The sequence below is a fragment of the Oreochromis niloticus genome, linkage group LG16 (assembly GCF_001858045.2).
Source record: "Oreochromis niloticus isolate F11D_XX linkage group LG16, O_niloticus_UMD_NMBU, whole genome shotgun sequence".
NCBI classification, from domain to species: Eukaryota; Metazoa; Chordata; class Actinopteri; order Cichliformes; family Cichlidae; genus Oreochromis; species Oreochromis niloticus.
This window is the reverse complement of record NC_031987.2, coordinates 28878328-28950416: the sequence shown is the minus strand read 5'-3', so window position 1 is coordinate 28950416 and position 72089 is coordinate 28878328. Positions and strand designations below refer to the sequence as shown.

The window sequence follows — 72089 nt, the reverse complement described above, 5'->3', positions numbered from 1 at the left end:
CCATGCTACAGTTAGCAAACTGCTTGCTAAGTTTCGTGAAACTGGTTCAGTGTTGGATTTGCCAAAATGTGGATGCAAGAAAACTGTCACTAATGAAGAAACATCAGTGGCTGTCCTAGCTTCATTCAGCAAGAGCCCACAGCGTAGCACTCGCCGCATGTCACTGGAGAGTGGCATTAGTCGAACATCCCTTCGGCGGATATTAGCTACTCACAAATGGCACCCTTACAAACTCCAGCTACTGCAGCATCTCAACCAGGATGACCCAGATCGGTACACAGAATTTGCAGAATGGGCAAAACAAAAATTGGAACAGGACCCTCAGTTCACGCAGAAGATTTTGTTCAGTGATGAGGCAAACTTTTATGTGAAGTTAACAAACAAAACCACCGCTATTGGTCTGACACTAACCCACACTGGATGGATCCCTCCAAGACTGTTGGAACAACAAAAGTGATAGTTTGGTGTGGTATATGGGGTACAACGATAGTGGGTCCATTCTTCATCAATGGAAACCTCAAGGCCACTGGATATTTGAAATTGCTACATGATGATGTGTTTCCCTCTTTATGTACTGAAGCTGGCACGTTCCCTGAGTTTTTCCAGCAAGATGATGCACCACCACATTATGGGTGCCAGGTCCGAGCATTCCTAGATGAACAGTTTCCTGGAAAGTGGATTGGTCGTCATGGGCCAGTTGAATGGCCCCCAAGGTCTCCCGATCTGAACCCCTTAGACTTTTATCTTTGGGGTCATCTGAAGGCAATTGTCTATGGTGTGAAGATACAAGATGTGCAGCACCTGAAACTACGGATAGTGGATGCCTGTGCTGGCATTTCTCCTGCGGTGTTGCTATGAGTGTGTGAAGAGTGGGAGAAGAGGGTTGCATTGACAATCCAATAAAATGGGCAGCATATTGAACACATTTTATAAGTGGTTAGAAACTTGTAAATAACTCATGAAAGAATAAAGTTACGTTGAAACCAAGCACACCATTGTTTTTCTTGTGACATTACCAATAAGTTTGATGTGTCACATGGCCCTCTTCCTATTGAAAAAACAAAAGTTGTATCCAAGATGGCCAACTTCTAAATGGCCACCATGGTCACCACCCATCTTGAGGAGTTTGCCCCCTCACATATACTAATGTGCCAAAAACAGGACTTTAATATCACCAACCATTCCCATTTTATTACGGTGTATCCATATAAATGGCCCACCCTGTATATATCGGCCTGTTGCGATGTACGTACTTGACCAGTGCCACAATTGAACATACTGCATCTGGAGCACTATAGACTTGTGAAATACAGCTACGTTTTTGCATGCAGTATGCAAGGTTGCTTTGCAAAATTTTATTTGTCACACACACAACCATACAGAGTATGACATTAGGTGAAATGCTTATTGCTGTGCAATGCCCAACCATTAAATGACAGTAAGAATTGACAGTAATTTACAGATTACTACAAAAATTTACAGATTTAACTTTTTACACTAAGATGTGCAAATAACAGTTTACATAAGAAATTATTAATAAAAAGAAATTATAAATTATAAGAAGTGTGCAAAAAGAAAAACCAGAGTGGGTGTGGAGATGAGATGTGTGTGAAAGAGTCCAGTCCTAAAGTGATGTGATGTGTGTGGGAGAGTTCAATCCTACACCTGGTTCAGGGCCCGAATAGCCTGGGGGAAGAAGTTCCTCCATTGTTTTGGCCTTAAGGGAGCAGAAGCACTTCCCAAACCTCAACAGTGAGAGGATTCCATTGTTGGGATCGGAGAGGTCCATCATAATCTTCCTGGCTTTGGTCTTGCACCACTTGGTGTAGATGGACTTGAGGTCAGGAAGTTTTGATCGAATGATGCGTTCGGCTGAGCGCGCCACTCTTTGCAGATCTCGTCTGTCCTGCTTGGTGCTGTTCCCAAACCAGGTGCAGATGTTTCCCGTCAGCATGCTCTCAATGGTGCAGGAGTAAAAGATTTTAAGCACCCTCAGTGGCAGATGGAAGTCTCTAAGTCTTCTGAGGAAGAAGAGATGCTGGCGGGCTTTCTTAACCAGGGTGTTAATGTGGCAGGACCATGACAGGTCCTGAGACCTGTGGACACACAGGTACCGGAAACTGTCCACGCTCTCCACCGGTGTGCCATTGATGTTCAGAGGCTCATAATTCCTCATCTGTTTTGTAGTGAAGTCCACGATCAGCTCCTTAATCTTGCTGACGTTAAGGAGGAGATTGTTCTCCTGGCACCAGGTCTCCAGGTTCCTAATCTTCTCCAGGTAGACCGTCTCGATGTTGTCAGAGATAAGGCCCACAACAACAGAGTCGTCAGCAAACTTGACAATGGAGGTGGTGTCTGATGTGGCTACACAGTCATAAGTGTACAATGAGTACAGCAGGGGGCTTAAAACACAGTGAAGAGTGAGATGGAGAGGAAGACTTGTTTTCCCACCCTCACTGATTGGGGTCTGTCTGTGAGGAAGTTGAGGATCCACTGACACAGTGATGAGCTGAGTCCTAGATCCGTCAACTTGGTGAAAAGCTTAGAGGGAATTATTGTGTTGAATTTTGAACTGTAGTCCAAAAACAGCCTCTGCCAGTGTCCAGGTGACTCAGGGATGTGTGGAGCAGGTGAGCTATGGCATTGTCTGTGGAGTGATTAGTCCGGTATGCAAACTGAAGTGGGTCGATGGTGGCAGGAAGTGAAGAAGTCTTCCAAAACACTTCATCACAATTGAGGCCAGTGCTACTGGACGGTAATAGTGTGGCAAGCGGGCTGTTGTTTCTTTGGGACAGGGATGATGATGGACTCTTTGAACAATGTGGAAACCACTCCTTTGGCCAGGGAGAGGTTGAAGATCTGCTGCCTTCCTGGTGTTCACCCTCCTGAAAGCTTTCCTCACGGTATGCTCTGTGATGATGAAGGCGTTGTCTTCACTGGTGCACTCTGTGCGCTCGCAGCCGCTTGTTGTTTTAATTTCTGCAGCGTAGAAGCAAGCATAAAACGTGTTCAGCTCAACAGCCGGTAAAGCGTCGGCATTCATCATTGGAGAAGCTGGATGTTTGTAGTCCGTTATTGTCCGCAGTCTCTTCCACGGGTTCCTGGAGTCGCACTGTTGTAGCTGTGACTCTAGTTTCCCCCCCGTAGCTCTGCTTTGCCTCTCTGACCAAGCTGCGCCTGTTGTAAGACGCAGCCTTGTATTGGTTCATATTACTGGAGACGAGCCCTTCATTGTAGGCAGTGGTGCGCAATCTCAGAGTGTCACAGATGTTTTTATCCACCCACAGCTTCTTGTTGGAAAACGTTCGGATGATAGTTCTTTCTACTGTGTCATCCACTAGTTTCCCGATAAATCCCACAATCCGTAAAAATGTTGTCGTCATCTCTCCCCCAAACCTTAAGAACTGTGGACTCAGTAGTTGATTTTAAACAACAACTCAAAACTCACCTTTTTAAAACTGCTTTTGATTAATTTTTGTATGTTTTATGTTGTCTGTTTCACCTTTTGTTATTTGTTATCTTATGTGCAGCACTTTGTGACTCTGTCTAGAAAGGTACTATATAAATACAATTTTATTTATTTATCATTATTATTATTATTATTATTATCAGAGCTGCGCTGAAACATGTCCCAGTCTGCATCATCCAGTGCGTCCTGCAGCGTGGTCATTGAGTGGGTCCTCCAGCGTGTGACCTCCATCCTGATTGGTGCTTGCTACTTTAGCCTTCGTTTGTAAGCAGGCATGAGGAAGATGGCTGCATGGTCCAATTTTCCAAATGCTGACAGAGGCTGAGCCTTGTAGCAGTCCTTGAACGGGGTGTAGCAGTGGTCTAATGTCCTAGTGCCCCTGGTGGGGCAGGTGATGTGCTGGTGAAGGTTTTGAAATGTCTGTTTGAGATTTACTTTGTTAAAATCTGCCATAACAATGAGTGTGGCGTCCTGGTGAAGTGCTTGTTGTTGTGTGAGGGCCTCATGTAGCTCACATAAGGCAGTGTCCGAGTCCGCGTGAGGCAGAATATAAACAGTGCAGGCAATGACCGCAGTGAATTCCTGACGGAGATAGAAAGGGCGACATTTAATGATCAAAAGTTCCAGATTGGGTAAGCAAGAGTGTGTGAGTGGGGAGATGTTTGTGCTGTCGCACCATCTGTTGTTCACCATGAAACACACTCCACCACCTCTTTTCTTCCCCAACTCCATTGTCCTGTCCATGCGGTAAACTGGAAAGAATCAGAATCAGAAAGACTTTATGTATGTTAATTGCCCCTTGGGGATAAATAAAGTCTTTCTGATTCTGATTCTGATTCCGAGAACCCCGCCGGCTGCACAGCATAGTCCGGTATTGCTGGGTTCAGCCATGTCTCGCTGAAGCAGAGGAGGTTGCAATCCCGAATGTCTCTCTGGAACTTAATTCTGGCTCTGAGGTCATCAAGCTTGTTCTTGATGGATTGAACATTGGCTAGCAGGATACTGGTTATAGGTGCACGGTGTGCATGAGCCCATAGCCTGTTCCTGATGCCGGCTCGTTTCCCTCGAGGCCTTCACTTGGAGTCGCGTCCTTTGTTCTCCCTCAGGATCTCCCTTGGCCAGGTTGGCTCTGGAGTTAAACACGATGAAATGTGTTTATCTTGTAAACCAATAGAAACCAGAGTGTCTCTACTGTAACAAATTTGTGTGTTTTCCATAATGCCCATGCAAGATTAAGGCGGATAGTACGGTGGCCCCTAGAGACAAAACACGTACAAACTCCAAAACACATACAAACTCCAAAACACATACAAACTCCAAAACACTTGCAAACTCCAAAACACTTGCAAACTCCAAAGCACTTGCAAACTCCAAAGCACTTGCAATACAAACTCCAAAACACTTGCAAACTCCAAAGCACTTGCAAACTCCAAAACACTTGCAAACTCCAAAGCACTTGCAAACTCCAAAACACATACAAACTCCAAAACACTTGCAAACTCCAAAACACTTGCAAACCCCAAAACACAACGGAAGTGCTCCAGGACGCTAGGGGCAGTGTTGAGCTTTTGTTACCTAGTAACTACACAAGCCATGAAGTACCAATGACCGGATTTGGGCTGTAGGCCGCATTTTAAGGCCGATTACTTCACAGCGACACGCTGTACCAATTCAAAGTCTGCTCCAAATGCGGCCCTTAATTTCCCTGAATTTTAAGGAAGGGTCGGTGTAGCCTTCATGGCCGAACATACCCCAGATTTCATAGCGCGGTGGTGGTGTGGATAATTTTGCCGAAAAAAAAAAAAACAGCGGAAGCGGAGCAGCCGAAGAGTAAACTTTCAGAAGTAAGTACTGAATATTATGTCAGTTATTTATGCGCAAATGTTTTTATAATGAAGACCATTAAAACATTACTATTGGCCACATGTCGGGAAAGTTATGTGACATTAGCTTGGTTTTAAAGCCTTTACTTAAAAATATTCCCCGTTCAATAGTCGACCTTAGTCTTACAGAGAATGTGAGGATTTCATGGATAATTAAAGTCAGTCATATATCCACAAACACAACAAGATGAAAGTTAGTGATGCTGCTCGGTTTGCAGTCCTGAATATGAGGGTACAAGCAGGATTCACTGCACTGTTAATGTTAGCTATGTTATATTGCTGCCTCTGTTCGGTGGTGTCGAGCCAAACGGACTTTAACGCGTGTTTGAACGAGCTGACGGTTCACTCGTTAAGATGAAAGAAAGATGCTTTAATCACAGGAGTCACACATGTGTCCACTGGACCATCTGGGAACTCTTCTTGTTTAGCACTCGTAATAACACAAACACTAAATCTTCCTTCTCTGTGCTGTTTTGTAGCAGTGTGTACACCTGAGACTGTCACCTGTCTGTCTGTCCTGCACTCTCTCTCTTTCTTTCTTTCTCTCTGATTGTGGAATAAAAGTATGAACATGTATTTATAAGTTACACTTGTGTTTGAATCCTGCAGCTTATCACACATTTGATTTCCATGTGTGACAACTGCAAGTGTCCAGAGTGAGGACAGACTGAGGGACCCACTGCTGCACATCACCTGTGAGGCTTTGCACCCCTGATGATCCACCAGGACAAACTCAGCAGTGTGTGAGGAAGAGGAGGAGGAAGAACCAGCAGCAGCTGACAGATGGAGAGAATAGACAGACTGTTCCCTGTTTGTGAAGGACTGCTAGGAAAGTTTAACATAACTAATTGTCTGTCCTGAATCAGTCTTATTAGGTAATGTTCAAATAATATTATCATTCCAGTGTTTTCAGTGTGGGAGAAAGTACTCAGGGCCTTCAAGTTACACACTATGAAAGGCAGCAACAAGTTTAATATTCAGAAACCTAAAGTATGTATCAGCAGCAGAATGGAGCTAAAAATAAATGTTTGTTTCAGTTCTATGTAGCTTTGAGTATTTTGGATTAGTAGCACTGCTGTGTTTGTTGCATCATGTTGCTGTAATTGTTTATATGCTTTATATATTCTGAGCTAAGTTGATCTATAGTGTTACATCATATTCTATAAGGACGTTATGTGTTTGTATACTTTCTGCCCAGTTTGACCCATTTAGCAGAAGTCAGCCTGTTTAAGGCTCTGATATCTATTCTGTATGACTTAAAGCAGTTATGACATGGTCTGATTTTCTCACCCAATAAAGGAATATTTCATATATCAGTCTACTCTTCATTTTATAAGAAACAGTTATCACAGCTCATACATTTTCTTTTTATAAATATATGTAAGCAATGAGCCAAATTTAGTGATGCCAACATACTAACAACATTTGTCTCTTATATATGATACACCTATATATATATATATATATATATGCACTGTCAAAGATACTTGTCTTTGAGTGAAGATTTAAGGTGATAAGACATAAATAACTGCAACTTGAATCTGTAAGCTCAGTATTTAACACAGAGTTCATGTTAACTGCCGTAATAGCTAATAATGATCAATATAATAACTATAATATTGGCCATATTATATTTACATTAGTGATATGACTAGTCTCATGAACAACATTAGCAAATTGTTATTTACTAACTAATCTTAAATGACTGTTCAGTACAGAAATGAAGCCCAAAAATCATGTTTTACTGTCCTGTGGTCTCAGCCTCAGATACTTATCAAATCACACAAAGCTCATGTAGAAACAAACAAACAAATGAACAAAATGTGTTCTTCATTTCTGTCAAACAAAGTTGTATGACACGTTTCCAGCGGTTAGTATCATGGTTGCTAGGCAACCTGGGAAGCGCGACGGTCATTGGTACTTCATGGCTTGTGTAGTTACTAGGTAACAAAAGCTCAACACTGCCCCTAGCGTCCTGGAGCACTTCCGTTGTGTTTTGGAGTTTGCAAGTGTTTTGGAGTTTGCAAGTGCTTTGGAGTTTGCAAGTGTTTTGGAGTTTGCAAGTGTTTTGTATTTTGCAAGTGTTTTGGAGTTTGCAAGTGTTTTGGAGTTTGCAAGTGTTTTGGAGTTTGCAAGTGTTTTGGAGTTTGCATGTGTTTTGGAGTTTGTACGTGCTTTGTCTCTAGGGGCCACTGTAAGATAGAGCAAAAAGTAACGAAAATCAGGAAAAAATGGAAAAGTTGGGTCAGAGCATGCAGCACAGCAGCTGACCTCACCGGCGCCATCTTGATATAAATATCAATCTGGTCAACTTTAGTTTATCTGATAACTGTTGCATGCATGTCAGTCTATTAACCATAACTCACATAAATGTACAAGTACGTCATGTTGATATCTTTATGACCATGGTATATATGATATTCTAGTATTAGGAGGGAGATGATGTATGAACAGTGAACAGTATCATGGCACTGGATCTGTGACCCAGTGTTCATGTGTTTTTGAGTTTTGTCAATATTCCATAGTTTAGTGTCAGTCATGGTTTTGGTTATGGTTCCAGTTTTGTGCTTATGTTATAGTTTTTATTCTTTAGTTTTCTGTCTCTGTCTTCCCTGTGTTTCTCATTTTCATGTCTCCGTGTTCCATGTGCCCTCTTTGTCTCTCCAAGTCAGTCATGCGACCATGTTTGTATCTCACCCCTGTACCACCATTTTGTCAGTCTGTATCTGGAAGTCCCACAGGATCTTAGCTCGGTCATTCTCCACCACCCTTGGGGGCATCTTCCATTTTGACCTCGGGACTTCCAGGTTATACTCGGCACAGATGTTCCTGTACACTATGCCGGCCACTTGGTTATGGCGTTCCATGTATGCCTTGCCTGCTAGCATCTTGCACCCTGCTGTTATGTGCTGGATTGTCTCTGGGGCATCTTTACACAGCCTGCACCTGGGGTCTTGCCTGGTGTGATAGACCCCAGCCTCTATGGATCTTGTACTCAGAGCTTGTTCTTGTGCTGCCATGATTAGTGCCTCTGTGCTGTCTTTCGGTCCAGCTTTGTCCAGCCACTGGTAGGATTTCTGGATATCAGCCACCTCCTCTATCTGCCGGTGGTACATACCGTGCAGGGGCCTGTCCTTCCATGATGGTTCCTCGCCTTCCTCCTCTTTCTTGGGTTTCTGCTGCCTGAGGTATTCACTGAGCACGCTGTCAGTTGGGGCCATCTTCGTGATGTATTCGTGGATGTTTCTTGTCTCATCCTGGACTGTGGTGCTGACACTCACCAGTCCCCGGCCCCCTTCCTTCCGCTTAGCATACAGCCTCAGGGTGCTGGACTTGGGGTGAAACCCTCCATGCATGGTAAGGAGCTTTCTTGTCTTTATGTCAGTGGCTTCTATCTCCTCCTTTGGCCAGCCTATTACCCCAGCAGGGTACCTGATCACGGGCAGGGCGTAGGTGTTGATGGCCCGGATCTTGTTCTTACCGTTCAGCTGACTCCTCAGGACTTGCCTGACCCTCTGCAGGTACTTGGTGGTTGCAGCTTTCCTAGCGCCCTCTTCATGGTTCCCATTCGCTTGCGGGATCCCCAGGTACTTGTAACTGTCCTCTATGTCTGCAATATATATATATATATATATATATATATATATATATATATATATATATATAGCGAGAGAGAGAGAGATATGCACTCCCATTCACCAGGCAGATTTCAATCATTCACTTTAAGAATGCTAACTGTTCGTCACTTAATACAGACTTGCTAATGTATAATTGAGGGATACAATGTCATTTCCTATGCTAAATTATCAAAACTTGTCATGCCGTCATGACCACGGCCGTTTATGAAAAATCAAAAGCTTCATAGTGTAACATCACGAAGGGCGTTAAATATCAGGTTGATCTGGTGAAATCCTTAGAAGGACTTTGAAATAGTACAAGGCCTGAAAATGGCAACAAAAAAAACCCCAGCCAAATTAACACTTTAAATTCAACATGGCTGACTCCCTGTTGGATTTAAGATATGATTCCAAGAGACTATTTCTCGCCCCTGTGGACACTATATCCATCAAGCTCGGGTCCTCTACTTGAGGCCAGGGAGGTTGAGGGTCCTGCGCAGTATTTCAGCTCTTCCGAGGACTGCGCTCTTCTTGGCAAAGATCTCCAATGCTGTTCCTGGGATCTGCTGGAGCAACTCGCCTAGCTTGGGAGTCACTACGACTGCTCCGATTACCACTGGGACCACTATTACCTTCACCCTCCACATCTCCTTGAGCTCTTCTCAGAGCCCTTGGTACTTCTTGAGCTTCTCGTGTTCCTTCTTCCTGATGTTGATGCATGCTCAATCATCCAGGTAAGTAAATGCCCAAAAGTTGATTCCGTTCATCTGGACGTAGCGTTTTCAGTGAAAGAAACGTTTTGTCACTCATCCAAGTGACTTCTTCAGTGTCAGCTGACTGCAGGCTTCCTCAATATTATAAACAGTACATTTGCATAATGACTGAAACTAGCACCACTGAAGAAGCAACGAGCAGGAAGGTCAGTTCTCTTGATCATTAATGTGTACATTCCGGAGAAATGTACACATTAAAGTTCAATGTACAAGTAACAGAAAACTTTAGCAACATGTGACTTATCATGTTTGAATGGATGAATATAAGGACAATAAACCACATTTAATTATGTTAATATAGTTAGACATATTCAGTGTAATAAAATTAAGATTTTGATTGAATGAAGTAGCTTAGAAAACGGTTTCGAAGTAAAGGCAGTTTTATGTGTCTTTAGTGCTTATAGAGTTGTCTGACAGTACTGCTACTTTTTCACAAGACGTTGCCACAGCAGTTTGCATGTTTGCTTCAGCAGAATTTTATCAGGCACCCTTCCTGATGCAACACCACTTTCATGTTCTTCTAGGCAAAGATCTCCCCAGGAATGTGTGTACATGGCAACAGTTTTATTGTGAATTCTGTTGCACTGAAATGCAACTGATGTTAGCACAGAAACAAATAGACAGATATGACACTTCATGCTTACACTGAATGCATAGTTTACTACCAAGGAAATTAACAGAGATCATTTCAAGCAGAACGAAGGGAAAGACAAGGCAGGTAATATCTAGTAAATACGTAGTATCTACTATGCAGTATCTATTTGTATTCTGGAATATTTCATGTCACATTTTCTCATACTTCGCCATGTACAATATACTAATCTAAAAAATGTTCTGACTGACAGTTGGAATGATTTAATTATGTAGAATGACAATTGTTTTAAATAACTGCAGAAAACCTTTTAACGACAAAAGTAATTCACCTTAGCATTAAGTTTTAATACAAGGACTGATGTTGGCCTGAGAAAGCAGATTTTTTAGATGTTTAGAAATTTCCTTCATTTTGAGCCCATAAATGAATGGATTTAGCAGAGGCTGATAGAGCATTATTTGCAATGTCATTATTATGCGTGTGGTTTTTGGAAAATCCGATTTCACACGAGCTATACTTACATCATACACAAAGAAAACTGAGTAACTGATTAAAACTAACATATGAGGTAAACAAGTCTCTGCAGTTTTCTTCCTAATTTCTTTACAACTTCGATGAGAAACTATAAATATTTTTGTGTATGTGAAAACTATAAAGAACATGGGAAGTATTGAGAGATCTAATACAATGACCACACCAAAGATGGTAATTAATCTTGATCTTTCACACTGAAGAGTGTAAACTGCATTATTACAAAATATTCCTTTTATATTAAAGTCGCACAGTTTAGCTTCAGCACTCGCTATTGCTTGGACTGCAATATGACAAGCAGGTACAAGCCAAGCCACAACCAGGAAAATTCTCACAGTGGTTTTTCTCATGATAGTTTGATATTCCAGAGGTTTACATATAGCCACATATCTGTCATAGGCCATGGCAGCCAACAGAAGGAATTCTGATAAAACTAAAGTGTAAAACATAAAAAACTGAAAGAGACAGACTGAATATGTTGTGACTTGTTTTTCCGATAAAAAGTCAATCAGAAGTTTTGGGTAAACAGTTGTGCTGTAAAGAACAGAGTTCAGTAGCAATGCTGCAATGAAAATGTACATAGGCTCATGGAGGTTTTTATGAATCCAGATGAGATACAGAATAGTAGAATTAGTGCAGATTATTAGAATATATAATGTAAACATAACGGAAAAAAAAACATATCTGTACTTGTTAATTTCCGTGTACCAGTCCAGAGTTAGATAGGTAACATTTGACTCTTCATCCATGAATTTTTTCAAAGACAAAACATTAAAAAATAATTAAAAATTGTAAAACCAGTAAAAATCCAAAACAAAAACAAACAAACAAAAAACAAATCCCAAACTATACCAGTATTTAAATCCTGTTGTTTCTCTGGTTCATAAAAATAAATGAACCTGAAATTTGTCTCTGAGCAACTTCATCATCCAAACACACAAAGTGCATCATAGAAGTTTATATAAGGTTTTTATCAGGTTGCCTCATCCTCAAGAGAGAAGGAGGTCTGAAACATGATTGTTCAGCCTCTTTTAATTGAGGCTTTAGGAGTGCACAGTTAATCTCTCCTTTCTGTTCAGTGTGAACAGAATTTTTTGCCATATGTTATGTTTAATTTCAACACTGAATATACAATAGTCTAGAAAGAATATGTTGTTTTAGCCCAGTTTGACAATTACTTGAGTTCAATTGGTTTTCTTCCTTTTTCCAAGAGGAGCTATTCTCTTTGATTATGCTCAAAACTAGTATATTGGCTTTTACAGGTACACTGTAAAATGTAATTCTAGATGTTTGTTATTTCAACATATTATTCTATATCAGTTTGACGATAGATGACTGAAGTTGTTGTTATAACATAGAATTACAAGTTAAAAACGTCCCAATTACACCAAAAAAAGCTAACTTGAAAACTCATGTCCAGCTAAATCAGCAACTTATGTGAACTTGACAATGTGGGTAAGTTGAGCACAGCAGGATTCAAAACTGCCTCACGTGACCGCTATCGAGGTGCATCATGGGGAATTGGCGGTTAACGACATGCTCACTTTACTTGGACGTTTTCTAATCGTCTTCTTTGGAATATGCTTTCAAGGTGAGTAACATTGGTTATAACCAGAGGTGGGACCAAGTCATTGTTTTGCAAGTCTCAAGTAAGTCCCAAGTCTTTATCCTCAAGTCACAAGTCAAGTCTCAAGTAAAGTCAAGCAAGTCAGAGTCAAGTCGCAAGTCAAGACAGACAACTTTCAAGTCAAGTCCCAAGTCCGAAACTTTGAATTTCAAGTCCTTTCAAGTCTTTTTTTTAACCCTCTGGGGTCCTGGGTATAATTGGCCATTCTTGACTACTTTTGATTTTACTTCTATATTTCACTTTTAAAATATGTTTTTCTTGCCTTGTTTGGTATCATTATTTACAGCACAACCTCAAATATCTGAAATTTGAGTTATTTTTATCATTTTGGTATACTATATTAGCACAGTTGATCTAAATTCAGACAAAAATTCAGAATCAGAGTAGAAAAAAGTTATATTTTTTTACATGTTTAACGAATCATTTTCATAACTTGAAATGCAAATAGAAATTGTACATTTCTAAAAATTATGCACAAGTTTTGCAAACAACAAAGTTATATGGTACTATTTACCTAAAAATGCAGCCAAGGCCTCAGGCGTTTTTTATATAACCATTTAAATCTATTTACAGAACAATCAGGTGTGCTGCATCAAATAAGAAGGCACACAAATTATTTGTGCCAGTCCAAAAAATGTAGTTTGTGTTCAGTATAAGACAGAGGAGAACACCACAGGCCTAAACCCTGCAGGTCTGACAACTGGAGGTGCAACAGTCATAAATGACAGAAGAAAAAGGCCATGTATAGCAGGACTACTCAATTACACACTAAGGTTGGCCAGATTTTCTAACCAAAAAAAAATTTTTCCCCTGGCTCAGACATGCAAAAGTTAAACACGACCATACACTAATTGCAAATTAAACACAGTGATTTTGAATTGTGATGTGATGGTAAAATAAATATTTGTCAGTCTAAACTGGGTTAAATCTACGGGGTTAATGATGGGGAGGAGACGGAGAGAGACTGAGTACAGCTACAGAACCCACTTTCTGAAACGGACCCTGCTCACCATTCACCGACAATTCTGAGCTGACAAGTTGCATGTTATTCTTGGATGCGCTTGCAGGACCGGATTTAAAATAGCATGACAAACATATCATACCTGTTAAAGCCAAACAGTATCATCAACGTAGCCCGAAGAACATTTGCTAATAAGATGAAGTTAGCTAAGTCAGCTGTCTCATCGTAGCAAAAAAAAAAAAAAAAAAAAGCACCACCTACCGTTCTTTATGCAACTTCAAATGTCGGACAAAGTTGGAAGTTGTTCCATCTCCGTCTGTGATTCTCTTCTTGCATGTTTTGCATATTGCATTTCGTTTTTTGTTGACTACTTCGTAGTTTATGTACCCGAAAGAAATTACTCTTGGGAGCATTTTTGGCTCGAGCGTTTTTGTTCTTGTTTTTTTCAAATCTGGTTAATTTGATTGGCTGTGCTACAGCCCACGCTCACATACATACGGAGTGTGGTAAGAATGAATGAATGAATAAAGTGAATTAATGGTCCGCACTTTTTATATAATATGTATGTTAAATTTTAGATTTGGGTAAAATATCAAGTCTTTTCAAGTAAACAGGTTCAAGTCCAATTCAAGTCCCAAGTCACTGGTGTAAAAGTCCAAGTCAAGTCACAAGTCTTACAACCTTTTTTCAAGTCAAGTCTAAAGTCATAAAATTAATGACTCGAGTCTGACTCGAGTCCAAGTCATGTGACTCGAGTCCACACCTCTGGTTATAACTATAAGGAAAGAGAGCTACAAAAGTTGGAACATGTTTTGAATTTATGGCATGATGTGTGTTTTTCTCTTTTACCGAAATGTTTGCTTTAGCTAATGTAACTTTAGCCGACAAGGTCCAGCTTGTGTGTCATGACCAAACTTGACCTAATAAACTGACACATGGCCTTTTTTATGGGTTTAATGTGGCACTGACCAAATCACAAGTATTGTGCCGCTAGCTTTAAGATTGTGCACTCAACCACTGTTGCGATATTAGCAAGCTAACTCAGCTAATTAATAAAGCTTATTTCATATTGTCTCTGTACTTGTAAATTTCCTTCAAGTTCACAGGCTGTTGTATTTTGGTGGAAGTTCATTTTGGCAATATTTCCAATAACTGACTGGGTTCAAAAAGAACTTTTTGGCAGGACTCCGATGCTTGTTGTCATCTGTTTACCCCTATGTAATCACTTAAGTTGTTATTAACTGCTGCATGCTAAGCTGCAAGAGTGCGCTGAGGACTGAGACAAAATATGGTCTACAAACCAGCATTATATTAGTTTTTATCAGATAGTCCTCCAGTGTGTTTATTTTTTGCTTTAATTCTATTGTGCAGTTATTTGTTACCCTGAAATGCTTTATGCTTAACAACAGCTCACTATTTTAACTTATTTTTGAACTCTTGTGACTAGTATGACTAGATTGTGTGAGTTTCCATACTAAAAGAGCTGTAGTGATAAAATAATTGGCATCAGAGACACTGATTTTTGGCATGGTATACTGCAGAAGTTTTTTTGGGTTTTTTTTGCATAATTTACCTTTTAATTAAACTGCATTCTCTGTATTGTAACAAAACTAACATTGTTTATATGTCAGAAAATTAGCAAACATGAATAAATGGCGAAAACAATATAATTATAACATATATTTTTATTTTATTTATTTTAGGTCTGTGAAGCCAAACTTGATGCTGGGGATTTATTTTTGTCAGTGGAGTCAAATGGTAAGTTACAATTTGTGCATTTTGTCATACTGGAAACACCACAGATTATATTGTAACTTAACAGCTCTGTAGAACAAATGATATAAATATTGTAGTGTCAGGGTACTTCTTAAGAAGTAATATTGCACTATTGATGATCACATGCAGGTGGCATAAACTAAATATTCAGACGTGCTACCAACAAATGATTCATTAACAAAAGCAATGGAGCAGACTGTTTAGGTTCTTGTGGTTGTAATAACATCCATAACTGCAAGTTTGTCATTAATTTATTTTCGCAGGTCTAGATGATCACATCTGACTTTGTCATTTAAATGAGGTGGACTTGCAAACTTTGCGCTCTTTTGGGTAAATTGCTGTCCACTACATATACACAGAATGTGCACAGTATTTCAGATCTAAAAAGGGAGTATGTAATGGACTTGCTGGCTTTAATGTAAAAAGCCTGTTGTGTAACTTTAATGAGGCAGTTGGACTAAAACAGTATTGCTCATCAAGGTAAACATCTGAGGAATAAGGAAATTGTTACTTGTCCTTTTACTCAGTGTTCTTTTAATCGCACGTTTACTAAAGTTTTACATCACATAAGTCATTTTCACAATCATTCTACTTTAAAAGATTTCGAGACAGAGCTTATTGTTCTCTGAACTTCCTTGTTTGCTGAACGGCAGGTAAAGTGCATCTTTTTGTTTGTTTGCTTTTGTGTGTTTGTGTTTTCTCTAATGGGCCTCAGATGACTGTTTGCTTAAATTTGGGTCTCAAAGAATCTTTTTTTTATTCTGCCTGTACTCTCCACCCCTCTTCTTCTATTGCTCAGGTTGAAGCAGAATTTGCCTGTCTTACATCTGTTGACCTGAAAGGGTTCCTTTTTGCTGTGCTTGACCATTATGGAGAGGTTCGTGGAGCTGTACAAAATCAAGAGCGGCGTAGGAGGGCTAACTAGGCTCATAAGATGCTTCGGTGATGATGTAAGTGTTCAACTGCGAAATCTAATCCTTTGTTAAAGTTTTAGGTTATCCAGTTCAACTGATGAACTCATTGAAAGAAAGCTGATAAGTAAAGTCTGTCATCATATTTCACAACTGGACATTTAGTGTGGTACCTTTTACAGAATCTATGTATATTGGTGGTAGGTTGGATATCATATTCTACTTGAATGTCCTGATAAGCCTGATTCAAAATTTTCAATGATAATCATATATTGATGGAATTATGTATCAAAAAGCTGTGAATTTGGAGCTGTCTACATGCTTCATAAACACTGTTTAAAAAATGTTTTGGTTTTCTTTTTGACTTCTTTGACCAGAGCCCTACACAAAGGAAGAGGACAGAGGACCTCATTTTCTAAAGGAAGATCCCTCACACACTTTCAAGACTGTGAAGGTTAGCATTGTTTCTTTTAGTAAATTTAATAATGACAGCACCACAGTGGATTTTAAATGAAACATGTGGCATCTATGAAACAATAGATGCCACATGATAACATGTGTACTTTTTCCTCACCAAATGTATTATTACAAGATCTTTGACACTGGATTTGGTCTAGGTTTCAGAGTAACTAACTGGCAAGCTAGCATTGATATTATTAGTGTCTTGTGTTTATTCATGTCTTCACCAGGGTCTTTGACATTTCGCTGCTGTACTGTTCACTTCAGCTTTACGTTTGATTTCTCACATTGTATATTGTAATGGCAGAGATATTAGGATATTTAAGGGGCTGCAGTGGCTGCTACAGCTGTGGGGGGCAATACTTTGGTGAAATGTCCTGGACCCTGGAAAAGAGACTGTGTAGACTGGGTAAGCAATTAAAGGTTACTGGCCGAGAGTCACTGGGCAGCTGGGTAAAGGTGGATGTTGATATTCAGTGCCAATTATGCAACCTGTTCAGCCATGTCTATATGCTCTTTTTTCATGCTGTTAATATAGGGGGAAAAAATAAACTTTAATCAATAAACTGATTAAAGAAGCATTGTCTATGGAGCCACAATCTGATCCTGTAGTGTAGCTGCAGTTTGCACATTTCATGTATTCTCAGCCAGATTTGGTTTAGAGCACAGCCAATATTTAGCATAAGTAGATTTAAATTCACACACTGGTGATGGCAAGCTACATTGTAGCCACAGCCGCCCTGGGGCGCACTGACAGAGGCGAGGCTGCCGGACACTGGCACCACCGGGCCCTCTGACCACCACCAGTAGGCAACAGGTGAAGTGTCTTGCCCAAGGACACAACGACTGAAACTGTCGGAGCCGGGGCTCGAACCGGCAACCTTCCAATTATAAGACGAACTGTCAACTCTTGAGTCACGATTCAGTCATCCACCCATGTGTGTGAATGACTGAATGTGTAAAGCACTTTGGAGTCCTTAGGGGACTAGTAAAGCGCTATACAAATACAGGCCATTTACCATTTAAATTGAAAATTTTGTTTGAATTCTGCAATTGAAGACATGCTCAGTTATTTATGAACATGGTCTTTGTTTAAAGCAAGAAATGGATTTGTAACATGGGGGTGCATATCTCATTCTGAAAAAACTTTAACAACTAATAAGTGTTCCCCAAAGCCAATCACCATCATCCAAAGCATCAGTATGGCTCTTCTTTGGAAAGACATGAATTGTTAAGCACAAGGGATATTGTGTAATTGTAATTGTGTAATTTTATTATTTTTTTTGTCTTTGAACCCTTTTATAGCCGACAGGTATTGAAGACACGTTTTCTAAGAGGATGAAAGTTGGCATTGCGATGGTGAAAGAAGAAGACATCATCGATGTGTTGGTTGTCCTTGAGGCGGCAGTAATCCTGTCTAATCTGAGGGATGTCTCAAGTGCCATTTCCATGCTGATGGGCCTTCTTTTTGCCCTCAACATAGACTATCCAAAGGAACTTAAGGACATCTTTGAAGTCATTCAGAACGTCCTAATGAACATTGGTGGAAGGCAGTGCATCTCACTAGTGCATGGTCTAAGAAACAGACTCTTGCAGAAAGCCATGCAGAACTGTAATTGTATGCTCACAGCATACAATTGCCTTAGTGTTAAGGACAGTTTTTATTTTACTGTTTGTCTTTTTATTCTTGCAAGTTCTCATTCTCACTTTTGTATGTCACTAAATGACTACACTTTACATTCCAGATTAGACAATTACTCATTTGTTCATGGTTTAAGAAACTTATGTGAACAACAATATAATGGTGGACTCTGCAGATGCTTATCTCATGCAAGTCAGTAGTTTTTCCTTTGTTTTGCAATTGAGCAGACTCAAACTGATGTTTCTGAAATATTCATATTATCAAATGTTTCAGAAGCATGCACTCATTTTCAGAGATATTGGTTCTGTGGAATTTGTTGCAATTGTAAACGAAGACAAATACAAGAGTTTGATGTCTTAGTTGTTATAAACTGATCTTTACTGTCACTTATCAAAGGTTTTGTACTATTTTAATATTTCAAGTTTTATGCTAACAGGTGTGACTGAGCACAATGAAGTTTAAAAATTTAGCAAATGTAAAGAATAACTTTTCTAAAATAGCAAGTGTCCCGTTGATACATTACATTAATGCAGACTTTATGTTGTTACTTCACAAGAATCACTACTGCTCCTAGAGTATTGGTCAGAATTTAATCTTCACCCAAACTGGGCTCAAGACCAAGTTCAAATTTATTGTTTCACAGGGAGCAACCTTTGAGTTTTGATGGATTGTGAGCCTGATGAGCTACGTCACTGATTTTTCTGTTTCTCAGATGACTAAGATGGCACAATAAATGGTGAATGTTGGGCGCTCATGAGTAATTGTCTTGTCATATTCTTAAAACAAACTTATGTACTATACTTGTATGAAATGATTAGATAGACTTTAATGGAATCTGTGGGTTTTTATTTTTTTTTCTGTAAACAACAGAAAATTAATTTAAAGGAATGTAGATATTTAAACCTGAGATCTAAGATAAACCTAACAGGTAGTTTTGCTGAAATGGATGTTAGAAAGCTAAAAAAACAAAACAAAACTTAAGATGTTTAATACACATTTTTCTTTACATCCAGTCAATCAACTCTGATAATTAAAATGAAACTGATTTACAAGTTCACTCAGCTACCTTAAGGAGCTCAGTTAATTAATAAACTTAAATCAACTTAGCTAACAAATTATGTTAGTTAAGCTAAAATAGATTCCTAAGTTAAAAGAACTACTAAAGTATTTGAATTAACTAAAAAACCCAAGTCAACTGAACTAGGACAAGAGTTTAAACAATAGATTATTTTAATTTAGCTGAAAGGGTTTTCCCAAGTAAAGATGACAATTAAAGGAGTTGAACTGACTAACAAATCTCAGTCAACTAAACTAAGACGAAAGTTTAGACAACATGTGATTTTTCATTAAGATAACAATTGGTTGTGTTATAAGAACAAACTCTATTTCTTGACTTAACTTAAAATTTTAAGGCAGCCCTGTACCTGATATTTTTAAGTTGAAACAACAAGTTATATTTTACAGTGTAGTGTGGCCTAGCAAAGTACACTTGATCCTCAAAAAATAATTTGCAGTGCATAGTTTTGTAATATGACATATCTATTGAGCTCCTGTGCTTCCTGTCTTGCAATAATGCCAGTGCATATTATTAAATCAGTTTCCTTTTTTTCCATAATTGTCATGACACTGCGCTGACTTGGGAAATTTATTTTTAGTTATAAAGGTGAAAAGGACAAGCTTGATTTGGCCTATTCACAGATTCAAATGTAGTATTGAATATACGTTATATATACATATCCCCTCTCGCCCAAACGGGCAGTCTATCCTTCAAGTTCGGATCCTCTACCAGAGACCTGGGTGCTTGGGGGTCCTGCAAAGATCTACCAAGTACCTACCAATGCTCTGTCCCCACTACTGTTCTGCATAGGCCTGAACCCTTTCAGTGAGATCAATAACAAGACTGGCTACAGATACCAACTATGGAATAGAGCAGTTGTCAGGCACCTCCTGTATATGGATGACATCAAACTGTATGCCAAGAGTGAACAAGACATCAATTCACTGATCCATGAGGAGAGACCCGAGGCGGCTGCCAGTCCGAGTGTCAGGTGAACTGAACTTCAGGTAAGAAGTTATGACCTGCAGTCTATCTGGGTCAGATATAAACCAAGTTTAGGTGGAGTTTATTTTCGTTGTGCTGACTTTTTACAATCAGTTACAATAACTTGTACTGTGTACTAGCTTGAATGATTGATTGATTGATTGATAGCTAGCATGACAGAGTTTATATACTGCTGGGTGGGTGCTATGATGTTAGTCATAGTGAACTTTATTTTATTCATAAGGTTAGTTAGTAGAGTTGCCAACCATCCCATAAAAAGACAATAGAAAATATTATGCGTTTCGTATTGAGCTGAAAAGGAACACAGTTTGTCCCGTACTTCAGCTACAATGGAAAAAGACACAAAGCTGGAGTTTTTCTGCGTGTTTACGCTGCACAGCTGCATCTTCTTCTCCTCTCATTCCTCTCATCCCAAATTAGCTTGCATAGACACATTAGTTGTGCCACTTCTTAATGACGGCATCTTAGCTAACAACCCCAACTACCAGATTCAAGTTGTAATTGGCTAAAAATAACTACTGGCAAGTGGGATGTTGTTAGCTTTCCACATTCTGACACTTCAAAAGCTTCAGGAACTGTCCGCTCAGCGCAGCATCAGCACCACGGAAATACACGGATACATCCGTAGACTCGAGACAGAATTCACAATGCATTTTTGGGACTTTCAGGTGTATGGACCAATGTTTTCTTTTCTGATCAAACCAGAAAGCTTTAATGAGCAGCTAGATTTGTCTCGCATTAACTGGCTGAGTTAATGCCAGTTAATGCGACATCGAAGCAGCTGGAATCTACAGCTGTGCATGTTCATGGAGCTTGCATTTTCACCTGCTGGACATCACTACCTGACAAGTTTAACTGTCTTCAGAACATTGCAGAGGCCTTATTGACAGTATTTGGCTCTACATATCTGTGTGAGCAGATTTTCTCTCACATGAGTGTCCTCAGGTAGCTGTCTGAATGTTGGACACTCGGAGACCTGTGTCTCTGAGTGGGAGACCAGAGATCACATTAACATGTGTGTCTCTGTATTAACAAACATACCATATTGGCCCAGTTTATTTTTCTTATCATTGTTGTGAGGAGACCATAAATAGCATTTGTATTTTCTGTTGTACAGTTCATTTGCCGTTATGGAGTTCTTGTTATGAATAAAAAGTGTCTTTCTTTTGTTTCAAAATAGCTGATAACTATTCGCTGATAGCTGCCAACATCTGCGAACAAATATAATTCTATAAAGTGGTTCTATATAGTGTGTAACTGTTAATATAGAGCGTCATTACATTTATTGCTAATGCAATCATATGGCACACTGACTTCTGAGGAAATTTTAGATGGCACTCGTCATCAGAAAGGTTGCCTACCCCTGTTATAGAGTATGTTTGAGGAGTGTGAGTGTGTGTACTATGTTCATAATGTGAGGGTGGGAATGCATGTTTGTATGTAAGTATGTCATGTTCGTACAATATAAGATTTATATTGTAAGAACGTGAACGTTTTTTTGTTATAGCATGATAATTATGTATATTGTAATAATGTGATATTTTGTTGCTCAAACGTGAAAAGTATATTGCACTAACAGGATACTGTATTGTACAAACATGAAAGGTATATTGTTAGATCAACAAACTTTTCACATTATAATGTAATATAGGTCTATTTTTCTTTTGTCTGGGTGATAGCTCTACGCTTCCATAGTATGTTGCTGAGTAGCATTCAGTATTTATTATTTACTGTTACCTATGCTTATGTTGGTTGTTGCTGTGTTTTTCCTACTGTGTTGCTTTCTTTTTGTTTTTTTCAGCAGGTGTTGAAACAGATTTTCAGTGTCTTTTCTTTCTTTATCCCTCTTGTCTGCTATTTTTGTTTCCCTCTCCTTCTGTTAATTCCCAACTTCTCATTCCTTCTTCTTTTTCTTTGCCATCCCCGGTCCTGTTCATTTTGATTGTAATAACTTAAAATTTAAAACAAAATAAAACAAAAAAACTAATAAAAATCTAATAAACTATGGCAATCAAGTGAACTGTTATAGCAAACATTTTCTCACTTGGGAAAATAGATCCATCCAAAGGTTGATTCTGTTCATCTTGACATCCAGATGAACAGAATAAACTTTTGGGATTTACTTACCTGGGTGATTGGCATGTATCAAGACAAATCTGTTGGGAATGTTTCTTGACGTTCAGACAATAATTATTATTGCTACAGTGCTGGACAAGACAGGCAACAGATGATAGACCCCAGAGTTGCAGGGAAAGATAGGACCCAAATGCAGGACTCTTATGATGAACAGTGAATTTATTTACAAAGTCCAATGAAGAACAACTGTTTGCAAAACCCAGCACTGTGACCCCATGGCGATTCTCCCTGAATCCCACACAGTGCAAGTGTCCGTGAAAAAAGTGAAAACAGCAACTCAAAAACTCCCGTTCCCAACAGTGGCTCTGCTCCGTGAAAAACACACTTCGCTCCTGATGCAAGTCAGACTGAAGAATCCAGCGCTGACTGGAGCTCAGTCAGACTCTTAAATAGGGCACTCTTGACGAAGCTATCAGTTGCAGTTGGTGACGGCTGATGAGTGGCAGGTGTGGCAGGCTCTAGTGTGGGAACACTTCCAGGTTGCGATCCCTCAGCGACCAAAGCATCGGGGAGCATAAATGAAAATAAACACACAGGGGGAGGGAGAAAAAAGAGGGAGACAACAAAAACACCACACACAGAAAAGGAGGATAAGTACAGACCCCCCGGGCAGGACAACCCACGAGGATCGTCAGCTTGAGGTAAATACAGAAACACATGAGCCATCGGTTCTCAGACCCAGGCCATGACTTTACCACATATTTGAATATGTTAAATTCTACTCATTGGGATATACTGGACATTCAAGGTTAAGATTCAATATACTGGGGGGGGGCGCTCGTGTGCAGCTATGGAGTAGACGTGTTTTCTGAGCTCTCCGTGCCATCTCACTCATAAAGTTGCACTTTAAGTTTATTTCTAGCTGGGTAGTTTTAAAATTTGTTTCATGGACTGCCGGAGCCGATCCTTTGTCATCATGTTGAAGAAAGATGAGAGCCAGAGGGATACGTCCAAGGCGAGCCAGTCGGCGGCCGGTAATGATGCCATATTAGCGGCTATCGCTAAGCATGGAGCTGAGCTTTCGAAAATAACCTCGCTCGTGGACGGGTTAAAGAAGTCGGTTGAGGGCCGTCTCGATGCAATTGACGCAACGCTAACTTCTCTCCAGAAGAAATATCGTGAGTCTGAGCGCCGGTTTGAAGACCTTGATGAAGCTATGTCCGCTAACGATAGCCGGTTAGCAATGCTTGAAGCATCATGCAAAGAGCTACAGGTGGCTAACACTCTCCTCAAAGCTAAAGTCAACGATTTAGAGGGGCGCTCTCGCCGACTCAACGTGAGGATTGTGGGAGTTAAGGAAGGGGGTGAGAAAGGCAACCCAACCGACTTCGTTGCTAAGCTACTTCCAGAGCTTTTGGGTCATGAGAACTTCAGCAGGCCGATAAAAATAGACCGAGCCCACCGTAGTCTGAGACCGAAGCCACAGCCCAATGAACGGCCACGTGTCATCATTGCTAAAGTCCACAACGACCGGGATGTGTTTGACATATTACGACTCAGCAGGCAACGGTCTCCTCTGCTCTACCGCGGTGACAGAGTCCCCATTTTCCCTGACTACACGGCGGAGGTCTCGGCAAAGCGGCAGGCCTTTGCTGGTGTAAGGAAGCGGCTGACCGACGCCGGTGCTAAGTGCTCTCTTCGCTTTCCCGCAAAGCTCCAAGTCGACTATAACAACACATCGATGACTTTTATTTCGATGGATATTGGGGGTGTTCGGCTTTCTTCTTTTTCCGGTTTGGGGGTGGGGGGCGGGGGAGTGTCTACATGTTTCTTATTATGTGTCGTTTTCTTTTTTTTGATGTAAGCGCCAGCTCTTTATTTGCCAAATGTCAAAGCCTTCATTTTGTCCTTCCACACTGTCGTAAGTCATCTACTCACTTAATCTGGGGATGAGTCACATAACTTTTACGACCTGGAATTGTCGGGGTATGGGCAAAGCTCTTAAACGTGGTAAGGTATTTTCGCATTCAAAATCTTTGTCTTCTGATATAATTTTTTTTACAGGAGACCCATATCCAACCTTCAGACCAGAGGTGATTAAGATCAGTATGGGTGTCACAGGTATACAGGTCCACCTTTTCTTCCAGGGCGAGAGGGGTTGCCATTCTTGTTCGCAGAACTATTCCTTTTATATTCAAAAATCAGACATGTGATCCAGGTGGGAGGTTCATACTTGTTACAGGTACGATCAACTCCATCCCTGTAGTCCTCTTGAACATCTATGCCCCTAATTTTGATAATCCTGACTTCTTTAGTAAAATATTCAATCAATTTTTTTCTCTAGTTTGCCCTTTAAGGTCTCCCAGGATTATTTTTCATACCTGGGTATTAACATCCCTAGGAACTCAAAAAATCCTCTTCAGGCTTAATTATTCGGTTCTAACTGATGAGCTCAAGTGTATGATAGATAAATGGAAACTTCTCCCACTTTCAATGATTGGCCGTATCAATATAATCAAAATGGTTGTGCTCCCTAAATTCACGTACCTATTCCAGAACGTTCCTATTTTTCTCAGGTCTTCCCTATTCAAAGCATTGGATGCCATTATCATGCCTTTTGTTTGGGCCTACAAGCCCCCCCCCGCATCTCGAAGTCTCACTTGCAAAAGCCCACAGACGAGGGTGGTCTGGGCCTTCCAATTTTCAAACATTATTACTGGACCTGTAATGCCAGAGCCTGGGTCTTTTGGAATCTGCCTATAGTCGGTGATGCTTTGGGATGCGGGTCCAGCCCCAAATGGCTCGAAATGGAGCTTAGCACCGCTATCGAGCACACTGGAGCATCCTTACCAGCTATTTTATTTTCAAAATCGGTTATTACTAATACATGTGATGACTTTATTCTTTGCAACTCCTTAAAAATATTGAACCAAATTAAGAGAATCAAGAGAACCTCCCGGAATTGTCAACCTTTGCCCCAATCTGCCATAATCCTAGTTTTAAGCTTAGTACAATGGATGCTGCTTTCAAACAATGGCCTGTTAAAGGGTTAACTGATCTTTATATTGACAATCATTTTGCCTCTTTTGCTCAACTTCAGACAAAGTACAATCTCCCTACAAGTCATTTTTTTCGGTACTTACAAATTAGGAATTATGTCAAGCAAGCATTCTCGAATTTAGATACTATCCCCATACAGCATGTCTTTTACAATATAATGAACCAACCTCCCACCTCAAAACACTTAATCTCTTGGCTTGTTAACCTTTTTTCTTCGGCAACCTCCTCTTGCCATATTAAAGAGGCTTGGACAAGGGACACTGGTTTGGACATCTCTGACGATTTATGGGCTGAAGTGTTAAGCCGGATAAAACTGTGCTCTGTTAATGCCCAGCTTCAGTTAATTCAATTTAAGGTAGTCCATAGATTGCACTATTCCAAAACCAAATTGAACAAGATTTTTCCTAACGTTTCCCCCAAATGTGATAAATGAAAACTGGTTGACGGTACTCTTGACCATCTTTTTTGGTCCTGTTCTAAGCTTACTGCCTTTTGGACTAGTATTTTTAGTTTTTATAGCACTGTTTACAATAGGCAACTGTATCCTGACTGTCTTATGGTGATCCTGGGCTGCTCCAGAAACTCCTTGGCACTTCCTTTTGCTGTGCAACAGGCCCTTATGTTTGGTATGGTAATTGCCTAACATCTGATTCTGGGTGAGTGGAAATCTGCCTCCCCTCCATGCTTCAAGAGGTGGCTCGAGGAGATGGTCTCCTGTTTATACCTGGAAGAAATTCGGTTTTCTACCTCTGATTCCATGGAGAAGTTCAAGAAGATATGGGGGCCCTTTATAGACCACATTAAGAAGGACAGTCCACGCCCTGGGTCCTGACCATGTTGTTTTAACTGTTATCATTCTGAGCTGTTGCCCATAGCTGTTATGAAGCGGCTCCTCCTATCGATCTCTGGATTCGAACTTCATTGTGGATTGGACTCACTGGATTCTGAGTTGTTTGACATGTATACCATTTGCTTTTTTCTTCTCTGCTGTTCCTAACACGTGCTGGCCATGTTTGTTTTGTTTTGTTGGGGTTTTTTTGTTTTGTTTGTTTGTTTGTTTTTTGTCCTTCTTGTCTGTGTTCCTCTGTCCCGCTGTTATGAATGTGTAAATTTTTTTTTTGAAACTTGCATAAATAAATACGTAAAAAAAAAGATTCAATAAACTGTGTAAACACAAACATAAATAAATAGTGTCATATCTATTGTTTTAACCCATCTCATTATAATCAACAAGTGTCAGTATTAGAAATGTATGTGGAAACATTTGGACTATTGTTGTTGTGTTTACAGACATCATTTTAATTATGGATTTATAGGCTGTAGGTTGCAACAATTGCTATAACACTGTGTATAAATGTAACAGGGCCTCGTGCTGGTTCTTACAATTGGAGTTGCTTCAAGCTTTATTGATAGCTAGCTAGTATATTTATAAGTGAAGTTAAGAGTTAAGAGTGAAGTTAAGTGTCATGATCCCCGCATCCCGCCAGCTGACGTCTGTCAGATGCTATGTTTTGTTTTGTTTTTTCCCCATCTCTCGTTTCTACTCTCTCTTTCTCTCTCGCTCTCCCCTGGCCCACGCACCTGGGGATGATCAGCACACCTGCCGCTGATTAGGATGATTGGAGTGCTACTTAAGATGGCGGACCGGCTCTACTTGTCGCTGGATCGTTGAGCCATCAGCGTCAGTCGCCCTGCTACTTGCAATTTGAACTCGTGAGAACTTCTGAACCTGGAAACTAACAGATTGTCTGTATGTGTGCAGATCTCCCCTGGACCTGTCCCCGTGTAACTGTGAATGAGCGTGAGCACGAGAAGTGGTGGAGAGAAGAGGAGTTTGGGTTTAAGGAAGCTGTGTGGAATTCCCCCCCTCCCCTGGACTCCTGCCCCTTTCACTCCTGGACCCTGGAACCTTGGCCCTTTCCCCAAACACCTTTGTATATATATTTCACTGTGGGAGATCACTGTAAATAAATTCACTGTTGCCTTAAAGAAGTCTGTGGTCTGCGCCTGAGTCTGCTTCACTACTCATGACATTAAGAGTGGCTACATTCAGTGATGCTAGTGTTAATCCACAGGGACAGCCTCGAAGGTCCAGCTCTCCATTTCACTGCAGAGTCCCTTCACATTCTTCACATATTGGCCATGTTGGGCAGGATGTGAATACAAAGATTAAGTGCTCTTTGTAAAAGCACTGACATTTCTTAGCAGTTAAAAGCTATCAGCAGAAACAACAGTGTAGAAAAATCCAGGCAGGCAGCCTATGTCTCTGACCAATCAGAGAGATTCGCACATGGTCATTTTTGTTTAGTGCACGACTGCCCTTTGTCACCGATTCTGTTCATAGTTTTGGACAGAATATGTAGGCTTAGCAAGGGGTGAAGGTTTCTCCAGCTTGCAGTGGAACAATTTGTGACTGAGTGTGAAGTGAAACTTGTGCAAATCAGCACCTCCATATCCACTGCAAGCTGTTCTCTGCCAGAAAGGTTGAGTGCCCAGGTTGAGCCTGGTACAAGTTACTCCCCCAAGAGGAGGAGGAGTATCTTGGTTTATTGTTAACAAGACCTCTAATTTCGTGCTTCATGGTTCAGATAAAACTGAGGTTATTGTATTTATAATTGGCTGACACCCTCTCAACTTTTAGTACTTTTGGATATATATTAAATTTCATGTTCATCAATAGCGTTTATCCAAGAGACCCATTTACTTAGAGAGGATCTGGTGAAAGTACGTAGGAGATGGCCAGGCAAAGTGCTAGCATCCTGTTGCCCTTCTCATTCGAGAGGGGTTATGGTGTTAATTCATAATTCAGTGCCTTTCCAAGTAAACAACACTATTTATGATAAAGCTGGCAGATTTTTGGTGGTTCAAGGAACTCTCTTGAAAGAAACTCTTAATTTAGTTAATGTTTATGGCCCTAATGATGATAACCCTTCATTTTTTGAGAATTTATTTCTATTGATAGCTACCCTTCCTGGTAAGATAATATTGGCAGGAGATTTAAATTGTACTTTGGACCCGAAGCTTGACCGCTCATCAGGGATAGACACTTCACACTCTCAAACAAGGAAAAAAATACAACAATATTTGAAAGATCTGAACCTTTGTGATCCATGGAGAATTCAAAACCCTAATAAACGAGAATTCTCATGCTATTCAGCAGTATTTAAATCCTACTCCCGAATAGATTATTTTCTAATTTCCTCATCTTTGTTACCCAATATAACTAAGTGTATATATGACAGCATTGTATTGTCAGACCATGCCCCAACCTCACTATTTTACAAGGTAGAACAAGTGAATAGTCGCTCAAACAAGTGGCGCTTACACCCTAAATGGATACATGATTCTGACTTTATAAAATTTGTAGGAGAACATATTGATCTCTACTTCTCAATTAATACAACTCAAACAACTGCAGCCATTAGATGGGAAGCTTTCAAAGCATATATTAGAGGACAAATGATAAGTTTCACCAGCTCTAAATTTAACAAATTTAAACAGACAATGAACGAATTAAACAATAAAATCAGAGAATTAGAGAGAGAAGTTACCATAGATGATTCAACACAGAAAAAACTGGAATTATTGACCCTTAAAGCTAAGTACGAGGAGCTGTCTATGCTTAAAGCTGAAGATGGTCTAATAAGATTGAAACAGACGTTTTACGATCAGGGAGAAAAGCCGGGTAAACTGCTAGCTTGGCAGATAAAGAAACTTGAATCTGACAGAGCCATTAATATAATTAGGAACGATCAAGGGGAATTATCTACGGATCCCACAGAAATTAATAACACCTTTGTCTCATATTATAAAACCCTATATAATTCTGACAGTCCACTAGATCTGGTGAACCAAAATACTTTCCTAGATAGATTGGTCTTTCCCTGTATTTCTGAGGGTATGAAGAATGAATTGGAGAGAGAAATAAATTTCAATGACGTTTCTGATGCCATTACGAACATGAGGGGAGGTAAGGCTTCGGGTCCTGATGGGCTTCCGATAGACATTTACAAACTATTTAAAGCAAAATTAATTCCCCCATTATTAGATGTTTATTTGGAATCCTTTAAAACAGGTTGCTTCCCTGCTACATTACGTAGTGCCCTGATCACTCTCATTTTAAAACCAAGCAAAGCGCCAGCCGAAAGCGGTTCTTACAGACCCATATCGCTGTTAAATTCTGACTCCAAAATCATAGCTAAGGCTCTGGCTATGAGGCTGGAGAGGGCTCTTCCAGCCATTATACATGGAGATCAAAATGGTTTCGTTCAAAATCGCCAGGGGTTCCACAACGTGAGGAGAGTTCTCAATATAATCCACAAATGTGAAGAGTCACCCGATACTGCAATACTATCACTCGATGCGGAGAAGGCATTCGATCGAGTTGAATGGCCCTATCTAATTGAAGTGCTTAAGCGTTTTGGATTCGGTGATCACTTCCGTAGATGGGTTGAAATTTTACTTGCTGATTCGGTTGCAATGGTATCTACCAATAATCTCATCTCTCATCCTTTTGAGCTATTTAGAGGCACCAGACAAGGGTCTCCAATTTCACCTCTGCTTTTTGTACTAGCCATGGAACCTTTAGCAATAGCAATTAGATCACATCCTTCAATCCATGGTATTAAGATTGGGGAGACGCTACACAAAACAGCAATGTACGCTGATGATACTATTCTGTTTCTATCACACCTCGCAGAATCAATACCATCTCTCCTGAAGCTATTTGATCAATTTGGCAGTTTCTCTGGGTTCAAAGTGAATAAAGAAAAATCATCCATTTTGTTTTTAAATGTAAATGAGAGGATGAAACCAGTTGTGTCCCATCCATTTGTGAATGCCACAGAGGGATTTAAATATTTGGGCATCAGAGTAACCCCAAAGATAAGCGATCTTAGTTTAGCCAATTATGAGCCCATGGTAATAGAGGTGTCGGAAGAGATCACTAGATTAATATCATTGCCTCTTTCTTTACTGGGAAGAATAAACCTAGTAAAAATGACTATATTACCTAAATTTCTATATATCTTTCAGTCAATTCCGCTGGCCCCTCCTCCTTCTTTTTTTTCCAAGACCAGAAAGCTCCTTTCTAATTTCATCTGGAACAATAGGAAGCCAAGGCTCAGACTCTCCCTCTTGTATTTACCATATGATAGAGGAGGGCTACAATTTCCAAATTTAGAATGGTATTATTGGGCTGCTCAGCTGAGGACCACTATGTTTTGGTTTTCAAATGATATTTTCCTTCCCTGGTTAGAAATTGAAAAAATGTCCTCAAAGGGTTTGTCATTACATAGCTATCTATACTCAGCACCCTTTAAAACTTTAAAGAAAACTACTACTAATCCCTTTGTAAAAAACACTGTTGTTGTTTGGCATGAAGTACAAAAAATGTTGAATGACTCTCCAGGGTTGTCCTGTTTCTCACCAATTTGGGGTAATGAACTCTTTGCTCCGGCTAAGAATGACTTGGGCTTTAAAGAATGGCTTAACAAGGGTGTTGCGAAATTACAGGACTTATATGAGGAATACTCTCTAATGTCATTCAGTGAATTAAGGGCAAAGTTTAATATTCCACAGAAACACTTCTTTAAGTATTTACAACTTAGAAGTTTTATTCTGGCACACTTAAACAACTCAGTGCATCAACCCCCATTCTCCACCCTAGAAACTCATGTTACAAAAAACTGTTTTGGTAAAAGACTGGTGTCCCAGTTTTATAGCATGTTAGTTGAAAACCATAAGGACAACTCTGATAGTAGAAGACGGGAGTGGATTAGTGACTTACAAGAAGATATTTCATCTACTGAATGGAGTGAAATATGTTTAAAAGCACACACTCAAACCATTAACACTCGTTTGAGAATGATACAATTTAACTGGATAATGCGAACATATATATCCCCTGTGCAATTGAATAAATTTGATCCTAATATAATTGATCTATGCTATAAGTGTAATAGACATCAGGGTACACTATACCACTGCCTGTGGAAATGTGAAGAGATTCAAAAATTTTGGAGCTCAGTGTTACAATATATCTCTCAGATCACAACTTCCCCTGTACCGCTTTGCCCTAAGTTATGTATTTTAGGCTTGTACCCAGATGACTGTACTCTGTTGTGTGAGGAAAGAAAAATGGTCGATCTTTGTTTGCTACAGGCCAAACGCTGTATTGCATTATGTTGGAAGAATGTTGGTTGCCCCTCCTTTAACCACTGGTTAAACAACTTAACATCGAGTTTAGCTCTTGAGAAACTGACTTATATTGTTAGAAAGAAGGCTTCTGAATTTTACAACATTTGGAAGATATTTCTAGATCTACTGAGGAGTGGGGATTTGGGGGGGGGCGGCAGGTGAATAAGATAACTAGATAATGATGAATAATGTCTGAATTGCTGTTGGGAATATACTGTGTAACCTATGTTATGATTTTTTTTTTTTTTTTTTTTGAAATTGTATTTATTTCTATTGTTTGCTATCTTAAATTATTTAATTATTCACTTATTTTGAATTTTTTTTAGGATTAACATTTCTATTATTATTATTATTATTATTATTATTATTTTAACGCTTCCAGGCTCCCCTGCCCATCGAAAAGCTAAATCGCATCACCCTTCTCCTCCAAAACTTCCTCCTCACTCTCTTGCTTCAAACGACGGCTGCTCTCCCCGTTGGGACGCTTAAACTTATCCCTCACTTGCTTTCACCCGCTGCATCCAAACCGCCACTCCTCAACTCCGCCATGCTGCATAGCTCTCCCAGGGCCGAACTGCTTCTCTGGCAACTTCTGCTCACTAACTGGAACGGCATCACCTTCTTCTACAACGATCAGCTGCCCCACCCCGACGACGTCCTGCTCTTCACAGATGCCGCCCCTTCTGCCGGCTTTGGGGGTTATTACGGCCGAAGACATTCAGGGCCTTGGCGCCCTACGCAGAGGCAGCTCCGACCCCAGGTCCTCCCTTTTGCAGCCACGTCTTTCGATATCTAAACCCCAGCATCGCAGAACTTATCAGCATCTCCCAAGAAGCGATTATAAAATAGCCTTGCAGCAAGCACATTGTCCTCCTATTGGACCGCTCGGAACACGTTCCATTCATCGCATCACAACTCAACCTGCCCTTTCTGTCACTCGACATTGCAACAGTTTCCAGCTTCATATCTCATGCCTTCTGGTTTCTGAGCATCAAACTTCCCTCCATAAAGATATACTTCAGCAGCATCAATTTCTTGCTAAACTGCTCACAGGTCCACCATGCCCAACCATTATGTCACCCCAGATATCACTACTCATCAACAGTCTCCAGCATCAGTCACCTGCCACGACCCTACACTGCTTACCCCTAACTTCAAATCTACAACATCGCTGCATCTCTACCCTCCAGCTGAAGCATAGTGATTACTTCCTGGCGTGCACACTCGAGGCCACGCTCCTACTCGCTTTTTCGGCTTACGCTGTTCCGAATTCACCTCCTCATCCTCGAAGTCCCATCCGACTCTTCACCCGTGCATGCGTGTCATCCACCCAGCCTCCGAAGACTGCTTCATTTTCATCCTCAAACGAAGCAAACCAATCAATCGGGCAGCACCACGCCTACATACTACTTCAAAATAAACTCTCCTTTAAGACCCTTCGAATCACTAACCCTTTACCTCGACCTCAGAAAACCTCAGCATACCTTACCTTCGGATCCTCTGTTCATCACCGAATCTGGCCACGCCCCAATCAGGACATGGCTCCTCTCACACTTTTGCCAAGAGCCCTCGTCTTCCAGGATTCCTCCAAATCACTTCCCTGGCCATCCCTTCCTCACCGCTGTCGCGACTTCTGCCTCCCGCAAAGGAATCCCTGACCACTTAATCAAGCTCCTGGGTCGATGGTCATCACAAGCCTACCTGGTATACATTCACAACATTCTCCAAAACCTCCGTTATGCCCAGTCTTGCTCCTGCAGGGGATGCTGTCTTTGGGGGTTCTGCCCGGCCTGAGAGCCGTCGCCAGTCCCCTTCAAGGCCTTCCCCAAACCGCAGCACTAATCACACTCCCTCATCCCTCATTGCTCATCGTTACCAAGGGAGTGGTCCCTGCTAGTGAAACTTATCATGTTTGAATGGATGACTATATGAATAATAAAACACATTTAATCATGTAAATATAGTTAGACATATTCAATGTTATAAAATTAAGGTTGTGATTGAAGAGAAGCAGGTTAAAAAATGGTTTAGAAGTAAAGATGGTTTGATGTGTTTCATGCATATAGAGTTGTCTGACAGGAAAAGCTACATTTTCACAAGAGGTTGCCACAGCAGTTTGCATGTTTGCTTCCGCAGATTTTTGTCAGACACCATTCCTGATGCACCACCACAGAGATTTGTTTCTCTTTGTGGGAGCTTTCAGGTTCAAACCAGGAAACTTTCACTTAACAGCCAAAAGTATAAACCACTATACTGTGGAGCCACTCTGGACAGATGTCAGACAATAACACCAGGAATGTGTGTACATGGCAACCGTTTTATTGTGAATTCTGTTGCACTGAAATGCAACTGATGTTAGCACAGAAACATAGACAGATAAGACGATATCTGCTTACACTGAATGCATATTGGTTTCCCCACTGTATAACAAATCTAAATAATCCACCAGGTCTTCAGTTACTCTTATACGAGGTGTTTATGATATGCACAAGTATGATGCAGAGGTTAATGGTGAATATGAAAGGGTGTGTCACACATTTGCAGCAGTTTACTACCAAAGAAATTAACTGAGATCATTTCCAGCAGCATGAAGGGAAAAACAAGGCAGGCAATATCTAGTAAATGTAGTATCTACTACACAGTATCTATTAGTACTCTGGTTTATTTCACTTCATATTTTCTTGTACTTCCCCAGATATAATACACTAATATGAAAAATGTTCTCACTGAAAGTTGGAATGATTTGATTATGTAGAAAGAAAGATGTTTTGAATAACTGCACAAAACCGATTAACAACAAAAGTACTTCACCTTAGCAGTAAGTTTTAATACAAGGACTGATGTTGGCCTGAGAAAGCAGCTTATTTAAATGTTTAGAAATTTCCTTCATTTTAAGCCCATAAATGAATGGATTTAGCAGAGGCTGATAGAGCATTATTTGTAATGTCATTATTATGCGTGTGGTTTTTGGAAAATCTGATTTCACACGAGCTATGCTTATATCATACACAAAAAAAGCTGAGTAACTGATTAAAACTAACAGATGAGGTAAACAAGTCTCTGCAGCTTTCTTCCTGATTTCTTTACAACTTCGATGAGAAACTATAAATAGTTTTGTATAAGTGAAAACTATAAAGAGCATAGGAAGTATTGAGAGATCTAGTAAAGCAACCACACCAAAGATGGTAATTAATCTTGATATGTCACACTGAAGAGTGTAAACTGCATTATTACAAAATATTCCTTTTATATTAGAGTGGCACAGTTTAGCTTCAGCACTCGCTATTGTGAATACAGCAACATGACAAGCAGGTACAAGCCAAGCCACAACCAGGAAAATACTCACAGTGGTTTTTGTCATGATAGTTTGATATTCCAGAGGTTTACATATAGCCACATATCTGTCATAGGCCATGGCAGCCAACAGAAGGAACTCTGAACAAACTAGAGTATAAAACATAAAAAACTGAAAGAGACAGGCTGAATATGTTGTGACTTGTTTTTCAGATAAAAAGTCAATCAGGAGTTTTGGGTAAACAGTTGTGCTGTAAAGAACAGAGTTCAGTAGCAAAGCTGCAATGAAAATGTACATAGGCTCATGGAGGTTTTTATGAATCCAGATCAGATACAGTATAATAGAATTAGTGCAGATTATTAGACTATATAATATAAACATGATGAAAAAGAAAACATATCTGTACTTATTAACTTCTGTGTACCAGTCCAGAGTTAGATGGGTAACATTTAACTCTTCATCCATGAATTTTTTCAAAGACAAAACATAAAAAACACCTTGTAAAACCAGTAGAAATCCAAAGCAAAAACAAACAAAAAAACAAATCCAAAACTATACCAGGATTCAACTCTTACTGTGTCTCGTGTTCATAAAAATATCTGAAATCTGTCTCTGAGCACCTTCATCAACCAAACACACACAGTGTATCATGCAAGTCTGTATAAGGTTTTTATCAGGTTGCCTCATCCTCAAGAGAGAAGGAGGTCTGAAATATGATTGTTCAGTCTCTTGTAATTGAGGCTTTAGGAGTGTACAGTTAATCTCTCCTTTCTGTTCAGCGTGAACTGAATTGTTTGTCATATCATATGTTTAATTTAAACACTGAAATTTCAGTAGTTTAGGAAGAATATATTGCTTGAGCCTTTTTTGAGTTTTATAATATGATGTATTCATCCAACACATGCTTCCTGCCTTGTAATAGTGCCACTGCATGTTATAAAATCAGTTTCCTTTTTTCAAATAATTTTCTTTATTTTACTGACTTGGAAAATATATTTTTATTATAAAGGTAAAGTGCAGCACAAGCTTGAATTGGGCTGTTCATAGAATTACAGTGGCTTGCAAAAGTATTCGGCCCCTTGAACCTTTCCACATTGTGTCACATTACAGCCACAAACATGAATCAATTTTATATGAATTCCACGTGAAAGACCAATACAAAGTGGTGTACACTTGAGAAGTGGTACAAAAATCATGCATGATTCCAAACTTTTTTTACAAATAAGTTACAGCTGCCAGTCTTTTAGGGTATGTCTCTACCAGCTTTGCACATCTAGAGACTGAAATCCTTGCCCATTCTTCTTTGCAAAACAGCTCCAGCTCAGTCAGATTAGATGGACAGCATTTGTGAACAGCAGTTTTCAGATCTTGCCACAGATTCTCGATTGGATTTAGATCTGGACTTTGACTGGGCCATTCTAACACATGGATATGTTTTGTTTTAAACCATTCCATTGTTGCCCTGGCTTTATGTTTAGGGTCGTTGTCCTGCTGGAAGGTGAACCTCTGCCCCAGTCTCAAGTCTTTTGCAGACTCCAAGAGGTTTTCTTCCAAGATTGCCCTGTATTTGGCTCCATCCATCTTCCCACCAACTCTGACCAGCTTCCCTGTCCCTGCTGAAGAGAAGCACCCCCAGAGCATGATGCTGCCACCACCATATTTGACAGTGGGGATGGTGTGTTCAGAGTGCAGTGTTAGTTTTCCGCCACACATAGCGTTTTGCATTTTGGCCAAAAAGTTCCATTTTGGTCTCATCTGACCAGAGCACCTTCTTCCACATGTTTGCTGTGTCCCCCACATGGCTTGTGGCAAACTGCAAATGGGACTTCTTATGGTTTTCTGTTAACAATGGCTTTCTTCTTGCCACTCTTCCATAAAGGCCAACTTTGTGCAGTGCACGACTAATAGTTGTCCTATGGACAGATTCCCCCACCAGAGTCACCATGGGCCTCTTGGCTGCATTTCTGATCAGCGCTCTCCTTGTTCGGCCTGTGAGTTTAGGTGGACGGCCTTGTCTTGGTAGGTTTACAGTTGTGCCATACTCCTTCCATTTCTGAATGATGGCTTGAACAGTGCTCTGTGGGATGTTCAAGGCTTGGGAAATCTTTTTGTAGCATAAGCCTGCTTTAAATTTCTCAATAACTTTATCCCTGACCTGTCTGGTGTTCTGGAATTCCAATAAAATTGATTCATGTTTGTGGCTGTAATGTGACAAAATGTGGGAAAGTTTAAGGCGGCCGAATACTTTTGCAAGCCACTGTATTCAAAATATATACCAGCGTGTTGTGAAAGAAGATGTACTTACTGTCACACGGCGGTCCAGAGGCCAACATGAGGGAAAGGACCCAAAAGCAGGCTCAGGAAACTCAGCCAACTGATAGCACCTATTTATTCAGTGAGATGTAGAACTACAGACACCAAACACCCCATAACTCAATATGACTTAACACTACTATTTACAAGACTATATACAGCATAAAGAATATTCTGTGTGGCAGTGGAGTGGCATGGAACAGGCACGAGGAAACTTCTCAGGGAAACACTGATTTATTCATTTTTATTTTTATTCACTTATTCATTTTGATTTTTGGGATGTCTTTGAGTTCAGCCCTCCGTAGGTTGATAATTGCACATTACTCCATATCAGTTCAGATATTGTTCATCGCCTAAGATCATCACACCACCTATCAGATTGTCTTCCCCCAAGGTTGCTTAAAAATACTTTTGATACTATTGGTCCTTTTATCCAGAGATTATTTAACACTTCCCTTGGTACAGGCTGTGTCCCATCACATCTTAAAAAGGCTTAAGTTCAGCCTCTTCTTAAAGAACAAAATCCGGACCCAACTTTTCTGCTTAATTACAGACCAATTTCAAAGCTTCCCTTTCTCACAAAAGTTCTGGAGAAAGTGGTCTTTTTACAGTTGCACGCCAGCCTTGATCTTAAAAAGATCTCTGAAATTTTTTAAGCTGGTTTTAAATCACTACACAGCACTGAGACTACACTTTTGATTAATTGATTGATCATACTTTATTCATCCCGAGGGAAATTGGGTTAAGGCTGCCAGCCGTGCCAGCGCCGTCTTACCCATCCAACCATACATACATTACCAGAGATGGGCAGTAACGCGTTACTTGTAACGCGTTACTGTAATCTGATTACTTTTTTCAAGTAACGAGTAATGTAAGGGATTACTATTGCAAAAACGGTAATTAGATTACCGTTACTTTCCCGTAGGAACGCTGCGTTACTGCGTTACTAAAACCGTGATTTTTTGCGAGAACGTCTCATGACAGTGACATAAGTGAGTGCGACGTTCGTGACAACAGCTGTCTGCAGATCATAATATATCAAGTGCGGGACAGAGTGTAGCATGCAGCGTTTAAAGCGTGGAAGTACTGACCTTATTTTGAGTTTGATTCCATAAAAAGTGACAAAAACATTAGTGTCCATTGTGCGTGGGAAGAAAACTTCTTTTTACAGCGAAAAAACCCCTAAACTTCCAAGCAAACACCGAGTGTACTACGACGTAATGTGAAATTCACAGAGAAACTCGCGGATTCTTCCACTGACCGCTGCGGGTCACCTGCACCAGGGTAAACCTCCGCCTACCCCAGTCCTGCTTTACAGGTGAAAATAGAGCAACAGGACCGCTAGTCTTTGATTTTATTTATTTTCTGCTGTGTTTTACTTGCATCTATTTGAAAGAGTGAGTGTAAACACAAAAAAATATTTTATTTTCTGTGCTGGAATGTGCAGAAAATAGGTTTAAATGTTAAACAAATTTCTTCCAGTCAGAGAATGTTGCATATAATTTAATTTTTGTTTGATGCATAAAGTTAAAAGATTAAAACTAATAAAACAAGTTTTAAAAAGAGACATTTCCATTTGATTACATTTTGTATGATGGATTATGCAGAAAAAGTAGAATTGGGCTGAAAGATCTATCGCTTTATCACCTATTCAGGTTGTAAATCGTGTTTTTAAAAAGTAACTAAGTAACTAAGTAATTAATTACTTTTGAAAATAAGTAATCAGTAAAGTAACGGGATTACTTTTTGGGGGAAGTAATCAGTAATTAGTAACTGATTACTCTTTTCAAGTAACTTGACCAACACTGTACATTACACAAACATCACATGGGGAAGACAGGTCAGAGGGGTATAATATGGAAAAAGCACAACATGAGGAAAGATAAGGAGAAAAAAATAACTCCCACCAGACTGAGCTCCAATAGGGAAATCAGTTTGAGAACAGAGAAAAACACCTCTGCACATAGCACATGAAAAAACTCTTAATACACCAAAGAAACACATGACAAGCAACAGGGGTGGGTAAAGGGTGAGAGACAGCCAATGTAGACAGTACATCCGGGCCTGCAGCCTATGCGCTGGTCTCCTTGATCCACCGTCAGCATCGGAAGGGAATAAGCGTTGAAGGCGTTTGGAGGGGGAGGGGGGATGAGTGTACATCTGCATCTGTATATATGTCTGTGCATGTGTGTGTATGTCCAGAGTTCAGCTGAGACAGTGTCCTTTGCCCTGCCAGGCTAAGTAAACAGTCTTCCAGGCAACCCTGGTGGCCTTGCATAGAATGGGAAGAACAGTCTAAACACAGTTATTATCAGGGTGTTGTTGTTCAGCTCCAGCCTTGAGACCGCAGCTGGTGCCGAAGGGGTATCCGCATGAAGTGATGGTGTTTTTTTACTTTAGTGGGAACAACTCATATGAATTTCAAAGCTGTTCTAACAGTCCAACACTGGTCTTTCAATCTCCCGTTGGAGAGCCGTGAGCTTCTCCATGATTGTTACGTCCCCACATGAAAGCTAGGCGAAGAGAGTGGGGGACAGTAACAGTTGGATCCTTGTTGAAATGAAAAGAACGCCAGGCAGAGGTATTTAACACAAAATAAATCTTTATTATAATCAATTAACTCAATAATCATATAAATAGTAACAACAGAAAGAGACAGCAACGCTGCTATTAACGATAACCAGGCAGGCCAAACAAAGTAATGGAGGCCGCCGTCACCTAAGCAAAACCACTACTCTGTTAAGAGCTACTCACAAAGAGCCACGCACGGTGGGGCTGGTCACACACACACACAGCAGGCCTTTTCCACACCTAGGCTGGAAACACACACTGACCAGCACAGAGGAAAACCACCAGAAACCTCTCCCACTGCTCCTACCACTCCACACCGTAGGCAGGACAATCACACACATAACACGCAACGCGGAGACGCCAGAGAAAGCCACCCTCCCACATTCAGTCCATCCCCAGCTTATATAACCTCAGAGAGGTGATTGCTGACTGGGCCCAGGTGGTAAATGAAGCCAATGAGCAGCAGCTGTGTCCTGGGGAGAGAGAAGAAGCGAGAGAGAGACAGAAGGGTGGAGCAAGAGAGGAAGAGGCGGAGAAAAACACCATGCCCACACAAGGGCAGTATCAGGAGGCCCAGCTAGGGCCGTTACACCCCCTCCCATAAATACAAACCAGTGGTTTGTCACAGAATGTCCTACCCAACTTTTAAACATATCACCTACCATGCACCATAATAACGGTTAGGCATACCCTGCCAAATCTGCCAAGACCTTTTTGATGGGTTGAAAACACTGCACGGGGTTGGCTCAAGTCCCTCAACATAGTGTCCCAAGTGACAGCCAGACGTTTTTTGAGCCATCACATATGGAGAATTCAGCGAATAGCTAGAAGGCCTTTCCGAAACACTTTTCAGACACTTCTTCGCTAGGTCATGGTGACAGGTATGCTGGTTAGCCAGAGGTGCAGGTTTGAATGTTTGTGTCGTACACAAGGTGTCACACTGCAGGTCATCTGGACCTGAAAGATTGTCAATAGGTGGCCTCTCATACTTAGGTGAACCCTGACATTGGCCAAATGGCACCAATGAGCATTTATGCTCCAATTGTGGTCTAGGACTGGCAACTTTGTCTGTCTGCGAACCACGGTTCACCGTTTTGACAGCAGATCGTTTTTGCTTTGATTTGGATTTCAGACAGCGAGCAATCAGGTGGCCAGGTTTGTGGCAGAAAAAACAGAGCTTTGTTTTGGCTCTTGCCACCATGCCTGTATTAACATTGTTAGCTGGCACAATCCTAGCCCTCGAGACTGACCGTGTCTGTTTGTAGGCCCCACAATAAGCTATTAAATGGCCAGACTTAAAACAGAAAAAACACTTACGGTCTGACCTGGGACGAGGCACAGGCACCTCCCCCCTTGTGCCTTACTCACCACTAGCACCGCTAGCCCTCGCTAGTGTGTCGCGTCGCTCTTGCTTAATGATATTGGCTTCACGGACAAGTGCGAACTCGTCAGCCAGTGTCGCAGCCTGCTGCAAAGTGGAGACTTTCTGTTCATTCAGATACACTGCCATCCGCTCGGAGATGCAGTTTTTAAATTCCTCAATGAGAATTAACTCCCGTACCGAAACTACATCTGCAGCTTTATAGGCCAAACACCATCGGTCAAAGAGGACACTCTTTTCCCTTACGAAATCCAGGAAGGATTGACCCTGCACCTTTTTCAACCCCCGAAATCGCCGCCTATAAGCCTCGGGGACTGGTTCGTAGGCTAACAGGATAGCACTTTTTAGTTTGTCGTAATCCAAACTGCATTCAGCGGACAATGAGGAGCAAACCTCCTGTGCCTTGCCCACCAGCTTGCACTGCAGCAGGATGGCCCACGCATCCCGCGGCCAACGCAAGGCTGTTGCTATCCGCTCAAATGATTCAAAGTAAACCTCCACCTCAGTGTCACGAAACACAGGGACCAGACGATTATTCCTGCCTACATCAAACTGTGCCTCGGTCTGTGACAGCGAGGCCGCCACAGGAGGGGAGGAGGCCTGCTGGAGTTCCAGCTGTCGCAGCTTGACCTTCGTCTCCGCCTCCACCTTCTTCAACTCAATCTCCGTGGCCCTAGCCAGTTCCGCGTCCAAACGCCTAAGCTCTATTTTCCTTTTCAGCTGGAACTCTCTCTCACGCTCCTCCTTTTCCAGCTGGAGACGAGCCAGACGGACTTTGAGCCTAGCATCCTGCTTAGAACCCTCTGATGACTGGGTGGAGAGCGGATCAAAACGGGGCAGCGTCATTGGCCCGCCCTCGGGCAGCCCCTGGCCCACAGGTGTAGACACTGATGGTTCTACGACCTGGCTTGGAACATGAGGCGCTGCACTTGGTCCAGCCGGACCGGGTGTGCTCGGGGGTTCTTGCATTACAACCACCCCCTTCTCCAACAGCCCAGACACCAGAGCGGCCTTCAGCTCCGCTTTGCGTAGACCAGTGGAGACACTGATCCCATAATATGTTGCCACCTCCTGCAGATCCCTCTTCCTACAAACGTCCAGCAGGGCAAGCGACGGCTTTGCCATAAACCCAGAAATATCAAAAGTGGCCATGAAAACTCAAATCAGCCCGAAACACATAAATTAACCACCCAAGGGCCAAACAACACCTTCGCTACACAACCAAAAAAAACAGGCAAACAAAACGTGTTGTGTCAAGTCAACCATTAACTAAAATACTACCAACCCTCTCCCCAGTCCTGCCTACTCAGAATCTAGCCTCACCCAGCTTCTGGAGCGTACCAGGCTCGAGGCCACTTTAAAGGCAAATCATCAAGTGCCGAAGGCACCGAAAAGCCTACCCCCAACAGAGAATTAATCCCCACCCGGGTTTGCTCCGAAAATAACAAAGGCAAAACAAAAAATGAGTGTCCGAAGGAAGAGCAAACACTCAGCTAGACACTCCCCTGTTCTAGCCAGGGAGAGCAGCAGCTAGTCAAATGACCCTCACACAACACACAAACACCTGTTCACAATCGTAATTAGCTCAACTCCTTTCATTCCGATCCCGGACGAGCCCCCACCTTGTTACGTCCCCACATGAAAGCTAGGCGAAGAGAGTGGGGGACAGTAACAGTTGGATCCGGGTTGAAATGAAAAGAACGCCAGGCAGAGGTATTTAACACAAAATAAATCTTTATTATAATCAATTAACTCAATAATCATATAAATAGTAACAACAGAAAGAGACAGCACCGCCGCTTTAATGAGAACTCAGACAGATCAACACAAGGAGAATAGTGACCACTTCAACAAAGAAAACAACTATAAGGCTTCAACAGAAAAAGACAGCAACGCTGCTATTAACGATAACCAGGCAGGCCAAACAAAGTAATGGAGGCCGCCGTCACCTAAGCAAAACCACTACTCTGTTAAGAGCTACTCACAAAGAGCCACGCACGGTGGGGCTGGTCACACACACACACACACACACACACACACACACACACACACACACACACACACACAGCAGGCCTTTTCCACACCTAGGCTGGAAACACACACTGACCAGCACAGAGGAAAACCACCAGAAACCTCTCCCACTGCTCATACAACTCCACACCGTAGGCAGGACAATCACACACATAACACGCAACGCGGAGACACCAGAGAAAGCCACCCTCCCACATTCAGTCCATCCCCAGCTTATATAACCTCAGAGAGGTGATTGCTGACTGGGCCCAGGTGGTAAATGAGGCCAATGAGCAGCAGCTGTGTCCTGGGGAGAGAGAAGAAGCGAGAGAGAGACAGAAGGGTGGGGCAAGAGAGGAGGAGGTGGAGAAAAACACCACGCCCACACAAGGGCAGTATCAGGAGGCCCAGCTAGGGCCATTACAATGATGTTATCAAACTTACACTCCGTGATGTTGTCATTCTTGTGCTCATAGAGCCGATTCTGAGAACTCACGACCGCAGTGAGCTTCTCCAAGATGTGATCCAATTTGCGCTCAGAGGTGTTATTCCGAGCGAACCCCTCCAGATGTAGTCCAGTTTGCACTCAGAGGTCTTGTTCAGCCGTAAGCTTCTCCAAGATCTTATCCGTGCTGCACTCAATGAGCCCATTTTGAGAAACTCACGCTTCGTCCCATCGTTTCAATCCCAGCAGGCAAGCTTGTGGGGGTTTGAACAGCTGGTTCCGCTTTCTTAATTGTTCGATAAGCCAGGGCCAAGCCAGCTCCGATCAGCAAGAACCCTGTTATCATGGTTCCGAATAGGTAGATATCTTCAGCACTCAGGCTCACCCAAGCCCAGACTTCTCATTGAGAAAAGGGTGTCAATTGTATTCAGGGACCAGTTGATCAAATCCATAATTCCTCTTTTAGGTTTTAGAGAACAGACTGTGAGAGAGTGTTCCAGGGAAAAGTAATACAAAAAACACGAGACTAGACAAGGACACAAGAGGCTAAGCAGGGAAGCTAAGGGAGAGGAGGAGGAGGAGAAAAGTGCGACCGCCTTCATCAAGAGCAAGAACAGAAAAAAGGTTTTAATGACATTTTCTTAAATATTCTCTTAAATTCTAGCAACCCTTCTGCTCTCTTGTTGTCGGACCTAACAGCAGCCTTTGACATGATCAACCATGATATCCAACTATCACGACTGGAATCATATTGTGGCGTGTTGGGGGAGCAGCAGTTCTCTCCCATCATGCCTTGGGACATGTGCTGCTGTTTAGATGTTCTTGTTTTATTGTTTATGGTTACGTTACTTTTAACTGTTATCTTGAATGTTGTGTTTATACTGCGGTTCAAAGTCACTGACAGTTATTGTTTTAGAGAATGAGTGCAGTACATTAAGTGAGTTCTGTTATGCTGTTATTGACCCACGAAGCACAGTGTAGCACCAGAAAGTGTTTAATAAAGAGCTCCCCCTACCAGCTTGGGGTTGAACAGCAAGCTCCAACTTTCTGTAGAGCTTCTTTGCTAAGATTCCTCTGCATGCCACATTGGTGTCAGAAGTGGGATTCCAAGAGCATGGCCACTATTCTGAAAGAGGAAGAGGAACTGAGGAAGACTGAGGAGCTTATATTCCGCCTGGAAGCGGTGAATGGAGCACGACCGAAGAAGCGAGGAGACCCCCGAGCAGCAGCAAGTCAGCCAGGGGAAGATCTGCTGGGCTTACCAGATGGAGCCTCACACCCCCGCCCACTGGGAAGCTGTCGGAGCCACCAAGGCATGCTGCAGGCTCCAAGACCACAAGCAGCCAGCTAGCCTCCACTCATGGTGATGCCTGGGAGCGGCACACCCTCATTGCTGGCAGCTGAGGGGGACAATGCCAACTGCCTCCTGGACCAAGTGCAGCCGGCGCTGACATCAGGGGCTTCTGTCTGGGGGAGCATGAAGCTGCCACACTATAATGGGGAGGAACCTCCAGAGACCTACCTCATCCAGGTACAGCTGGCTGCTCAACTAAACGGATGGTCAACAGAGGAGACAGCTGTCCAAGTCGCTCTCGCCTTGGAAGTCAGGGCCCTGCAGATCCTCACAGATCTTCAGCCAGAAGAGCGTTTAAGTTGGCCTACTGTCGCCAGAGCAATGCAGAGCAGGTTTGGCCTCTGTACCCATGCAGATGATGCCCAAGATGAACTTGCCAGCCGCCCACAGAGACAAGAGGAGAGTTTGGGTGCCTACTGTAAGGTATAGGAATATTTTGCTGCTATTATTTGCTGCTATTTTTTATAATCATCATTACCATTTCATTAATAACAGTATTGATATTGCATTCAGATGTTCAAACATATTTGTATCATATTAGCCTTTATTACAGGAGCAGTTAGAACCACTTTAAACTGTTGAGTTGAATCTATAAGCTTAAATGTTTATATGCAGACTGCATTGTAAAAGAAAGGCCCTAACGCTGAGTATACTCTGTGCCAAAATAAGACAGGAAATTACATGTTTGCAGGGCATGCTTTTGCAGGAAGTGAAACCGAAAGCAGAGTCTGAGTGCAAGTTATTTTGAGCAGGTTATTTTGTATTATCGTTTATGCATCTATATCTTTGATTAAGCTTTTAGGAGAGGTTCTTGATTGAAACAGTTGTTTAATACATTTTACATATAAGTCAAGATTATTACACACTGGTTGCATAAGTGAAGAGGTGAAATAGGGTGCAATTGTGGTTAGCACCCTATTTGGTTAACACATACACACGCATACAGTTAGAGAGGTTCATTTGTAGGTGAAAGTTTAAGCATGTTTTGCTATGACTGTATTTCTGTGTGTACGTGACTGTTTGATGAAGAAGCAGGTGCAGGATGCGAGAGCTGAGGTGGCTTGCGGGAAACCACCGGCGAGAAGATGGAAGCCAGTGTCCTTTAATTGTGTCAAAAGTTGTCAAATAGAACATTTGTGGTTTTGAAACTGATGCATGTGCTGACGTGGAGAGGGCGTCACTAAAAACACCTTGATGCATAAAACTAATGTTGTGTCGTTGTTGAGATGAGATTTTGATGCTGTCTGCGTACAGGGTCAGCTCATTCTCCCACACGTGTGTTTCATTAAAATCATCGTTTGACTCCACCTGGCAGGGTCAGTGTGTTATTCCGATTTCCTCCATCTCTCCTTGACCTAAAATGAACCTTAACACTATGCTGCAGACCTTCGTCTTTATGCACAAAGTGGGTACCCTGCTTTTGATGCTGCAGCACAGGAAGAGCTTGCTCTCCAGGCTTTTGTTCGGGGTCTCCAGCCAAAACGACTACAAGAGCACATTCGTCTGCATGCACCAGAAACCCTCGCAGCAGCTCTGAGGCAGAAAGAGTGGAGCATGTGCTCAGCTCAGGTGCATGCAGCCCTGGCTCAAGTCACCGAGTGCATCAAATGGACTACAAAGGGAGCGACCAGGAGAAGGCCCTCCAAACCACCATCACACCACCCTGGCGATCTCGGCGAGGGAATAGACGAGCAGGTGGCCAATCCACAACTGCCATCGATGCAGAGAACCAGGCCACATTGCACGCTACTGTCCAGCACCGAGCCCACGAAGCCTGGCACCCCACCTGCCGTTAAACTAAGGTGGGGTGGCACAATGGAGGAACTGCCCCCCACCACCAATCTGTCCTCCGAATCACACTGGCGAGTTGGTCGGCTGGGCCAGACACGGGGACTGTATCTGGACTGTGACCTTGCCAGCACCACCTGTAGAGCCCTGATAGACACTGGATCCACACTTTTCCTTGGTACCGGCTGGAGCCCTCCCTCCCTCCCACTTTTTCACCCAGCATCAGGACGCCTGAGGGCCTGTCGCTGCTGGCGGTGGAAGGGGCCTCCCCTTCACCAGCAGTACAGCAACTGTCCACAGAGACCAAGCAAGCTGTATACCAGAGGTATACCAGAGGAGCTGCGAGGGTCTCCAGGCTGATCAGTAACAGCAGCTGCGGAAGTTACTCGACTTGTTTGAGGACATCTTTGCAGCCAAGGATGAGGACTGCATGCAAACCAGCCTGGTACAACACGACATTGACACTGGGGATGCACGCCCCATCTGCCTCCGGCTTGGTCGCCTTCCACTTGCCAACCATGCCGCAGCAGAGCAGAAGATCAGGGAAATGGCAGAGGCCGGCATCATCGAACCCTCGAACAGCCCCTGGGCAGCCCCGGCTTTGCTGGTTCGGAAAAAGGATGGTACCTGGTGGTTTTGTGTTGACTATCGTCTTCTCAACAACATCACACGCAAGGACTCCTACCCATTGCCCCAGATTGACGATGCCCTCGACGACATTGCTGGGTCCTGCTGGTTCAGTTCCCTTGATTTGTGCAGTGGCTACTGGCAGGTGGAGCTGACACCAGAGGCCCGTCCAAAGACTGCTTTCTCCATTGGCCAGGGACTGTGGCAGTTTCAGGTAATGCCCTTCGGCCTCTGCAATGCCCCAGCCTCATTCGAGCACCTAATGGAGAGGGTTCTGCCTGACATTCCCCGCGACCGATGTGTGGTCTACCTGGATGACCTCCTCATCCACGCAACAGACTTCGAGAAAGCCTTGGCTAACCTGACTGCCATTTTCCATGCTATTCGCCAGGCTGGCCTTCGTCTCCACCCCAAAAAGTGCCACCTCTTCCGAAGGAGACAACTTTCTTGGGTCACGTTGTCAGTGGAGCGGGGGTTTCCACTGACCCTGCGAAGGTAACTGCTGTGAAGGACTGGCCCATTCCCGGCAACACTGCTGAGTTGCGGAGCTTCCTTGGCCTGGCATCGTACTACCGGCGTTTCGTCAAGGACTTTGCCACTATCGCAAGCCCCCTTCACTGGCTCACACACAAGGGCCAGGAGTTCCACTGGTGTTAGGACTGCGCGTTTGATCGGCTCCGATCTGCACTGGTTGAGGCGCCGGTGCTAGCCTACCTGCAGCTTCCTTTGTCGTGGACACCGATACCAGCAACACAAGTGTGGGGGCTGTACTGTCACAGGAAGGCCCGGAGGGGGAGTGGGTCATCTCCTACTACAGCCGCTCCCTCAGCAGACCGGAGAGGAACTATTGTGTCACCCGTCGAGAGCTGCTGGCCATCATCCTGGGTCTCTGCCATTTTAGACCCAACCTCTACGGGAAGAGGTTCCTCCTGCGCACAGACCATGCATCCCTCACTTGGCTGCTCAGCTTTAAAGAACCAGAGGGACAGCTTGCCCGGTGGTTGGAGACATTGCAAGATTACCACTTTGGAGTTCGTCACCGGGTGGGACGTCTCCACACCAATGCAGACGCCCTCTCCCGACGCCCTTGTGATGAAGAACAGTGCAGGTACTGCCAACACCTGGAGGACTGGGAGGGCATGACTTCAGTGATCGCATCACCACAGGGCGGCCATGAGAATGACTCTGTTCTGGGTGGGCACTATAGCAGTCTTCAGGTCCAGTTTGCCGCAGGGGATACCGAGGGTCTGGAGGCCATGGAACCCCAACAGCTGCAACACGACCAGAACCAAGACCATGTCCTTTCCCAGGTTCAGTGTTGGATTGGAGCAGGTCAGAGACCATCATGGCCAGAAGTATCTGCACTGGACCTCGAGACCAAGGCTCTCTACTCCCAATGGGCCAACCTCACCAGCTGGAACAGCCTCCTCTATCGCCGCTGGCAGGCTCCCGGGAGTCACCGTGAGGTCTTCCAGCTCTTGGTACCTCAACAGTTGCGGTCCAGGATCCTCCAGCTGGTCCATGGTGTGGTGGGGGCAGGACACTTTGGAGTTACCAATACTCTGCGGCGACTTCGGTCTCAGTTCTACTGGCCTGGGTGTTGCCAGGACGTGGAGCTCCATGTCCATCGGTGCGATGCCTGCACAGCTCAGAAAGGACCTTCCCAACGCTCTCATGCCCCCTTACAGCAGTATCAGGTGGGGGATCCCATGGAGCGGGTTGGAGTGGACATCCTGGGACCCTTCCCCACCACTGACCAGGGGAACCGCTATGTCCTGTCGCCATGGACTACTTCACCAAGTGGCCTGAGGCCTACGCATTCCCCGATCAGAATGCTGTTACCACCGCTGAGCGTCTGGTCAATGAGATGTTCTGCCGGTTCGGGGTACCAGAAAAACTGCACAGCAACCAGGGCCGGAATTTCGAGGCTGCAGTGTTCAAGGAGGTCTGTCAGCGGCTGGGTATTGATTGATATACCTTTATTAATCCCACAAGGGGAAATTTCATGTTAAGGCTGCCGACCTATTGCACGCAATGGCGGCGCCATCTTACCCATCCGACCATACATACATTACACAAACATCACATGGGGAAGACAGGTCAGAGGGGTATAACATGGAAAAGCACAACATGAGGAAAGATAAGGAGAAAAAAAATAACTCCCCCCAGACTGAGCTCCAACAGGGAGATCAGTTTGAGAACAGAAAAAAAACCACCTCTGCACATAGCACATGAAAAAACTCTTAATACACCAAAGAACACATGACAAGCAACAGGGGTGGGTAAAGGGTGAGAGACATCCAATGTAGACAGTAAATCCGGGCCTGCAGCCTATGCGCTGGTCTCCATGATCCCTGTCAGCATCGGAAGGGAATAAGCGTCGAAAGCGTTTGGAGGGGGAAGGGGGGATGAGTGGATATCAGGAAGACCTGGATGATGCAACTGCACCCCCAAAGCGATGGGTTGGTCAACACCTTCCCCTGGTCCTAGTGGCCTACCGTTTGGCGGTCCAGGAATCTACTAAGTGCACTCCAGCGGCCTTGATGTTCGGGCACGAGCTTCGTACCCCAGTGGACTTGGTGTTCGGATCCCCCCGCCGAGCAGGAGGTGCGTGGGGACCCTGGGTTGGACTATCTCCACAACATCCTGGCCCGGCTACGGGAGGTGCAGCAGTTGACTAGGCAGGCTCTCCGAGATGCAGGCTCCCGGCAGAAGCAAGCTTATGATACCCGCTGCAAGGGGGAAGGACTGTCGCAAGGTCAGCATGTGTGGGTCCACAGCCCGGAGAGGAAGAAAGGGCTTTCCTCCAAACTGATGAGCCAGTGGGTTCGACCCTGCACTGTTCTCGAGAGGCTGTCCGACGTGGTCTACAGGGTGCGGCTGGTCAAACGGAACAGGGTGGTCGTACTCCATTGTGATTGTCTGGCACCCTATCAGCCCTTGGGTCCACCCAGGGAGGAGTCAGGGTCTCAGCTTCAACTGCAGGCCCCCAACCTGGCCTCAGAGACGGCTGGGGGACCCATGGAACGTCCTCAATGACCCTGTTGCCTTCCCCAACACCTCAGAGACATTGCTATGGACATGCCGGTTGCTGGGGACAGCTAACCACTCAGGTAGGGGCTATGTGGCGTGTTGGGGGAGCAGCAGTTCTCTCCCATCATGCCTTGGGACATGTGCTGCTGTTAAGATGTTCTTGTTTTATTGTTTATGGTTACGTTACTTTTAACTTTTATCTTGAATGTTGTGTTTATACTGCGGTTCAAAGTCACTGACAGTTATTGTTTTAGAGAATGAGTGCAGTACATTAAGTGAGTTCTGTTATGCTGTTATTGACCCACGAAGCACAGTGTAGCACCAGAAAGTGTTTAATAAAGAGCTCCCCCTACCAGCTTGGGGTTGAACAGCAAGCTCCAACTTTCTGTAGAGCTTCTTTGCTAAGATTCCTTTGCATGCCACAATATGCTTTTTTTGACGGTATAACATTTCATTTCATTGTTTTGCAGATGACTTGCAGATTTATCTGCCACTCAAAGCTGGAAAAACTCTCTTCACCTGTTATTACATTCCCTTGAAGATGTTTTTTTAATTAAATGAAAACAAAAGACAAATTGTCATTTTTGGCAATTCTGTTTGTAAAGACATTGACAGTGTTCTAGGCCCCTTATATCATCTCATTTTAAGACAAATGTTAAAAACCTCAGTGTGCACCTTGATGGTTCCTTTAAACTGTGTAGGTGTAGGCAGTTGAGTGCAGTAGTTCAGTCAGGCTTTTTTCATCTGAGACAGCAAGCCAAGATAAAGCCATACCTTCCAGCTAATGCCTATGAATGTGTTATTCATCTGTTCATTACTTGCAGACTGGACTACTGCAATTCTTTGTACTTTGGTTTGGACCAGTCTTTTATTTATCGTCTCCAGATGGCCCAAAATGTGGCTGCTTGTCTGCTGACTGATAGAAAACAGAAGAAGCATACATCCTCTGCTCCAGAAAGAACCATGAGGTCCAGTTCAAAACTAATGTTATCCATTCCAGGGTCTAAACATAAATCGGTGGTGGTAGAGGCTTCTCTGTGTCAGATACCAGACTCCAGGATAAAGTGACTCTAGATATTAGATCTGCACAAATGCTGGAGCATAAATCTTTACTGGAGACACATTTTTATGAGCTGGCTTTTAACACACAATGGACCTAGACATTTTTCGTTTTAATAGCGTTGTTTTTATGGTCTTATAGGTTTATTTCTTCTCTTTTATATTTTATTACATCATTGTTGTGCATTTTACTTATTTTAGTTGCATTTGAATTAAAAACACTTTGTGCAGCATGAACTGTTGAAAATATCAAGATACAGAAAGTCCCTGGCCAGATGATGGAGTCAGACTCAGGACATTCTTGCTGTGAGACAACAGTGGTATCTACTATGGCACCGTGCTGCCCCAGCAATGTAGACTTTGGAGTAATATTGTGCAGTTTTAAAAAAATTACACCGAATATTTCCTAGGTTGAAAAACAACAACCCCCCCAAACCCCCAAAACACACACCTAAATGAACAACAGGTGAGAAAAAAAATAGAACTTAAACACACTGTCTCTGGCCTGAAAATGGCAAAAAAACAAACAAACAAACAAAAAAACAGCTAAAATTCAGCAACTGTTTACCATTGTTGTGGCAGGGTATGGTTGGTGGCTTGGCTCCAGGGGAGGACTGGAGCATTGGGTTCAGGGTGGGATTTTACAAAATTTTACAAACAATTCAAATCTATAAAAGACCACAAGTGTAAGATTGTTTTTTTATCCATACGGTATACATTCTTTAATCTACTTGATTACCATTAATACTCAAAGAATACAAAAATTCATCACAGCATATACAGATAGCACATCATATCAAGCAGATAAAAATCCGTAAAAATCGCTCCCTAAAAATCGATATCATGAAGGAACCATAACATTACATTGAGAACAAGTTCATCATTCAGTCCTTTAGGTGACAAAGTCTGCTAGATAAATATCCAGAAAGCCTCATTTTTCTTTAATAATAAATCATAACCCTCTTGATGGTGTGGGGAACATGCTACAAAATTGAAGTGGGCTGCTTCTGGATAATCCCCGTAATGTCAGCGCATCAAACTTTTTTGTTCATTTATTTTCTTAGTACGATATTACCCCAATAGAGAACTTTCCCAAGATATTTAAAAGTTGAATGCGAGCCAGAGCTGCGGCCTCTTTTCTGTGGAACCAGGATGTTTTCAATATTCAAGAAATGTTATAACAGTACCTTTCACTACTGTGTTTTAACTCCCCCCCTCACAGGTATAACAAAAATCATACAGGTGTTTACATATGTAACTGCTGTAGTGCTGTAACAGGACAAACAAGTAACAGAAAAGTTTAGTAACATGTGACTTATAATGCATGAATGTCAGAATAATAAATGACATTTAATTATGTAATTACAGTTAGACACTGTCAGTGTTATAAAATTAAGGTTGTGATTGAAGAGAAGCAAGAAGTAGGTTAGAAAAAGGTTTTGAAGTAAAGATGGTTTGATGTGTTTTTCATCCATACAGAGTTGTCTGACAGTAAAGCTACTTTTTCACAAGATGTTGCCACAGCAGTATGCATGTTTGCATCAGTAGATTTTTATCAGGCACCCTTCCTAATGTAACACCACAGAGATTTATTTCTCTTTGTGGGATCTTTCATGTCCAAACCAGGGAACTTTCACTTAACAGCCACTTAACAGACTTCTGCCTCCCGCATAGGAATCCCTGACCACTTAATCAAGCTCCTGGGTCGATGGTCATCACAAGCCTACCTGGTATACATTCACAACATTCTCCAAAACCTCCGTTATGCCCAGTCTTGCTTCTGCAGGGTATGCTGTCTTTAGGGGTTCTGCCCGGCCTGAGAGCCGTCGCCAGTCCCCTTCAAGGCCTTCCCCAAACCGCAGCACTAATCACACTCCCTCATCCCTCATTGCTCATCGTTACAAAGGGAGTGGTCCCTGCTAGTGAAACTTATCATGTTTGAATGGATGACTATATGAATAATAAAACACATTTAATCATGTAAATATAGTTAGACATATTCAATGTTATAAAATTAAGGTTGTGATTGAAGAGAAGCAGGTTAAAAAATGGTTTAGAAGTAAAGATGGTTTGATGTGTTTCATGCATATAGAGTTGTCTGACAGGAAAAGCTACATTTTCACAAGAGGTTGCCACAGCAGTTTGCATGTTTGCTTCCGCAGATTTTTGTCAGACACCATTCCTGATGCACCACCACAGAGATTTGTTTCTCTTTGTGGGATCTTTCAGGTTCAAACCAGGGAACTTTCACTTAACAGCCAAAAGTATAAACCACTATACTGTGGAGCCACTCTGGACAGATGTCAGACAATAACACCAGGAATGTGTGTACATGGCAACCGTTTTATTGTGAATTCTGTTGCACTGAAATGCAACTGATGTTAGCACAGAAACATAGACAGATAAGACGATATCTGCTTACACTGAATGCATATTGGTTTCCCCACTGTATAACAAATCTAAATAATCCACCAGGTCTTCAGTTACTCTTATACGAGGTGTTTATGATATGCACAAGCATGATGCAGAGGTTAATGGTGAATATGAAAGGGTGTGTCACACATTTGCAGCAGTTTACTACCAAAGAAATTAACTGAGATCATTTCCAGCAGCATGAAGGGAAAAACAAGGCAGGCAATATCTAGTAAATGTAGTATCTACTACGCAGTATCTATTAGTACTCTGGTTTATTTCACTTCATATTTTTCTGTACTTCCCCAGATATAATACACTAATATGAAAAATGTTCTCACTGAAAGTTGGAATGATTTGATTATGTAGAAAGAAAGATGTTTTGAATAACTGCACAAAACTGATTAACGACAAAAGTACTTCACCTTAGCATTAAGTTTTAATACAAGGACTGATGTTGGCCTGAGAAAGCAGCTTATTTAAATGTTTAGAAATTTCCTTCATTTTAAGCCCATAAATGAATGGATTTAGCAGAGGCTGATAGAGCATTATTTGTAATGTCATTATTATGCGTGTGGTTTTTGGAAAATCTGATTTCACACGAGCTATGCTTACATCATACACAAAAAAAGCTGAGTAACTGATTAAAACTAAGAGATGGGGTAAACAAGTCTCTGCAGCTTTCTTCCTAATTTCTTTACAACTTCGATGAGAAACTATAAATAGTTTTGTATAAGTGAAAACTATAAAGAGCATAGGAAGTATTGAGAGATCTACCAAAGCAACCACACCAAAGATGGTAATTAATCTTGATCTTTCACACTGAAGAGTGTAAACTGCATTATTACAAAATATTCCTTTTATATTAGAGTCACACAGTTTAGCTTCAGCACTCGCTATTGCTAGTACAGCAACATGACAAGCAGGTACAAGCCAAGCCACAACCAGGAAAATACTCACAGTGGTTTTTCTCATGATAGTTTGATATTCCAGAGGTTTACATATAGCCACATATCTGTCATAGGCCATGGCAGCCAACAGAAGGAACTCTGAACAAACTAGAGTATAAAACATAAAAAACTGAAAGAGACAGGCTGAATATGTTGTGACTTGTTTTTCAGATAAAAAGTCAATCAGGAGTTTTGGGTAAACAGTTGTGCTGTAAAGAACAGAGTTCAGTAGCAAAGCTGCAATGAAAATGTACATAGGCTCATGAAGGTTTTTATGAATCCAGATGAGATACAGTATAATAGAATTAGTGCAGATTATTAGACTATATAATATAAACATGATGAAAAAGAAAACATATCTGTACTTATTAACTTCTGTGTACCAGTCCAGAGTTAGATGGGTAACATTTAACTCTTCATCCATGAATTGTTTCAAAGACAAAACATAAAAAACACCTTGTAAAACCAGTAGAAATCCAAAGCAAAAACAAACAAAAAAACAAATCCAAAACTATACCAGGATTCAACTCTTACTGTGTCTCGTGTTCATAAAAATATCTGAAATCTGTCTCTGAGCACCTTCATCAACCAAACACACACAGTGTATCATGCAAGTCTGTATAAGGTTTTTATCAGGTTGCCTCATCCTCAAGAGAGAAGGAGGTCTGAAATATGATTGTTCAGTCTCTTGTAATTGAGGCTTTAGGAGTGTACAGTTAATCTCTCCTTTCTGTTCAGCGTGAACTGAATTGTTTGTCATATCATATGTTTAATTTAAACACTGAAATTTCAGTAGTTTAGGAAGAATATATTGCTTGAGCCTTTTTTGAGTTTTATAATATGATGTATTCATCCAACACATGCTTCCTGCCTTGTAATAGTGCCACTGCATGTTATAAAATCAGTTTCCTTTTTTCAAATAATTTTCTTTATTTTACTGACTTGGAAAATATATTTTTATTATAAAGGTAAAGTGCAGCACAAGCTTGAATTGGGCTGTTCATAGAATTACAGTGGCTTGCAAAAGTATTCGGCCCCTTGAACCTTTCCACATTGTGTCACATTACAGCCACAAACATGAATCAATTTTATATGAATTCCACGTGAAAGACCAATACAAAGTGGTGTACACGTGAGAAGTGGTACAAAAATCATGCATGATTCCAAACATTTTTTACAAATAAGTTACAGCTGCCAGTCTTTTAGGGTATGTCTCTACCAGCTTTGCACATCTAGAGACTGAAATCCTTGCCCATTCTTCTTTGCAAAACAGCTCCAGCTCAGTCAGATTAGATGGACAGCATTTGTGAACAGCAGTTTTCAGATCTTGCCACAGATTCTCGATTGGATTTAGATCTGGACTTTGACTGGGCCATTCTAACACATGGATATGTTTTGTTTTAAACCATTCCATTGTTGCCCTGGCTTTATGTTTAGGGTCGTTGTCCTGCTGGAAGGTGAACCTCTGCCCCAGTCTCAAGTCTTTTGCAGACTCCAAGAGGTTTTCTTCCAAGATTGCCCTGTATTTGGCTCCATCCATCTTCCCACCAACTCTGACCAGCTTCCCTGTCCCTGCTGAAGAGAAGCACCCCCAGAGCATGATGCTGCCACCACCATATTTGACAGTGGGGATGGTGTGTTCAGAGTGCAGTGTTAGTTTTCCGCCACACATAGCGTTTTGCATTTTGGCCAAAAAGTTCCATTTTGGTCTCATCTGACCAGAGCACCTTCTTCCACATGTTTGCTGTGTCCCCCACATGGCTTGTGGCAAACTGCAAATGGGACTTCTTATGGTTTTCTGTTAACAATGGCTTTCTTCTTGCCACTCTTCCATAAAGGCCAACTTTGTGCAGTGCACGACTAATAGTTGTCCTATGGACAGATTCCCCCACCAGAGTCACCATGGGCCTCTTGGCTGCATTTCTGATCAGCGCTCTCCTTGTTCGGCCTGTGAGTTTAGGTGGACGGCCTTGTCTTGGTAGGTTTACAGTTGTGCCATACTCCTTCCATTTCTGAATGATGGCTTGAACAGTGCTCTGTGGGATGTTCAAGGCTTGGGAAATCTTTTTGTAGCATAAGCCTGCTTTAAATTTCTCAATAACTTTATCCCTGACCTGTCTGGTGTGTTCTTTGGACTTCATGGTGTTGATGCTCCCAATATTCTCTTAGACAACCTCTGAGGCCGTCACAGAGCAGCTGAATTTGTACTGACATTAGATTACACACAGGTGCACTCTATTTAGTCATTAGCACTCATCAGGCAATGTCTATGGGCAACTGACTGCACTCAGACCAAAGGGGGCTGAATAATTACGCACACCCCACTTTGCAGTTATTTATTTGTAGAAAAGAATAATTGGAATCATATATTATTTTTGTTCCACTTCTCACGTGTACACCACTTTGTATTGGTCTTTCACGTGGAATTCCAATAAAATTGATTCATGTTTGTGGCTGTAATGTGACAAAATGTGGGAAAGTTTAAGGCGGCCGAATACTTTTGCAAGCCACTGTATTCAAAATACATACCAGCGTGTTGTGAAAGAAGATGTACTTACTGTCACACGGTGGTCCGGAGGCCAACATGAGGGAAAGGACCCAAAAGCAGGCTCAGGAAACTCAGCCAACTGATAGCACCTATTTATTCAGTGAGATGTAGAACTACAGACACCAAACACCCCATAACTCAATATGACTTAACACTACTATTTACAAGACTATATACAGCATAAAGAATATTCTGTGTGGCAGTGGAGTGGCATGGAACAGGCATGAGGAAACTTCTCAGGGAAACACTGATTTATTCATTTTTATTATTCATTTTGATTTTTGGGATGTCTTTGAGTTCAGCCCTCCGTAGGTTGATAATTGCACATTACTCCATATCAGTTCAGATATTGTTCATCGCCTAAGATCATCACACCGCCTATCAGATTGTCTTCCCCCAAGGTGGCTTAAAAATACTTTTGATACTATTGGTCCTTTTATCCAGAGATTATTTAACACTTCCCTTGCTACAGGCTGTGTCCCATCACATCTTAAAAAAGCTTAAGTTCAGCCTCTTCTTAAAGAACAAAATTTCTGCTTAATTACAGGCCAATTTCAAAGCTTCCCTTTCTTACAAAAGTTCTGGAGAAAGTGGTCTTTTTACAGTTGCACGCCAGCCTTGATCTTAACAAGATCTCTGAAATTTTTTAAGCTGGTTTTAAATCACTACACAGCACTGAGACTACACTTTTGATTAATTGATTGATCATACTTTATTCATCCCGAGGGAAATTGGGTTAAGGCTGCCAGCCGTGCCAGCGCCGTCTTACCCTTCCGACCATACATACATTACACAAACATCACATGGGGAAGACAGGTCAGAGGGGTATAACATGGAAAAAGCACAACATGAGGAAAGATAAGGAGAAAAAAAATAACTCCCCCCAGACTGAGCTCCAATAGGGAGATCAGTTTGAGAACAGAAAAAAACACCTCTGCACATAGCACATGAAAAAACTCTTAATACACCAAAGAAACACATGACAAGCAACAGGGATGGGTAAAGGGTGAGAGACAGCCAATGTAGACAGTACATCCGGGCCTGCAGCCTATGCGCTGGTCTCCATGATCCCTGTCAGCATCGGAAGGGAATAAGCGTCGAAGGCGTTTGGAGGGGGAGGGGGGATGAGTGTATATCAGGAAGACCCGGATGACGCCACTGCACCCCCAAAGCGATGGGTTGGTGGAACGCTTCAACCACACCCTGGCCACACAGCTTGCTATCCTGACCTCCCACCAGCAGCGCGACTGAGAGCAACACCTTCCCCTGGTCCTAGTGGCCTACCGTTTGGCGGTCCAGGAATCTACTAAGTGCACTCCAGCGGCCTTGATGTTCGGGCACGAGCTTCGTACCCCAGTGGACTTGGTGTTCGGATCCCCCCGCCGAGCAGGAGGTGCGTGGGGACCCTGGGTTGGACTATCTCCACAACCTCCTGGCCCGGCTACGGGAGGTGCAGCAGTTGACTAGGCAGGCTCTCCGAGATGCAGGCTCCTGGCAGAAGCGAGCTTATGATACCCACTGCAAGGGGGAAGGACTGTCACAAGGTCAGCATGTGTGGGTCCACAGCCCGGAGAGGAAGAAAGGGCTTTCCCCCAAACTGATGAGCCAGTGGGTTCGACCCTGCACTGTTCTCGAGAGGCTGTCCGACGTGGTCTACAGGGTGCGGCTGGTCAAACGGAACAGGGTGGTTGTACTCTATTGTGATTGTCTGGCACCCTATCAGCCCTTGGGTCCACCCAGGGAGGAGTCAGGGTCTCAGCTTCAACTGCAGGCCCCCAACCTGGCCTCAGAGACGGCTGGGGGACCCATGGAACGTCCTCAATGACCCTGTTGCCTTCCCCAACACCTCAGAGACATTGCTATGGACATGCCGGTTGCTGGGGACAGCTAACCACTCAGGTAGGGGCTATGTGGCGTGTTGGGGGAGCAGCAGTTCTCTCCCATCATGCCTTGGGACATGTGCTGCTGTTAAGATGTTCTTGTTTTATTGTTTATGGTTACGTTACTTTTAACTTTTATCTTGAATGTTGTGTTTATACTGCGGTTCAAAGTCACTGACAGTTATTGTTTTAGAGAATGAGTGCAGTACATTAAGTGAGTTCTGTTATGCTGTTATTGACCCACGAAGCACAGTGTAGCACCAGAAAGTGTTTAATAAAGAGCTCCCCCTACCAGCTTGGGGTTGAACAGCAAGCTCCAACTTTCTGTAGAGCTTCTTTGCTAAGATTCCTTTGCATGCCACAATATGCTTTTTTTGACGGTATAACATTTCATTTCATTGTTTTGCAGATGACTTGCAGATTTATCTGCCACTCAAAGCTGGAAAAACTCTCTTCACCTGTTATTACGTTCCCTTGAAGATGTTTTTTTTTCCCACCTGGGTCTGGGTGCAGTTTCCCCCTCCAGGGGCAAGGGTACCTAGACCCGGTTCTTAGAGTACGCTTGGGGAGTGTGATTGTGTGTACAGCGTCTCTTTATGTCTGTCTCCACGTTGGTTGAGTGTGGAGTAATTGCATTTGAGAGCATGAGGGTGGGAATGGATATTTGTATCTGTGTGTGCCTGTATGTCTGTGTCTATATGTCAGGTCGGGCATCAGACGCCACCTCTCTGGGGACATCTCAGGCCCTCCAAGGTTTGGAGGCCTATCTCCCCCCACCACTTCCCCTGCCGGTGGCAGACGCCCTCAGACATCGGTGTGTTGGTGGTTCTTTGTGTCCGGGGATGGGCGCCCAGGTACACATCGGCTCACTCCATGGCGGCTGCTTATCGGGGCCTGGAGCCTGGGGCTCGCTCGGGCCACTTCTGGGTGGGGTGCCCTCGGCCTCTCGGCCTGGGGCTCGGTCACTCAGGCACAGCTGGCTGCCGGCGGAGCTCACGGGCACGTCACTGCAACCCCCCCGGCTTCTGCTCCGCAGCTGCTGAGTGACCCCTCATCTGGGGCTCTCCTCAGCTCTTTCTGGGATAGCGGCGCAGCTGCCCCTCTGTTGGTCTTCCTTGGTCTCTTGTGTTCTGGGGGCCTCTGGATGTCTGGAGTCTTGATCTCCTCCATACCTGCTTCATGCCCTGGAGGACGGGGCAGTGGCCCCCCACACCCTCTAACAGATCATTACATGAAGGAACCTTTTAAAAAACAAGCGCGTCCATGCTCACGGGTGTACACACGGGCGATCACACACACAAACAACACCCTTTTTGGCTCCTACCTCAAAGCACACTGTGCGCTGTCGATCTTACGTGCTGCACAATAATGTTTAATATTTAGTATTTACTGCCATATTCCCATATATCATTGTGATGTTGTTTATTCTATTACTCTCGTTTTCTTCTGCTTGTTTTCTTTTTTCTTTCTCAACAGGTGATCCAGGTAATCGATATGTATTTTTTGTCTGCTTATTCTGTTGGTTTTTGTTTTTTGCCCTTTTTCCCCGTCCCTCTTCTCAGCTGTTTTTCTTTCCCTCTTTCTTTCTCCCCTTTCTTTCCCCCAGTAAAATCTGTCCCGTATTCAGCAAGTGAAAATAAAATAAACAATAAAAGGTGAATCAAATAGACCATTACGGCAAGGCTGGGATGGTCCATTTGGTAAAGTAAATCCGTTGGACATCTTTCTTCACCTTCAGACAATAATTCTGATGGCAAAAGAACCAAACGGGACAGGCAAAAAAAAAGAAAAAAAAGAAAAAAGAAGATGTTTTTTTAATTAAATGAAAACAAAAGACAAATTGTCATTTTTGGCAATTCTGTTTGTAAAGACATTGACAGTGTTCTAGGCCCCTTATATCATCTTATTTTAAGACAAATGTTAAAAACCTCAGTGTGCACCTTGATGGTTCCTTTAAACTGTGTAGGTGTAGGCAGTTGAGTGCAGTAGTTCAGTCAGGCTTTTTTCATCTGAGACAGCAAGCCAAGATAAAGCCATACCTTCCAGCTAATGCCTATGAATGTGTTATTCATCTGTTCATTACTTGCAGACTGGACTACTGCAATTCTTTGTACTTTGGTTTGGACCAGTCTTTTATTTATCGTCTCCAGATGGCCCAAAATGTGGCTGCTTGTCTGCTGACTGATAGAAAACAGAAGAAGCATACATCCTCTGCTCCAGAAAGAACCATGAGGTCCAGTTCAAAACTAATGTTATCCATTCCAGGGTCTAAACATAAATCGGTGGTGGTAGAGGCTTCTCTGTGTCAGATACCAGACTCCAGGATAAAGTGACTCTAGATATTAGATCTGCACAAATGCTGGAGCATAAATCTTTACTGGAGACACATTTTTATGAGCTGGCTTTTAACACACAATGGACCTAGACATTTTTCGTTTTAATAGCGTTGTTTTTATGGTCTTATAGGTTTATTTCTTCTCTTTTATATTTTATTACATCATTGTTGTGCATTTTACTTATTTTAGTTGCATTTGAATTAAAAACACTTTGTGCAGCATGAACTGTTGAAAATATCAAGATACAGAAAGTCCCTGGCCAGATGATGGAGTCAGACTCAGGACATTCTTGCTGTGAGACAACAGTGGTATCTACTATGGCACCGTGCTGCCCCAGCAATGTAGACTTTGGAGTAATATTGTGCAGTTTTAAAAAAATTACACCGAATATTTCCTAGGTTGAAAAACAACAACCCCCCCAAACCCCCAAAACACACACCTAAATGAACAACAGGTGAGAAAAAAAATAGAACTTAAACACACTGTCTCTGGCCTGAAAATGGCAAAAAAACAAACAAACAAACAAAAAAACAGCTAAAATTCAGCAACTGTTTACCATTGTTGTGGCAGGGTATGGTTGGTGGCTTGGCTCCAGGGGAGGACTGGAGCATTGGGTTCAGGGTGGGATTTTACAAAATTTTACAAACAATTCAAATCTATAAAAGACCACAAGTGTAAGATTGTTTTTTTATCCATACGGTATACATTCTTTAATCTACTTGATTACCATTAATACTCAAAGAATACAAAAATTCATCACAGCATATACAGATAGCACATCATATCAAGCAGATAAAAATCCGTAAAAATCGCTCCCTAAAAATCGATATCATGAAGGAACCATAACATTACATTGAGAACAAGTTCATCATTCAGTCCTTTAGGTGACAAAGTCTGCTAGATAAATATCCAGAAAGCCTCATTTTTCTTTAATAATAAATCATAACCCTCTTGATGGTGTGGGAACATGCTACAAAATTGAAGTGGGCTGCTTCTGGATAATCCCCGTAATGTCAGCGCATCAAACTTTTTTGTTCATTTATTTTCTTAGTACGATATTACCCCAATAGAGAACTTTCCCAAGATATTTAAAAGTTGAATGCGAGCCAGAGCTGCGGCCTCTTTTCTGTGGAACCAGGATGTTTTCAATATTCAAGAAATGTTATAACAGTACCTTTCACTACTGTGTTTTAACTCCCCCCCTCACAGGTATAACAAAAATCATACAGGTGTTTACATATGTAACTGCTGTAGTGCTGTAACAGGACAAACAAGTAACAGAAAAGTTTAGTAACATGTGACTTATAATGCATGAATGTCAGAATAATAAATGACATTTAATTATGTAATTACAGTTAGACACTGTCAGTGTTATAAAATTAAGGTTGTGATTGAAGAGAAGCAAGAAGTAGGTTAGAAAAAGGTTTTGAAGTAAAGAAGGTTTGATGTGTTTTTCATCCATACAGAGTTGTCTGACAGTAAAGCTACTTTTTCACAAGATGTTGCCACAGCAGTATGCATGTTTGCATCAGTAGATTTTTATCAGGCACCCTTCCTGATGTAACACCACAGAGATTTATTTCTCTTTGTGGGATCTTTCATGTCCAAACCAGGGAACTTTCACTTAACAGCCAAAAGTATAAACCACTATACTGTGGAGCCACTCTGGACAGATGTCAGACAATAAAACTAGGAATGTGTGTACATGGGAACCGTTTTATTGTGAATTCTGTTGCACTGAAATGCAACTGATGTTAGCACAGAAAGAAACAGACAGATATGACAACATCTGTTTTAACTGAATGCAGATTGGTATCCCCACTGTATTACAAATCTAAAGAATTCTCCAGGTCTTCAGTTAATCTTATACGAGGTGTTTATGGACAAGCATGATGCAGAAATATGGAGGTTAATGTTGAATCTGAAAGTGTGTGTCACTCACCTTTAACAGTTTACTACCAAAGAAATTAACTGAGATAATTTCCATCAAACCATAGGCAGTATAGGGCAAACACAAAGCAGGCAATATCTACTATATGTACAGTACTAACAAGTAGGCAGAGTATTAGTACTCTGGGTTATTTCAAAAGTGTTTAAAATAACTGCACACAACTGATTAACTACAAAATTAATTCACCTTAGCTTTAAGTTTTAATACAAGGACTGATGTTGGCCTGAGAAAGCAGCTTATTTAAATGTTTAGAAATTTCCTTCATTTTAAGCCCATAAATGAATGGATTTAGCAGAGGCTGATAGAGCATTATTTGTAATGTCATTATTATGCGTGTGGTTTTTGGAAAATCTGGATTTGCACGAGCTATGCTTACATCATACACAAAAAACACAGAGAGACTTAATAAAACTAAGAGATGGGGTAAACAAGTCTCTGCAGCTTTCTTCCTAATTTCTTTACAACTTCGATGAGAAACGATAAATATTTTTGTGTATGTGAAAACTATGAAGAGCATAGGAAGTATTACAAGATCTAGTAAAGCAACCACACCAAAGATGGTAATTAATCTTGATCTTTCACACTGAAGAGTGTAAACTGCATTATTACAAAATATTCCTTTTATATTAGAGTCACACAGTTTAGCTTCGGCACTCGCTATTGCTTGGACAGCAACATGACAAGCAGGTACAAGCCAAGCCACGACCAGGAAAATACCCACAGTGGTTTTTCTCATGATAGTTTGATATTCCAGAGGTTTACATATAGCCACATATCTGTCATAGGCCATGGCAGCCAACAGAAGGAACTCTGATAAAACTAGAGTGTAAAATATAAAGAACTGAAAGAGACAGGCTGAATATGTTGTGACTTGTTTTTCAGATGAAAAGTCAATCAGAAGTTTTGGGTAAACAGTTGTGCTGTAAAGAACAGAGTTCAGTAGCAAAGCTGCAATGAAAATGTACATAGGCTCATGGAGGTTTTTATGAATCCAGATGAGATACAGTATAATAGAATTAGTGCAGATTATTAGAATATATAATGAAAACATAATAAAAAAAAAAATATATCTGTACTTGTTAATTTCTGTGTACCAGTCCAGAGTTAGATAGGTAACATTTGACTCGTCCATATTTTTTCAAAGACAAGTTTAATCATTAAAGAAATTATACAAGCACTATAAATTGTTTAAAAAAGAAAGACAAAAGCAAAAAAAACCAACAATCATAACAACATCCCCTATTGTGTCTCCCATTCATAAATATATATAAACTTAAAGTCTGTCTCTGAGCACCTTCATCACCCAAACACACACAGCGCATCATAGAAGTCTATATAAGGTTTTTATCAGGTTGCCTCATCCTCAAGAGAGAAGGAGGTCTGAAACATGGTTGTTCAGTCTCTTGTAATTAAGGCTATAGGAATGTACAGTTAATGTCCTGTCTGTTCAGTGTGAACTGAATTGTTTCCCATACTTTATGTTTAATTTAAACACTGAAATTTTAGTAGTCTAGGAAGAATATATTGTTTGAGTCCGGTTTAACAATGACTTGAGTTTACTGTTTTTCTACCTTATTTCGACAAGGAGCTATTCTCTTTGATTATGTCAGAAACTAGTATATTTATACATATTCTTACTAAATATGTATAATCCTCAGAAAATATTTTCCAGTGCAAATGGAGATGGAGACGAGGTCAGGTAAACCGATTTCGCACAAAAATGTATCACAAAGTGAGGATCGTTCACTGGACAGCACGTACACAGACATGCCATCAGGGCTGAAAGCCAACATCTGAAAGATTCTGATGCTGTGGGTTTTGTCACTCTCTGTTCAAAATTCACTGAACCAGCAGGAAAAGAAGATCAAATTTACACTTTACATTTGATAAACATCGTCATTAATTATCTTTTAATTAATTTTTAATTAATTGCTTGCTCAGTCATCCAGGTAAGTAAATGCCAAAAGGTTGATTCTGTTCATCTGGATGTAGCATAGCATGAGACTTTCATAAGTAATGGGAGACATTTAAAAGATAATGTGTACAGTAAATCTACGCATATGGATCAGTATTTAAGGTTCAGCTCTCATCATCCACTGGAGCACAAACTGGGTGTCATCAGGACGCTACAACATAGAGCAAAAACCATCCCCACAGACACAGTGGCCAGGGAAGCAGAAGAACATCGCATCAAGAAGGACATGTAAATGTAAGTAGTAAATGTGGTTATCCCAGCTGGACATTTGTCAAAGCTGGGAAGGCGCCAAAAGAAAGCTCCAGCCATTCCAGGAGAGAAGGACAACCGCTGCCTCAGCGAGTATTGAAACAGTTGAGATGCATTTTTTCTAAACACCGAGTCTCTGACACACAGAAGAGCTAACTTGTCAGGACACCATAGTCTGTTTCAAGGGCGTCGATTTGGCCTGGACAGAAGGGACATGTCCCCACCAATATCCAGCAATTATTGAATTGTCCCCACCAATAATTTGTTCTCTTCGAGTAAAGAAAAACAAAAGAAAAAAATCATCAGTCAACGTCTCATTCACATAGCGTGCAGAAAGAGTTAAATTACGTTCTCTACTGGCGTCCTACCTCATGTGACAAATATGGCCAATGTGATTGGCTGTGCCTTTCAGGGAGCTCTGTTTAGTTTTAGCAGTGGTAAGCCTGCGCTGTGAGGACCTGCAAGGAGGAGAGGAGGATGGCAGCAAAAATGAAGAATCTGGATATAAGAAAGTATTTTTCAAAGAAACCGGTAAGTCACTTAAAGTCAAGTTCATTCAAAAAAAGTGTCCGTCATAATAACGTTACAGGTGTGGAATTACAGGGATTATTTTACATAACCATCATCTTATCATTGCATTAATTATCATTTCATCAAAGTGTTTATTGAAGCTGCTGGCATTATGTTATAATTTATATTATAGGGGTTATCATAATCAAATATTAACATGTTTATTACAGGTGCAGTTATAACTACTTTAAAATGATTGAGTTAAATATATATGTATCATAACTCATATGCTGAGTATATTGTTACAGTAAAATAGTAGCTGAGCAAAGGCCTGAATGTATTCAGCTTCTTGTGGTATTTGAGTTTGCCTAGTTACAGGTGACAGAAGGATGTCCAGTCCATGGTGACCTCAAAGGCCTTAGGTCATCATCATATTCGGAAGAGTATGCCACAAGGAGGAACCTCTGTGTTTGCATTTAATTCTTAAAATACATGAATGTTCTGTACATGCAAATTATGTGCTTGTAAACGCAAGAAGGGGCGTTACAATACCCTGATGTTATAAAAGCAATCTAGAGTGTATTTTGGGTAGAGATGTACAACTGTTCTGCAGTTTGCACCTCTCCACGCTGCGTGCATTCATTAAAATCAATTGTTTGATTGACCTCTTCTGGACCATCATTGTTTTACTCTCATCCTCAATTTCGAACCCATAACATTTGGTGCATTGGCCGAGGTTGAGTAGAGAGAGTTGGAGGTTGAGACTGAGAGGGTCCAAGGTGCTCAAACAGGCAGACACAAGTCAGTGGTCGAAGTGAGTGGACATAAGCCGGCTTATTCAAAGGTAAGGCACTACCTGTTGAATTATTTCCAAACAGTGCTGAATTGGTTCTGACAAAATTGAAAGTCTACTCACTGAAAATTACTGGTAAAAGTCTGTTTTGATTTTGGTGAAAATCTCATGAGAAATTGAAGTTGAAGTAATGATAATGTAAGGTTAAGTGACAGTACTGATTAAAGGAAAAGCAGTTGGACTGCTAAGCAAAGAATAAAGAGGATTTAGAATAATAGGTAATTGGTGAAGTTGGTGACATTAAAGTCTCAATTGATTATAAAGCCGGGCTTGGACACCGATATGGTGGGTTTGTGATTTTCGGGGTGTCTTCAAAATAATTAAATTGTATAGAACGGGACTCTGGGAGTCTAACAAGTGCATTGTTCGGAGGTGACGCTCCCAATTTTCTGGGGACGCTCAGGATTTTCCGTTGGACGGGATAGTTCGATTGGCAATCGTGGACAACTGAGGACGGTCCAAAATAGCCACTGACTGGGTCAGTTTACCGTCCGGGACGGTGGTTTGCACTTTTTGGTCAGTAGAAACCGGGTTTCGGGCGTGTAACTTTTAACTTAAAACTTCGGGGAAGCCTGGGATGTGAAATGTCCCCAAAACAGAGCTTTTCGGCAGGGGTTGAGTTGGTTGACGCTTTTAAATTGTGTAGGGTCTTAGATATTTGACCACGGTCCGGGGCCGAGACTGGTTAAATTGATCACAAAAAACTCAGGGAGTTTGTCCCTTGGAGGGTTAATTTAAAAATTGTCTAAATTGTGTAGGTTTTGGAATGAGAGGCCTAAAATCTGTGCAGTTGTAATCATAGGACGTCTGTGTAAATAGATTAAGAGACTTGTCTGAGTCTGAGAGTCAGGCTGGTATTATTTTTAGATTGTGTGTGTGTGTGAGAATGCAAATAAGGCAGCTGAGAGGTCAATAGAGTATGAGGAAGTTTATAGAGACTGCTAGACATTGCTGATGCATGTACTTAACACGCTGGTTTTGTTTATTACAATATGTAAGTAAAGTCTTATTTCTTGCCATGACTGTATGACTTTTTGAGGGGTTTTGAGATAGGATACATAAACTGTTGATACTTAAGACCGTTACCTGGGTTCTGAGAACTGAAATTGAATTTGAGATAATTTAATTAATAAAGATGTCTGTAAGCGATGTGTGTTTTGGGGTGTCGAAGTAAGAGGTTTTAGGATTTTTAGATGGGTTTTGTTTCAGTTTGAGATAATATATACAGTTACATTTTCCGTGTGTGTGTTGTTGAGTGACAACATGCGCAGTTTAAATTGGGCGCTGTCCCTTCCTCTTTTTAGTTTCAAAACACAAAGGCTGTGAGATTAAAAATTACTGCGAGTAACGGTTTGACTTTTGACTAGGGAAATAATATGCTTACTTTTGGGTCTATGAAGATGAGAGGTTGAGTTTATTTTTCTGTTTAAAAACATATAAGTATATGCACTTAGTACACCCACTCAAGAAATGATTGTGTGATTGATGCTACAAAACTGACCTAAAGAATGGTGATGTGTGTGGAGAAGTCTTAGTTGTCCTGATGTGTGAAAGAGCGCTATTAAAATGTGTGTGAGTGAAATGAAGGCATATGGTTTTTAGTAGAATTACTGATTATTTGTAGATTGTGAAATTAAAAGGAAGTCTCTGCAGAAGCTGTAGAAACAGGAAACCGTGTGTGTGTGGGACAGGAAATGCATGCCCATAAAAAGGGAAGCTCACGGTGACAAGTGTGCACCCAGAGTAGAGAGAGAGAGTTAACTCTAGGCACATGAAGCAAATGAAGCCTTTAAGAAAAAATGAATATAATACTAATTATATGGTTTAGTGTGTCAATACAGGTGGGCGTCTTTCAACTTTGCAACCTTGAGTTCAGCAGCAGAAAAGTAGATTAAAAGAATTGGGAAAATAAGCCAGTCTTTGGCTCGAAATTGTGCGGCTGGATCTCTCACTTTGTCCCTGAAGCGGAGAAGAAGTTCAAAGGACAGTTAATCACCTGATGAAGACCGATAGAACATCGTGGACTTGAATACAGCAGGCAAACGGCAGTGCCACTGATCCATTAACACTGATGACGACTGACGACCAGCAGCAGCATGTAAGAGTAATGCAAGATGTACTGTGAAAATACAGGCTGGGCAGTTGAACAGTGGGATAAAGAATTGTGGAAGAGCACTGGACATTGAGTGTCATATTTGCCATGCTTGAAGTAATCTTGGAAGAGAAGACTGAAAAGCCGGACGGGAACTTAATGTCGAAGAAGAATACGGAAAGATCAAAACAGAGAAGAAACAGACTGTGTTTGCTGGAGCTTTGAAGCCCGAACAGGACATTGTGCAGAGAGGACCAGTGAGAGATGAAGCTGGACGAGTTTGACTGCGAGAATATAGGATATAATTGGATTGAAAATTGAAACCTGAACTCATGAATCGTTTAGGGATGTCCACCATAGCATAACAAAGAGGTAAACATTAGAAAAGGTAAGAATAATGAAAGAAATAATTGTCATTACCTTAATGAATAGAAAACACACATACAAATTGTTACATGTGAGATTATTTTTGAAATGAATCAGAAGTGAGATAGTTTGAATCTAAAGCTCAGTGGTGAAATGCATAAATTAAATATGAATATATAGGATGCAATGAAGAAACAGCTTACACGTAGTGTACATTAACATGAATACATAGAAATGCAATGAGAAACTCAATGAATTAATTTAATGAAGAAGCAGTTTACACCCAATTAACATAAAATGCAGGGAAGAACACGCTTACATGCATGGCATAATTGGTGTTTCTGACCAGAGACAGAGAAATGGGTCATTTAAGCACTTGTGGTAATAATGAAAATGTCTTAGTTTTGTTATCTTTAGGGGCAAGCAGACCTGCACCAATTCTCCAGATCCAGGAGTCGGATGAAACTACAGGTTAACATGAATGGATATGTTAAGGCAAGTTTCTGGTTGAATTGTTCACAGCATGATGTGTCCAGGAACCTGAAAGCAAGCCCTAACTGCTGGCGGAAGACCAGGAGGGCTGTTATTTAAGGTGGGAAATTAAAGTTTGGGTTAGTAATTCGGGGAAGGAGAAAACTGACTCTTTAACTGGAGAATGGGAAAGTGTCTGTGAGACTGTGAAGCCATATATGCAAAATAGCACACACAAACATACGCAATGAAGATCGGCTTGCTACTTGTATGAGTGATAGAATGGTGTGAATGTTGAATAAACTGATTAAACTAGTTTAAAAGGGTGACTTAGGAGTGCTTTTGCACTGAGTGATCAAAACAAGTGATTAGTATAGAAAGAAAATGAAAATAATTGAATAGTGGCATGAGGTTTAAAAAAGTATTTCTTTTGCCAAGTTAAATTGTTGGGATATGGCTGAGTATGGAAAAAGTTTGAGAGCTTGTGTGAATGTGGACAGAGGAGCTTGCTGTGTGTGTGTGATTGAGGCCTTAAAGGAGACGTTGACTGTTCAGAGGTGTAAATTTGATTAAGAGGTTTATAAATTAGTGTTGACACATTGTTATAATGTGTTTATATCTTAGGCTGAATCTGAGTATGGTAAAGTGCCTAAAGGGGGATATTGTTGTGTACGAAACGGTGCAGTTTGGACAAGGTTTTCAGTGCGTTGAATGGGTGAAATTTAAGATGGTTTAAGATTTTTTGGGGCTGTTGTTTTTCATTTTAATAGAGGGAGTTTTGATAAACATGGACATGTCTAAAAGGGCCCATAGTTTCTATAACAGTGCACTTAGAAAAAACCTGTCAGGTGATTTTGTTTTGTGTTTTGATGAGCTAATAATCAGCTCTCTTTTTCTCATTTTTGTTCTAAGCAGGCCTGCAAAAGAGTGGATAACAGCGCTGAAAATTCTCGGTGACCTTCTCCAGATTACAATAGGCAGAGGAGAAGGCTAACTCTCTGTCTAAAAGGATTGCCGCGAGCCAATCCAGTCCAAAAGCAGAAAGAACTATTTTCTTAAAAACAAAGTAAAACAAATAAATGAGTTGATGTTGCTGAGAGTGAAGACTGAATATTTGCGAGATAGTCTCCACTGTCAGCAATACCTGATGTTAATGCATGTGAGTGAATGTGTGTAAATGGATGGTGACTGGACGGACGAGGCAGACCATAGGTTGGACCGACTGGACACTGACAAAAGACTGGACTAAGGTTGGACACATGACTGATAATTGTTCTGTTTTAACTTTTGTTTTATAACACAGGTTGGATCATAAGTGGATAAACTGAGTATAAAAGGTGATGTTCTGGTTAACACAGGCTTTTGTTTATAGGACGTTTCAAGGATGCAGGCTGTGGATGGAGCCAAGAAAGGATTTCACATGATGATTAATTTGATTTCATTCCTTAAAACACAGGTTTAAGCTCCGGAGCATTTATACATAATATGATAGGACTAAACTTTTCTTTTAATTGCCTAACCTGAGTGCAAGATTTTGAGTTTGTAACACATGAGATGTGTCACAAAAAGGGGGGTGTTAATATATGCGATTAGCTACATGAAATGTGTTCTTTTAGGGTTACTAGGCAAATGTCTACGTGACCTTTACCTAATAACCTTTGTGATGATAAACTTGTTTACCGACTTGCTCTCTTGTAGAACAGACAGACTTAGAAAAGGGGAACCTCAGCTCTGAGTTCTGAGAATAACTCTGTTAAGTTGACAGGAAACACGTCGAGACAGCAATATAGGGCAAATCTGTTTGAGCTTGTAATTAAATGTGGGCTTGAAAAGAGGAAGCAAATTTGGTACAGGACGTGCTTGAGATGATCAGATGAGAAAAGGAGAAGGTCAGGAAGAGTTTAAACTAAGATTGAGAAAGTAAATGGGGTAAAAGGGGGTGTAGCTTCAGGGCAGTTCACAGCCTGGCGTAAACGCAAGGTG

At 41.7% G+C, this 72089-nt stretch overlaps 4 protein-coding genes across 4 annotated transcripts; all 4 read right to left on the bottom strand.

Annotated features, from left to right (window-relative positions):
* Positions 1 to 10672: 10672 nt before the first annotated feature.
* Positions 10673 to 11614, bottom strand: LOC100694699 (olfactory receptor 142-like). The gene has a single exon (XM_019352398.1). The coding sequence runs from the start codon at positions 11612 to 11614 to the stop codon at positions 10673 to 10675; it is 942 nt and encodes a 313-aa protein (XP_019207943.1).
* A 22779-nt stretch (positions 11615 to 34393) lies between these two features.
* LOC100694428 (olfactory receptor 2AT4-like) lies at positions 34394 to 35570 on the bottom strand. Its single transcript, XM_003449528.3, has one exon. The coding sequence runs from the start codon at positions 35395 to 35397 to the stop codon at positions 34450 to 34452; it is 948 nt and encodes a 315-aa protein (XP_003449576.2). The 5' UTR covers positions 35398 to 35570; the 3' UTR covers positions 34394 to 34449.
* An 18787-nt stretch (positions 35571 to 54357) lies between these two features.
* LOC109197417 (olfactory receptor 2AT4-like) lies at positions 54358 to 55131 on the bottom strand. The gene has a single exon (XM_019352399.2). It carries the CDS (start codon positions 55129 to 55131, stop codon positions 54358 to 54360), a length of 774 nt encoding a protein of 257 aa, XP_019207944.2.
* An 8155-nt stretch (positions 55132 to 63286) lies between these two features.
* On the bottom strand, positions 63287 to 64557 carry LOC106097640 (olfactory receptor 4Q2-like). The gene is made up of 2 exons (XM_013268063.3): positions 63967 to 64557; positions 63287 to 63304 (listed from the first exon to the last, which is right to left on the bottom strand). Exons 1-2 carry the CDS (start codon positions 64555 to 64557, stop codon positions 63287 to 63289), a joined length of 609 nt encoding a protein of 202 aa, XP_013123517.3.
* Between the last annotated feature and the right edge of the window lie 7532 nt (positions 64558 to 72089).

Excerpts from the sequence above, each read along its gene's own strand:
- LOC100694428 (XM_003449528.3), bottom strand. The coding sequence starts at position 35,397 with ATGGATGAAGAGTTAAATGTTACCCATCTAACTCTGGACTGGTACACA.
- LOC106097640 (XM_013268063.3), bottom strand. The coding sequence starts at position 64,557 with ATGTACATTTTCATTGCAGCTTTGCTACTGAACTCTGTTCTTTACAGC.
- LOC109197417 (XM_019352399.2), bottom strand. The coding sequence starts at position 55,131 with ATGTACATTTTCATTGCAGCTTTGCTACTGAACTCTGTTCTTTACAGC.
- LOC100694699 (XM_019352398.1), bottom strand. The coding sequence starts at position 11,614 with ATGGATGAAGAGTCAAATGTTACCTATCTAACTCTGGACTGGTACACG.